This window comes from Bos javanicus, chromosome 25, assembly GCF_032452875.1.
Source record: "Bos javanicus breed banteng chromosome 25, ARS-OSU_banteng_1.0, whole genome shotgun sequence".
NCBI classification, from domain to species: domain Eukaryota; kingdom Metazoa; phylum Chordata; class Mammalia; order Artiodactyla; family Bovidae; genus Bos; species Bos javanicus.
In genome coordinates, this window is record NC_083892.1 from 14,934,842 (window position 1) to 15,006,930 (window position 72,089).

Below are 72,089 nucleotides of genomic sequence, written 5' to 3' on the forward strand. Positions count from 1 at the left end.
GCTTTATATTCCAGAGGAGGACAACAGACAACCTATTTTTTTAAACTTTTTATTTATTTTTGGCTGCCCTGGGTGTTCTTTACTGCATGTGGGCTTTCTCTAGTGGTGAGCCGGGGCTACTCTTTGTTGTGGTGTGAGGGCTTCTCATTATGGTAGCTCCCCTTGTTGCGTTTTCTAGAGCGTGTGGGCTTCAGTAGTTGTGGCCTATGAGCTTAGTTAGGGCTTCCCTCATAGCTCAGTCAGTAAAGAATCTGCCTGCAGTGCAGGAGACCCGGGTTCAATTCCTGGGTTGGGAAAATCCCCTGGAGAAGGAAATGGCAAGCCATTCCAGTATTCTTGCCTGGAAAATCCCATGGATAGAGGAGCCTGGCAGGCTACAGTCCATGCAGTCGCAGGAGTCGGAGACGATTTAGCAGCTAAACAACCACCACCACCACCACCACCACCACCACGAGCTTAGTTGCTCCATGGCACTTGGGATCTTCCCGGACAGGGATCGAACCTGTTGTCCCCTGAATTGGCAGGCAGGTTCTTAGCCACTGGCTGCTGCTGCTGCCAAGTCACTTCAGTTGTGTCCGGCTCTGTGCGACCCCCATAGACGGCAGCCCACTGGGCTCCTCTGTCCCTGGGATTCTCCAAACAAGAACACTGGAGTGGGTTGCCATTTCCTTCTCCAATGCATGAAAATGAAAAGTGAAAGTGGGTTGCCATTGCCTTCTCCCTTAACCACTGGACCGCCAGGGAAATCTTCAGACAACTTATTTTTATGAATAAAAATATTAGGCTCTTTTGGGTTGGGTAGTTAAAGAAGTCTTATCTGAATAGTTCACATCTGAGACCTGCAGGAAAAGAAGCAGCCAGACACAATCCAAGGGAAGAGATGTACAGGCCAGGTTAAACCAAGGGGCCCTAAAGAATGAACTTGGCATATTTGCTACACAGTGAAAAAGGCAAAAATGGCTAAAGTATCAATAGGAGGGACAGTGCAAAGAGAGGAGATTGAGGGGAAGGCCAGGGGTCAAATCCTAGAGGGTTGGCAATGGGCTGTATCCTGAGCATGGAAGGGAGCCCTGTAGGTTTTAACGACATGATGTAATTTTAATTTTTAAGTCCAGTTCATTGTGCAGAGAATGACCTGTAGCAGGGAAACCGTCGAAGCTGGGAGGTCAATGAGAAGATTCTAGCAGTTTCTCAGGTGAGAGATGACAACCAGGATGAGACAGATGGAGTGAGGATAGAGAGGACGATGGATTTGAGGAAACGGAAGGCATCAAGAGTGCCATTTTAGTTTTTGGCTGGTGTAGCCGGCTGCCTTTTACTGAAGTGGGCAAGAAACAATTTGTTTTTGCTTGGGGTTTTATCTAGGGGACAGGAACTCAGCAGTTCAGTTCTGGCCTTGTTAAATTTGAGGTGACTAGAAGACACGGAAATCGGACTGCTGAGGCTGCAGGTCATAAATGAGCCTGGAGCCCAGGGGACAAGTAAAGGGACAGAGTGAAAGCATTATGGGTGATTTGAAAGGCTCGCAGCTAAGCGACAGGAAACTGACAGCTTCCGTTAGCACCGGCTTTATTATTACAGGTGATTAGCTGAGCGCACAGCTGGCAGGGATATTGAGCCAGTGAGAAAACAGATTGTTGAAAGCCTAAAATTCAAGCAACCCCCACTTGTGTATCTAGGATCTCACTTGTATTCTTTCATGGTGCTTGCTTTATGCAAACTGCTAATTTTGTCATTCACTAAGTGTTTCTTGACCAGACACTGTGCTTAGCTCTTAGGAAAGGAATATAAATAAGAATATATATGTGTACTAATATAACTAATACATCAATATGAGAATATATAAGAATATATGATATAACAATAAATATATGATATAGTATATAATATACAACACACACATAAAGCATGTCAAGATGACCCACGTATTTACATATGTGTTCGTGCCATCTTGTGTGAGCGGTAAACGAATAATGCAGGAGACGCGGGTTCGATCCCTGGGTGGGGAAGATCCCCTGGAGGAGGGCATGGCAACCCAGTCCAGTATTCTTGCCTGGAGACTTCCGTGGACAGAGGAGCCTGGCGGGCTACAGTCCATGGGGTCACAAAGAGTCAGAAAGGGTCAGACATGACTGAAGCAACTTAGCACGCATGCACACAAGCCATTTTGACCTCCTTCGTCAACTAAATTGTCGTTGTCTTAAGGAAGCAGTTTTTTGTTTTAGGGAGTACTTTTACAAGGTTCAGGAGACCAAGATTTTGAGCCCAACTTTCAAGCTTGCTAGGTCTGTATTTTTTAAGTTATCATACAGGAAAAGTAATTTTTTGGTATTTCGTTGCATGAACTGTTAACACAAGTGTGTGTATTCATCCAACCACCACCACAATCAGGATACAGAGCAATTTCCATCCCAGAAAATTCCTTGTAGAATCACATTGTCCCCCCACTCCTGAGTCACCTCAGTGTAAGAGGGAGGGGGTTGGATTAAGTTATTTCTGAGTCTCGCTCACATTTCAGACTCTCTGGTCTATGAGCCCTGATGTTTTGTTCGTGTGGAAAAGGCCACAAAAGGGACATCAATGGAACAAGAAGAAGCTGAACTTAGACAGGAGAATATATTGAACAGGAGTGGACATGGCCTCAGAGAGAAGAGCAAAAAAAGGGTGATTGAATCTAGGCGCTGCTCACCTAGAATATATGCTTGTTCTGGTGAAAGGGCTGCGTTTATCCCAGTGCTCTCGTCCAGGAAGCAGGGACTAGAAACAGGTGGGCATGCACGGATAGGTGAGGTCAGACATGCTTGAAGATACCCAGGTGACTGCAGAAGGAGGAGAGCCCAAAGTTACTGAGAAAGTTTCTACCTTCCCTGCGAAATGGGCTCTAAAATTACAGTTCAGTTTAAAAAAACATATGGCATTTCTTGCTCCTCTCTTTTGGACTCTGATTTTCACCCAAAATGAAGAATAACTTAGAGGGAAATTTTAGTTTCTTGTCACTGATTGCGAATGTGCTGAGGCAGGAAATAGAAATATACACAGTTGCCAGGCTGCCAAGTAAATTTTTGAGTCTGAGGGCTACATGAAGTTACTACAAGGGTCTTCCCACGGGTACCTGATGTTCAGAGAAGAGAGAAAGAAAGCAGAATAACCATCTCCAGGCTTGCTGGTGGTGTTGAGCAGAACACATCAAGGACATGTTCGCCAGTCAGCATTTTGGCTTTTTCCTTCACAGGCTCCTTTTCCTGTATGGTATGGCACATTAAACTCAAACAATAACATCTTTCAGGACCCACAATGCATCATTAAGTAAGTTAAGGAGCTAATTAAAGGGGGGCCCTGTCTCCCTGCTTTCATTGTACTTAATCACCTGTGCCCCATTTCAGCCAGTGTTTCCCAGCCAGAAATTTGCTCATAAAACGATCTCACATTAGTCTGGCATGTTGGGTTTCATTTCCTCTTATGCAATTATCTATTAGTAATTGGAGAAGGCATTACAGCAGAATAAATAATTGAACATAAATTAAACAGCGTTGGAGTCGCACTTGGGCTGAAGAGAGGTGCACGTGTCACATATTTAAAGTCTTGAGAGCGCAAAGCATCCTCTACCGGCAGCCGGCTGCCCTCTTCCGGTGGCATGGCCGGGGGCGCGGGGTGGTCCTCATTGTTGCGCATCCTCTTTTTATAGATGAAATGTAGACCCCAAAACGGTCAGGTCATCCGCTGAGATGTTAAAGAAGTTGGCAGCAAAGTCAGGAGACGTCACTAGGAGAGTTTTAACTGTCCGATAAGGGATTTCACAAGGTGGCCTTTATTTGGGGGAGAAATTTATCACAATCCAGGACCTCCTAGGCTCGGAAACATTCTGTATCAGCACAAGGGAGCAGAATATTCTCTCTGGGGGAGATTGATTCAATCAAGCTTGCAGACATGGAGAAAACACCCACTTGCCAACATATTCATTTGAAAGGAAGAAATATGCCAGCCTGGAGGCAGGGTCTCTGCATTGAATTGCACAGAAAGTGCCCTGCATAACTCTAGAGGGTACCGTTCATACTGGGACTCTTGCCAAGGGCATGCTTTTATCTCCTGGAAAAGCCTTGTTCCCTAGAAAGCAAGTGGCCACTTGGTTTTACAGATGAAGAAACAAAGGCCAAGATAAATTGGTGATTACTGAAGAAACAGACGGCTCTCGTGGTAGAATTGGGCTCAAACCCAGTTCTTCTGGTTCCTATCCAGTCTTAACTCTCATTGCACGCAGACTTTTTAGGTTACATCCCATATAATTCCATTTATATAACATTTTTGAAATGGTATAATTTTGGGAAGGGAGACAAGGTTTAGAGATGAGGAAGGGTGTGGGTAGGGAGTGAGGTGGATGTAATTTGAAAAGGTCAATCTGAAGGATACTTGAGGTGATGAAAATATTCGATGGTGGCTACATGTACCTACACATGTGATAAAATTTATACGACTAAACACACATGTCCACATTCTCCCACAGACAAATGGATGTAGATAACAAAGTGGAAATCTGAATAAGACCAGTAGATTTTATTACTGTCAATATCCTGGTTATGATATTATACTATAGTTTTGTATGCAAAGTGTACACACCATATTACTACTTACAACTGCACAGCTACAATTATCTCAGTAAACATTTCAATTAAAAGGTAAATGAACTAAATTTCACTCAGCATTGGTAAGTCCCAGCGATGTTATGTTTTTCATGTTTGAAATATTTATTTAAAAATTCTTTAAAGACACTGTGATGTTTTTGTTATGAAACTTTTCAAACACATAGAAAAGTAGAAAAGACAGTAAAATGAACACCCATTTAGTTATCACCTAGCATTTGTCAGCATTTTGTCATATTATTCTAGATCATTTTAAAGTAAATATAAATACATAAAAGCTTCACCTCTAATATGCAAATCTGGATCTCCAAAATATAAGATCATTTTCCTGTGGTAACTACGATACCATTGTCACACCTAACAAAATTAATTCTTTAATATCATATTAATATAATATTGGCCCATATTCAAACTGCTCTAATTTTCTCAAATTGTATTTTATAATTATCATTATTTAAAGGGCTTTCCTCATAGCTCAGTTGGTAAAGAATCCGCCTGCAATGCAGGAGACCCCGGTTCGATTCCTGGGTCGGGAAGATCTGCTGGAGAAGGGATAGGCTACCCACTCCAGTATTCTTGGGCTTCCCTTGTGGCTCAGCTGGTAAAGAATCCACCTGCAATGTGGGAGACTCGGGATCTAAATAGGAATAATGGATTACACATGGTTCCTATGTTTCTTACAACCCTTTAAGAGCTAGCATCCATGTTCATACATTGATTACAATATCCCTAATGACCCAAGGACTGCCTTGGGATGGCTATATTTTTTGGCAATGGTGCTCCATAAGACAGTCTTATTAGCACTACCTTATCTTTGTAGGGTGCTTCTTACCCGATGTGTTTATTATCTCATTTGATTCTGTGGGCAACACTGAATGCCCCTGTTTTCTCAGGTCTCACTTGAGATTATATGAGCTTTCAATCAAAATAAGGAATTCATGAGCTGCTTCTTATTAGCCCCTATATACAAATGGAGGAAATTGAATTTTAGAAAGGTGGTGACTTTCCCAAGGTCACCATTAGTGGCAGAACCAGACCTACTGGTTCAGTCATCTTCCTACTGTGTCAAGGACCACACAAGAGGAGAACGGGAAGCCGTGACACCCACACCGAGTTCCACTCGGCAGGCTCTGGGAACCCCACTACCACCGTGCATTTGTAAGTGCGGCAGGCTTTCTCCCCTCTCTCTGTTTTTAGTGTTTATTATTTCATTATAAAATAATAGTATATTTTATAATAATAAAATGATTATTTTATTGTTTTGTTTCTAAACAAAACATCTATTTTGTTTAGATTTTTTTTTTAAATTGGAGGATAAGCAATGTTGTGCTGGTCTCTGCTGTACAACAATGCAAATCAGTCATAACAACTATATATACACATAGTTTTTTAAATTTTTTAATTGGAGGATAAGCAATGTTGTGTTGGTCTCTGCTGTACAACAATCCAAATCAGTCATAACAACTATATATGTATCCCCTCCTTCTGTGCCTCCCTCCCACCTGCCCCCTATCTTTCTTCTCTGGCTGCCAAAGGCAGAAACAGTACTTACCCAGTGCGACTAGAGGACTGGAGGGCGCGGCTCCATCCCTGCCTCTGCTCTGATCCAATGTATCCGCAGGAGCTGCTGGTCCTCTGCCCACATCCCTCTGGCTCTCACCACTTCCGTGGAAATTGGCTGAACTTTGAACTACTGGCGCCTGTGTCTGCCTGAAGGCTCTCTGTGGTCACCAGATCCCACTTTGCCTCTGCTACTGGGAGGCTGGAAGGACTGGGAGATTAATACCTCAGGGAAGCACCAACCAATGATGGCCGAAAGTTGGGGAGCAACACACACCTATTGGTGTCTCCGTGGGGTGACTCTGAAGTGCATCTTCTGCCCTGGTCCCAGGCAGGCCAGGGGGGCTAAGCCCCAGGTGCCCACGGTGGTAACTCATCTCCTAACATCCTTTGTATTGGTTTCCTTCCCTTCTCTGTCTCACTTCTCCTTCCCCCCAACTCATGTGTCCTTGGATCACCTCCTAGTAAATCATTTTCACTCGAATCCTTCCTTCCAGAGGAACCCAAGTGAAGACGCTTCCCTAAATCTTTGGCTTGATCCACCAGGAGATGTGGCTTTTGTTTTCTTGGGCACACAATTCATGTTGACCCACCAACTAAATGGTTTGGAATGAAAAAAAGATTGAGAACCCAGGAGGAAATGTTTCCTCCCATGCATGAAAGCTGAATGGCCTGGGTTATAGAGAGTTATCTGTGGTCAGATCTCATCTGGAAGGCGAATGAGATCCTTAAGGGTAGGGCACCCTTAAAAGATATTTCAACATATCCATTAAGAGAGGCCTATAAATTCTAGGACTATTATTCTGTTTTGGGAACTTTTCAGGTAAAATATTCCTTTTCTTTTTTTCTTGTAGGAAAAAGAAAGCTTGCATTAGACCTTGCTTTTAATTAACAACATGTAGTTAAACTAATATTGGTTCATTAGGCAGAATGAGAACTTGTGCCGATGGTAAGTTTCAAAGGGAGAAAGTACCAATCTGATACGTGTTGACCAGAAAGCATCATTTCTCAAGCAGCTTAGAAGGGGAAGGCCGGGCAATTTATTTAGATCGTTAACCTTGGGAAATAGAACTAGAGCGAATGCAGGTTTGTAAAAGGCTGCCTCATCCACTCAGGGATGATTTGCTTCCCAGCAGAAAGGGAAGGTGGTGGAAAAGGCAGGACATCCGACAGTGTCTTGCTGCCCTCTGGGTGGTATGTGTCCCCCTCCAGCATCACCTGCCTCTTGGTGGAGCTGGTTGGGGTTTGCCATGCATTAGAACACATCCCGTCTGTGCTCAGATGTGCTGCTCTTTCCTTTGTTTGGGATGGTTTATGGGCTCAACTGGTAAAGAAACTGCCTGCCAATGCAGGAGATGAGGGTCCGATCCTTGAGTCAGGAAGCTCCCCTAGAGAAGGAAATGGCAACCTGCTCCAGTATTCTTGCCTGGAAAATCCCATGGTCAGAGGAGCCTGGTGGGCTACGGTCCATGGGGTCACTGTCTAGACACGACTGAACACACACCCCCCCACACACATTGGTCAGTCTGTGCAAAAAAACCTCGACAAGGATTTGTGGCTATAGCAACGGGACAGCAATTTGATCATCAGAAATCCCAGGCAGGTCTACCCAAAGGGAAAGTAAAGAGTACAGGTAGACAAGCAGTGATCCGGCCTTTCCTGGGGGATGCAGGGTGGTGAGGGTGGCAGGGCAGGTTAGCGGGGTGGCTGCAGCTCAGGTTCATTGCTTTATTGGCCCGTGTGCTCAGAATGTTAAAGCCTGACATTTTAAAAGTCTATTTTTTCAACTTTTGGAAATATTTTATATTTTCTGGATATTCACAAAGATGGCACAGATCATTCCTAGATACCCCTCCCCAGGCCCTTCTGTTGTTGATAGCTGACATCATCTGGTACCTTTGTCAAAACTAAGAAACCAATATGAGTGCATTCAGTTCAGTTCAGTTGCTCAGACATGTCCGACTCTTTGTGACCCCATGAATTGCAGCACGCCAGGCCTCCCTGTCCATCACCAACTCCCGGAGTTCACTCAGACTCATATCCATCGAGTCAGTGATGCCATCCAGCCATCTCATCCTCTGTCGTCCCCTTCTCCTCCTGCCCCCAATCCCTCCCAGCATCAGAGTCTTTTCCAATGAGTCATTACTATTAGCCAAAACCACAGACTCCCCTTCTCCTCCTGCCTTCAATCTTGCCCAGCATCAGGCTCTTTTCCAGTGAGTCGGCTCTTTGCGTCAGGTAGTCAGAGTATCATGACCTTGAGAATTTTGAAGAGTACTGGTCTGTCCTTGATTAGGGCTTCTCTGAGTTAGACCGATGTGGAGGGTTTGGAGAAGGACACGGCAGACTGGAATGTCCTTCTCATTCTGTCATGTTGGGGGGTCATGCCATCAATGTGACTTGTCACTGGTGAAATTAACCTGGTACCAGAGTTGGATTTTTAAGTACCTGCTTTCCATTTTTCAGGTCAGGGATATGGTGGGTGGGGATACTGTCTGAGAGTTGAGTCAAACAGCACATTCTCAAAAAGGAGAAGGACATCAGATCTTGGGCAAGAAGGCAAATCTGATGAGAACTAAGAGGATCCCATTCCACTCCTGGCCTTCACGGAGCACTGGAAGCAGTTAGACAACAGGACAAGATACGCGAAGTAATCATGTTCCGACTTTGGACCCTGAATGTTCAGACACTTTTTGTGTAATACTCAAAAACTGGGAAAACTCAGTGTCCTTCCTCAAGTGAATGGATACATGAATAGTGGTGAGTTCACCCAACGGGATACTCCTCAGCCACAGAAATGCAACATGGTGACTCCCAGCTCAGTCTGAATGAGGGAAGCCAGGCACAGTGGGACACGTACTGTGTGATTCCATTCACAGTAAACCCCAGAGCAGGAAGACTAGTCAATAGTGATGGGGCTGGCCACAAAGGGCATGAGAACACTCTTTAGGATGTTATATTTGATGGGATGGTGGTTATATGGGTCTATACGTTTGTCAATGCTCAGCATGGATACAATTTATTGTACCTAAATTATACCTTCACGATGCTGATGTAAGAAGAAAGTAAATAAGGATAGAGTCAGGAAAGTAATTTTGAACCCAAGTTCTAGAGAGAGGAGAGGGGATGACAACAGGAGTGGAGGTCAGTACTTGGGAAGGTCAAAGGCAAGATGAAAAGAGGTAAGGAGTGGTTACCGGGAGAAGTTCAGACCAGGAACGTGAACCCCTCCAAGCGTGCTAAGGCCCCGTTGCAGGTGGTGTCCGGGACAGTGACTTATAGACCTGGCCTCCCTAGTTCTGCTTCCTAATCCTAGCCAGGTCTCCCCAAGGGTCCTCTCTCACAACACTCGGTGTTTAATTAGTCTATATCCCTGAGTTGACCATGCTTTTGTTTTGGTCAACTTAAAAATACAAACTAGAAGTACAGATAGAAAGTCAAATGGCTATTTACATTTAGTTCATTTAGTTTGGATGGCAATTTCAATGTGTATGTAAAAGAATACGTTATTTTAGAATGTGGCTTTTTTCTCACATGCGCATTTCATGAAACAGTTTCATTTGGACCCTGTGTCTGTGTGTGGCATCTATGTCTCCATCCATCTTTTCCTCAGTTGCCCAGATCAGTTATTCTGTTAGTGAGCACCACCTTATGCTCACCCTAGTGGGGACCCATTTGTCTCAACACTGGCCGGCCCTGGACGTGGCTGACAGGTGGGGGTGGTGGGAGGGGCTAGTTCGCCATTGGCTGGTGGCAGATTGAGCACAGCAGGGCGGGAGCGTCTAGCCACCCTCGTAGAAGGGTACCTGCTCCCCTCAACTGTATGTAACATATCCTTAAAGCATCCTGCAAGAAGGGCCTCTCTGGCCAGTAAACGTGGCCAAACTGGTGGTCGCCAGAGAGGAGGAAGGTGGGAGGATGGATAAAACAGGCCAAGGGAATTTGGAGGTAGAAACATCCAGCTATAAACCAAGTCAGTCATGGGGGTATAATATACACATAAGGGGTATAGTCAATAATGTTGTGACAACTTGGTATGGTGACAGGTGGCAACTGGATTTATTGTGGCAGTCATTTCATAATGTATAGAAATAGTGAATTGCTATGTTGTGTATCTGAAACTAATATAATGTGGTATGTTAATTCTAACTCAAGAAAATCAGCCAGATAGATCACTTTCAGTTTTGGCCACCCAGGGGAAGTTTGTACACATGGCCTGTGAAGCCTGAAGCTCTCTTGGCAGCTACTTCTAGAATTAGTTTCTGAGTCTCTAAAAAAGCCAGGGCCATGGGAAGAGCCCAGGGCTCCCTTGTGGCCTGTTAACTTACAGCTAACTAACTAAACTTGATTTTCTGGAAGTCAGAATACTCAGAAGAGGCTGTAGATGGAGTCTTGTGCTTTGGGGTCATACCCTTTCTGAATTAGTTATTTCAAGACAGACAGCACTAACTAAAAATTGAATTAAAAAAAAAAAACCACTCAATATTTGTATAACCTTTGTTTAAAAAATCTGGTTTTGGATATTGAAATCAGTTAACCATGTAGGAAATTTCAAAGAGTTGTAAATATGGGGCCAGGAGACTTAAGTATAATGTAACTATGTCTGTAAAGAAAGCTACACTAGATAGATGCATAATTTTATAATGGTTGGAATTCTACCAGAGGGCTAAAACCTCTGATAACAATAGCTATTGTGTTCATTAATTGCTCCCTCTCCTTTTAAGTTAAGCACTATGTCCTGGACAACTTGTTATAACCTGGGGATAAAATAGTTGACATAGCAGTCTTGTACCCCCTTGAAATGACTTAGTTATGAATGGGTTTCAAATCGTTGACACAGCTGTCTTGAACCCCCTTGAAATGATTTAGTTATGAATGGATTTCTGATCTGATACTTCCTCCTCCATCTGCCTGGCAGACTCCTACTCATTCTTTGAAAACCTTGTTGAAGCACTGCTCATTTTGGTGCAGTTTCCCCTAACATCTCCTCACCACTCTTCCCCAGGCCCTGATAGAGAATTAACCCCTCCCTGCTCTATGCTATGCTGTACCTCTTAAGTGCTCCGTTTTCCATGCTGAATTGCAATGATTTTATATGTGTCTCTCTTTCTTCCACTAGACTAAGAGCATCTTTGGGAAGAAACTATGTTTTTTCCATTTCTGTATCACATAGTAAGCACTCAGAAAATGTGCAGTGGCATTCTAAACCCTGGGAGACTGGAATTCCACCTGTTGATTCCACTTCTCATACTCACACTGAGTTTTCAGAGGTCCCCTAAGCCATTTGTCCTTTGCAAGGAGCTTCCCTGGTGGCTCAGTGGTAAAGAATCCACCTGCCAGTGCAGGAGATGTGGATTTGATCCCTGGCTCAGGAAGATCCCCTGGAAGAGGAAAGGACAACCGACTCCACTATGCTTGCCTGGGAAATCCCACGGACAGAGGAGCCTGGGGGGCTACAGTCCATGGGTTTGCAAAAGAGTTGAACGCTACTCAGTGACTAAACAACAAACAACAACAACAACCCCACCCCCAACCAAGGTGTTGGTCAGATCAGTTACTCTCCACTCCAGTTGCCTTCCTCAATGTGCATTCCTTGAGAATCTGCTGCTTTGCCCACTCCTTGTGTTAGGGGAAGCACACTGATTGAAACCGCCCACGATGGCCAGGCACCATAGTAACCATTTGCATGAGTTGTTTTATGACAGGAGATCCTGGTAAGGAATACGGAACTAATAAGCCACCACCAACCGGAAGAGTTCGGGAAAGCTTAAAAGGAGACACAGCGTGTCCGTCCAATTCCCAGAATCCCTCTTGCTAGCATCCATCTTGGGTGAGCGTTGCGTACGCCACTAGGAAAGACTCTGAATTAGAATGTTTGGCCAAAGACCACCTGGAAACTAATCCCATCACCATAAAACCCGAGACTGTGAGCCACGTGGCAGAGCAGTTCTCCTGGGTTCCCTTACCCTGCTGCTCTCCACCCGGGTGCCCTTTCCCAATAAAATCTCTTGCTTTGTCAGCACATGTGTCTCCTCGGACAATTCATTTCTGAGTTTTAGACAAGAGCCCAGTTTTGGGCCCTGGAAGGGGTCCCCCTTCCTGCAGCACTTGTGGCTGGAGAGTTGTCTCCTTTTATTCGCACCAGAATCTCAGTGGTGTAGACAAGGCCTGTCATCCCTATCTAAGCTCAGAGAGATTGAGTCGTTTGCCCAAGTTATCTATTTAGCAAGTGGAAAGTAGGAACTCAGAGTTGGGTTTTCTGATTCCAAATCTAAACCTAACATACTTTTCAGAATGTGGGGGCTCCCTTGTCTTTGTGCCCAGCGCTTTGCTATGTGTTATAGAGGAGATTAAGGAGATGAAGTTCATTTCCTAGAGGAACAAATGGGCACATTTGTAAAAATGCAAAGAGACAATATAGAGTCAACTTGGAGAATAGAGGAAACAGAAGAGGAAGAAGCATAGCCCCTGATGGTCAGGGGCTGGCCTGGCAGCCAGAGCTAGTCCTTGGTGCTCTCCTTTTGAACAATTTCACAAAAGAATGACATTGGACAAGGCCACTCTTTGGCGGAAATGGAGAAAGATAAACATGAGGCCATTCCATAATTGTGTCTGAGCACAAAGCAAGACCCCTGTCAAGGCCAACAAATGGCTAAGCATCTTTATTTCCTGCCTTATGGGCATGACTTCTGTTTCTTTATCAGTTATAGCTTTCAGTTCAGTTCAGTCACTCAGTCGTGTCCGACTCTTTTCCACCCCATGAACCTCAGCATGCCAGGCCTCCCTGTCCGTCACCAACTCCCGGAGTCCACCCAAACCCATGTCCATCAAGTTGATGATGCCATCCAACCAATCTCATCCTCTGTCATCTCCTTCTCCTCCTGCCTTCAATCTTTCCCAGCATCAGGGTCTTTTCCAATGAGTCAGCTCTTCTCATCAGGTGGCCAAAGTATTGGAGTTTCAGCTTCAACGTCAGTCCTTCCAATGAACACCCAGGATTGATCTCCTTTAGGATGGACTGGTTGGATCTCCTTGAAGTCCAAGGGACTCTCAAGAGTCTTCTCCAACACCACAGTTCAAAAGCATCAATTCTTTGGCACTCAGCTTTCTTCACAGTCCAACTCTCACATCCATACATGACCTTTGGAAAAACCATAGCCTTGACTAGACAGACCTTTGTTGGCAAAGTAATGTCTCTGCTTTTGAATATGCTATCTAGGTTGGTCATAACTTTCCTTCCAAGGAGTATGCATCTTTTAATTTCATGGCTGCAGTCACCATCTGCAGTGATTTTGGAGCCCAGAAAAATAAAGTCTGACACTGTTTCCACTGTTTCCCCATCTATTTGCCATGAAGTGATGGGACCAGATGCCATGATCTTAGTTTTCTGAATTTTGAGCTTTAAGCCAACTTTTTCACTCGCTTCTTTCACTTTCATCAAGAGGCTCTTTAGTTCTTCACTTTCTGCCATAAGGGTGGTGTCATCTGCATATCTGAGGTTATTGATATTTCTCCCGGCAATCTTGATTCCAGCTTGTGCTTCTTCCAGCCCAGCGTTTCTCATGATGTACTCTGCATAGAAGTTAAATAAGCAGGGTGAGAATATAATAAATAAATAAGCAGGGTGATGTACTCCTTTTCCTATTTGGAACTAGTCTGTTGTTCCATGTCCAGTTCTAACTTTGCTTCCTGACCTGCATACAGGTTTCTCAAGAGGCAGGTCAGGTGGTCTGGTATTCCCATCTCTTTCAGAATTTTCCACAGTTTATTGTGATCCACATACTCAAAGGCTTTGGCATAGTCAATAAAGCAGAAATACATGTTTTTCTGGAACTCTTGCTTTTTTGATGACCCAGAGGATATTGGCAATTTGATCTCTGGTTCCTCTGCCTTTTCTAAAACTGTCTTGAACATCTGGAAGTTCATGGTTCACGTAATGCTGAAGCCTGGGTTGGAGGATTTTGAGCATTACTTTACTAGTTTGTGAGATAAGTGCAATTGTGCGGTAGTTTGAGCATTCTTTGGCATTGCCTTTCTTTGGGATTGGAATGAAAACTGACCTTTTCCAGTCCTGTGGCCACTGCTGAGTTTTCCAAATTTGCTGGCATTTGAGTGCAGCACTTTCACAGAGTCATCTTTCAGGATTTGAAATGGCTCAACTGGTATTCCAACACCTCCACTAGCTTTGTTCATAGTGATGCTTTCTAAAGTCCATTTGACTTCACATTCCAGGATGTCTGGCTCTAGGTGAGTGATCATGCCATCATGATTATCTGGGTCATGAAGATCTTTTTTGTACAGTTCTTCTGTGTATTCTTGCCACCTCTTCTTAATATCTTCTGCTTCTGTTAGGTCCCTACCATTTCTGTCCTTTATTGTTCCCATCTTTGCATGAAATGTTCCCTTGGTAGCTCTAATTTTCTTGAAGAGATCTCTAGTTTTTCCCATTCCTATTTTGCATTCAAGCTCTATTTCTTTCCATTGATCACTGAGGAAGGCTTTCTTATCTCTCCTTGCTATTCTTTGGAACTCTGCATTCAAATGGGTATATCTTTCCTTTTCTCCTTTGCTTTTTGCTTCCCTTCTTTTCACAGCTATTTGTAAGGCATCCTCAGATAGCCATTTTGCTTTTTTGCATTTCTTTTTCTTGGGGATCATCTTGATTCCTGTCTCCTATACTCTGTCCATAGTTCATCAGGCACCCTGTCTGTCTGATCTAGTCCCTTAAATCTATTTCTCACTTCCACTGTATAGTCATAAGGGATTTGATTTAGGTCATACCTGAATGGTCTAGTGGTTTTCTCCACTTTCTTCAATTTCAGTCTGAATTTGGCAATAAGGAGTTCATGATCTGAGCCACAGTCAGCTCCCAGTCTTGTTTTTGCTGACTGTATAGAGCTTCTCCATCTTTGGCTGCAAAGAACGTGATCAATCTGATTTTGGTGTCAACCATCTGATGATGTCCATGTGTAGAGTCTTCTCTTGTGTTGTTGGAAGAGAGTGCTTGCTATGACCATTACGTTCTCTTGGCAGAACTCTATTAACCTTCATTCTCTACTCCAAAATTATAGCTTTAGTCTTACTTTGTTCCTCTAAATTTCTAGATAAGATTCATTAAGACACCCAGTCATGGAATTATCTCATGCTAAGTTCCCAACACATCACCCAGAGCAAAGCCCTGCTCCCTTGAAACCTCCCACAAATCCCACACCACCAGCCCCAATTCAAAAGTGAGTTCTTGCTATTAGTCTCTTGCTGAGATGCCCCATGTTCTCCTTGGTGTACCACCGCCACCCCCCCACCCTGCCCCGCCTCAGTGCAGTGGGTCAATAAACACAGTTTTGTCTGATAAAAGTGTGTTCCTGTTGGTCCTCGATGCATGGGCATCAGCAGATGGAATAAGACTTAGCAGGACATGCTCAAGAAACACCAAATTAGTGATCCAGATACTTGTGAATCAAAGGATGCTACAGAAGACTTTGGGAAATCTTTGAATTCCAGTTTCCCCCGTTGATCTTGTCTCTTCCTTTCTGAAAGAAGCTGAGACTCTCTACTTCTTCTTCTTCCTGTTAGTCAAGGACCAGGGTGGAGAGCAGTATTCTCAACCTTGGTTACACTTTGGAACCACTTGGGTAGCTTTTGAAAACATAGATACCCGCATCCCAACTCCAGAGATCCTTGTTTAATTTATGCAGGGTGTGGCCTGGGCATCAGAATTTAAAATCCTAGGTGGGCTTTCCTGGTAGATCAGATGGTAAAGAATCTGCTTGTAAGGCAGGAGACTTAGGTTTGATCCCTGGTCCATGGAGTCACAAAGAGTTGAACACAACTGAGTGACTAACACTTTCACACTTTCACAGGTGAGGCCAATATGCAGACAAATTTGAGAGTTTCTGGTAGAGTGTGATGTGTGTGTGTGTGTGTGTGTGTGTGTGTCTAGAACAGAGTAAGAGGATGTGAATGTGTGCTTGACAATGAGTGCTATGCATGTGTTTGTGACATCGTATGTGACAGAGTAGGAAAGTGCTTCTGTGTATCATGTAACATGAAGCTGTATGTGTGTGTGCCACGGTGGGCCGTGCGTCTCTGTATGGGCCTGTGCCCTGTCTGTGCAGCTCTCTGGGAGCCTGGAACATCATATGACTGTGGGGGCCCATTACACCTGCAGGTGATTATGGGGAAGTCAGCGGAGGGTGTCTGTGCCAGGCTCATTGGCAGTGGGGAGGCCTTGCTAATTGGGGAACTGGGTGGGGGCGGGAGTCCCAGCTAGCGAGGCAGTGCCTTGAGCAGCTGGTGAGAGCCTCTGAAACCCAGCAGTGTGGCATTCGGGTACCCACGTGGGGAAGCTGTTCTTACGATTCCTATCCAGGTTTAATGACTTGGCAGGAAGGCTTTGGGAAAAGACGGACAGCAGGATTCTTCTTTCTTTAAAAACTCATTTCTCCAGGTAATTTTTTTTCGACTAGTGGTTCTCAAACTTTTGAATGCATCAGAGTTGGCTGAAAAGCGTGTTAAAACACAGCTTCCTGGGTCCCCATCCCAGAGTTTCTGTTTCTGTACATCTAGGGAGAGGTCTGAGAGCTTGCATTTCTTTTATCTTTTTGAAAATATTTATTTATTTATTTGGGGCTTCCCAGTGGTGCTAGTGGTAAAGAATCTGCCTGCCAAGCGGGAGACACACATTCGATCCATGGGTTGAAAAGATCCTCTGGAGTAGGAAATGACAACCTCACTCCAGTATTCTTGCCTGGAAAATTCAATGGACAGAGGAGCCTAGCAGGCTACAGTCCACAGGGCTGCAGAGAGTCAGACATGACTGAGCAGCTGAGCACACGTACACATTTATTTATTTGGCTATGTTGGGTCTTACCTGCAGGATGCAGGATCTTCATCGTCATGTGGGATCTTTCCTTGTGGCGCACAGACTGTCTAGTTGTGGCGTGCGGGCTCAGTGTTGCAGCGTGCAGGCTTAGTCGCTCTGTAGCATGTGGGAATCTTAGTTCTCTGACCAGGGATCAAACCCACCTCCCCTGCACTGCAGGGTGGATTCTTAACCACTGGACCACCAGGGAAGTCCCGAATTTGCATTTCTAACACATTCCCAGGTGCTGCTGGTCTGGGGATCACCACTTTTAGAACCACTGGTTCTGACGTTTCTCCAGGTGACTGTTCATTGAAGCCAGCTGTGAAGTTTAAGAAAAATCCTTTTTCTAGTCCTTATGGACGGTTTTAATAAGAATCTGTGTGCATATGTGTGTGTGTGCCCCAAGTAATGGGGAGTTTCAAAAATCCCCGGCTGATTCTAATATTCGGCCAGGGCTGAAAAGCCTGGCACGTAAGCTTCATGAAGGTGTATGTTTCTATTTCTCTTTTGTTCACTGGTATGTCTCCAAGTGCCTAAGCATTGCCTGTCTCCCAGTAGATGCCCAATAAACGTTTGCCGAATGAATGATGTTACTCACCAGATACCTTCTCTCCAAGACTAAGAGTTACCTGTTAATTCAACATTGATCTGAGTACCTCCTGTAGGTAAGGAAGTGTTTCGTGCTCCGTACTGAGGTTTGTGACTTGCTGGCATCTTTTGTGAAGGGCATACAAAGGTTGAATAGCCCGGGTCTTCTAAAGCTCCAGAGTTCAGAATGTTCATGACCAAGACCCAAATTTTAAGCTTAATCCTTTAGCTATCAGGGAAGAAAAAAAAAAAAAAACAGTGATGAAGAGAAGAGAGAATGGGCTGGCCACCATCAGCCACTCAGCTGCGTCATCCCAAGCACCCTGGTCCCAGTGACAGGGATAAGCTACTTCCAGTTCAGAATTCCTCCTGAGAAGGTGGATAAGACACATGTCATCATGACACCCTTGCTGTCAGGGCTGATGCTGCACATTTGGATTCCTAGTTAGAGCTCAGAGCTCTTTTATCATCATTTATTCTGTTTATTCCTTACCTCATGTATTCATAACTAGATCTTGATGGTGCTGGATTGTTAGGAAAAGGGACAAATCTAAGAAGGAGGTGCTATACTGGGACCCTCTTTTTTAATGAGAATGTTTCCTTGCTGTATATTCATTCAGCGAATATTATTGAGTGTTTGTAATGGGCCAGACGTTAGGAAGCAGGGAGCGTAAGCAAGACAGCATGTTCTGGAAGATTGTGATGATGGATGTGTTTTATATCTACACTGTCCACTGTCCCTGGTGATGGCCACTAGTCACGTTCAGCTCTTGGGCACTTGAAATGTGGCTTGTTTGTCCAAGAAATAGACTTTTGTTTGGTCTTATCTGGCTTCCCTGATGGCTCAAGTGGTAAGGAATCTTCCTAGAAAGCTGGAGACAAGGGCTTGATCCTTGGATTGGGAAGATCCTGCAGAGAAGGAAATGGCTATCCACTCCAGTATCTTATCTGAATTAATTATTTGAAAAGGTTTTTTTTTTTTTTTTGATGTGAACCATTTTTATTATTTATTCTTCTCAGATCATTTAAAATTTATTTGATTTTTATTTTATATTAGGGTATAGTTGATTTATAATGCTGTGGTAGTTTCAGGTATACAGCAAAATGGTTCAGTTATGCATACACATATATCCATTCTTTATCAGATTCTTTTCCTATATAAGTTATTACAGAGTACTGAGTAGAGTTCTCTGTGCTATATAGTAGGTCCTTGTTGATTTTTTAAAAAAATTTATTCTTAATTGGAAGACAATCACTTTACAATATTGTGTTGATTTCTGCAGATGTGAACCATTTAAAAAATCGCTATTGAATTTCTTGCAATATTGTTTCTGTTATTTGTATTCTGTTTTTTTGGCCCTGAGGCAGGTGGGGTCCTATTTCCAGGGGTTAAACCTGTACCCCCTGCACTGGAGGTGAAGTCCTAATCATTCGACCACCAGAAAATTTCTGAATTAATTTATACTTAAATTTCAAGGTATGTGTGTATGCTCAGTTGCTCAGTTGTGTCCAACTCTTTGCAAACCATGGACTGCGGCCTGCCAGGTTCCTTTGTCCATGGAATTTGCTATTTAAAATGACTGAAAACTATAAGGACTTACTGTAAGTTTAGAGAACTCTGGATGTGAGAGTTGGACTGTGAAGAAGGCTGAGCGCCAAAGAACTGATGCTTTTGAACTGTGGTGTTGGAGAAGACTCTTGAGAATCCCTTGGACTGCAAGGAGATCCAACCAGTCCATTCTGAAGGAGATCAGCCCTGGGATTTCTTTGGAAGGAATGATGCTAAAGCTGAAACTCCAGTACTTTGGCTACCTGATGTGAAGAGACTCATTAGAAAAGACTCTGATGCTGGGAGGGATTGGGGGCAGGAGGAGAAGGGGACGACAGAGGATGAGATGGCTGGATGGCATCACTGACTCGATGGACGTGAGTCTGAGTGAACTCCGGGAGTTGGTGATGGACAGGGAGGCCTGGCGTGCTGCGATTCATGGGGTCGCAAAGAGTCGGACATGACTGAGTGACTGATCTGATCTGATCTGATTCAATACTCTGTAATGACCTATATGGGGAAAAAAATCTAAAAAAGAGTGGATATATGTATAACTGATTCACTTACTGTACATCTGAAACAAACACAACATTGTAAATCAACTGTATGCTAATAAACAATTTTTTAAAAGTGACTACTATATTCAACAAGACAGGACTGGTGCATGAGAATGGCATGTCATCTAAATATACGATGACAACATTTATTATGTGCTTTGAAATAGAAATGAAAAAAGTGCTTTGAGAGCTTATATCAGAGGTACCAGACCTCATATAGGGGAAGAGGAAGGCTTCCCTGGAGAAGAGGTGTTTGAGATCTTGAGAATCTCCTCAACTTCAACTCAATGGGGCCCTTCCAATATATTAGCATGAGGGGTCAGATGCTACTTCGTTGTACATGCCTTTAATTGTTCTTGCTTTCTTCTCTTTCTAGGACAACTCCTATCACCTCCTTGTTAGCTCGTTTGCCCCTGGAAAAACATTCCTATGCAAATAAACCCATAAGAGGAGCCCTGAGCCCGCCAACACAAATATTTCATCACCATATTTAGGTAAGTAAAAAGACTTCACCATATATTATTTAGAGGTTATCACAGGATATATGCAATTTGTGTGCTATTTTTTAACCTACCATAGTGTGAATATATTCTCATGTTATTAAAAATTCTTCCTAATTGTATTTTTTGCTGGCTATCAGAACTTTCCATCCTCTGGCTATATACCATAATATATTTCATCAACTTCTTACCTTCAGCATTTGGGCACTATTTTCTTTTATTGCTATTATAAATAATGCTGTGATGAACATTCTTGGGCATAAATCTGTGTTTACATTTCTGATTATTTGCTTAGGATAGTTTCTTATAGGAGAGGAGGATTGCTGAATTGAAAGTTATGAGGGTTTTGATTGTAAGGGTTTTCAAACCATATTGCAAAATTGCTTTCTAGAGAGTTTGTATCAATTAATCATCCCTTCATCAATGAAAGAGAATTACAGTGTATTCTGAGGTTCTCTTTTAAAATCGTATCAACCATGTCTACATGTTGCTACAGAGGCTTTATAACTATCATTTGTAGTGGCTGCATGAAGCTTGACTGCAGTGATGTGCTGCAATCATCCTCTTTAAGAAGAGGTTGCTAATTGATGCTGTTCCTGCTGAGCTCTTCCTGGTCCTGCCAAATGGAGCGCCTCCATCAAGTCACAGCTGTTTGGAATCCATCTGGCCCTCCAGGGCTGTTCTGTCAACTTTCCACATCCATGGGTAGTATTTCTTAAGCACATACTTTCCTTTCATGATATTTCAAAAAGTGGGGGTTTCTTGGAGCAGAATCCAACCCACGTTGGTGACATGGCTCTTTGGCTAGGACAAAAGATATCTCAACTAGTGCATTCATTCTGCCTGATGCTGGTTGAAATGGATGAGAGCTGGAATGGGAGTCAGAAGATTTGGGATGAGACTGGACATTTTTTCGTGACATCTTGTGTGCTGTGGCTACCAACTGGAGATTTTCTGGTTTCAGTGGACAGAGACTTCACTCATACTACTTACAAAGAATAATTCACTGTGTCATGTAAATGAAGGTATCAGGGATGTTAGTTTCAGGTATGGCTGGATCCAGGGTTTCTACTAATGCTACAGCCTTGATTTGTTCTCCAATATCTTCATTCTGTATATCTCTATATTGGTTCAGTTCTCAGAACACCCTTCTTATAGAGGATCACAAAAGTTGTTCTCAAATACCCTAGTACAAGAGTCAACAAATCATGACCCAGGGTCAAATACAGTCTGCTGCCTAATTTTTTAAACTAAATACTGGGACAAAGCATGCTTATTTGTATATATATGGTTTATGGCTACTTCTGTTCTAGAGCAGCAGAGAGTTCAGTAACTATGACCGAGACTATTTTTGGCTCCAGAGCCTAAAATATTTACTATCTGGCCCTTTACAGAAAAGTTTTGCTGATACCTACTGTAATAAAAAGTATACTAATCCTCAGTCTCAAAAATTTCTCCACACTTGATCAATTATTAGCTCCCCAGCAATCCTTGGTTTCATACCATAGTTTTTTCCTAACCTCTTGAATCCAGAGGCCTGTTCTTGGAACTTCTAACTGGCTCAGGCAATAATCATTCTATACTATTTCCCTTAGTTCCACCTACCACAGAGAGGACATGTGTGGTCTTGTTCCTACTCCTGATCATACTTCCCAGCTCCTGCCAGTCAGGAGGAAAGGGCACCTAGACTGTTCTCTCACCCCCAGGGATCCCAGTTGTCCTCTCCTGTTATGGGGCAGCTTCAGCTATGAAGATACCATGCCTGCAGGAGTCTAAATGCTTCTTACTCGTGAGCATGTTGAGTTCCTGAAAAATGGCTCATGGTGTCTGTCTTTGAATCTAATACATGGCTATGGAGGTTGCTTAGATCAGTGATTTTTCAAACCCCATTCATGAATCAGACAAAAGTAGATTCCTTTTTTATTATTACTATTTTGAGTGAAGTTCAACAGAAAAAAAAAAAAAGGTAATATAAGTGTTTGATGTGTGTGTGTTAAAGTCATTAGAATCTTAACTGCCCTTCAATCTCATTTCCCTTTCCCCAGAAGTCCCTTAACTATAACTCCAGTGTTAAACCTGACACCATCCTTAACCCTAATCTAACCCTACTCTTACCTACTTTAACATTACCTATTCTTATCTACTCAAACATTACCCAAATCTAACCTACCCATAACATTAACCTTGATCCAAGCTCAAAACCTTAACCCTAAACCTAAATCTTTTTTAAAAAGTTATTTATTTTTAATTGATGGCTAATTGCTTTACAGAACTAAACCTAAATCTTTTTTTTTTTCAGTTTTATTTATTTTACTTTATTTTATTTTTGAACTTTACAATATTGTATTAGTTTTGCCAAATATCGAAATGAATCTGCCACAGGTATACCTGTGTTCCTCATCCTGAACCCTCCTCCCTCCTCCCTCTCCATACCCTCCCTGGGTCATCCCAGTGCACCAGCCCCAAGCATCCAGTATCGTGCATTGAACCTGGACTGGCAACTCGTTTCATACATGATATTATACATGTTTCAATGCCATTCTCCAAAATCTCCCCACCCTCTCCGTCTCCCACAGAGTCCATAAGACTGATCTATATATCAGTGTCTCTTTTGCTGTCTCGTACACAGGGTTTTGTTACCATCTTTCTAAATTCCATATATATGCATTAGTATACTGTATTGGTGTTTTTCTTTCTGGCTTACTTCACTCTGTATAATAGGTTCCAGTTTCATCCATCTCATTAGAACTGATTCAAATGTATTCTTTTTAATGGCTGAGTAATACTCCATTGTGTATATGTACCACAGCTTTCTTATCCATTCATCTGCTGATGGGTTGCTTCCATGTCCTGGCTATTATAAACAGTGCTGCGATGAACATTGGGGTACACGTGTCTCTTTCCCTTCTGGTTTCCTCAGTGTGTATGCCCAGCAGTGGGATTGCTGGATCATAAGGCAGTTCTATTTCCAGTTTTTTAAGGAATCTCCACACTGTTCTCCATAGTGGCTGTACTAGTTTGCATTCCCACCAACAGTGTAAGAGAGTTCCCTTTTCTCCACACCCTCTCCAGCATTTATTGCTTGTAGACTTTTGGATCGCAGCCATTCTGACTGGCGTGAAATGGTACCTCATAGTGGTTTTGATTTGCATTTCTCTGATAATGAGTGATGTTGAGCATCTTTTCATGTGTTTGTTAGCCATCTGTATGTCTTCTTTGGAGAAATGTCTATTTAGTTCTTTGGCCCATTTTTTGATTGGGTCATTTATTTTTCTGGAGTTGAGCTGTAGGAGTTGCTTGTATATTTTTGAGATTAGTTGTTTGTCAGTTGCTTCATTTGCTATTATTTTCTCCCATTCTGAAGGCTATCTTTTCACCTTGCTAATAGTTTCCTTTGTTGTGCAGAAGCTTTTAAGTTTAATTAGGTCCCATTTGTTTATTTTTGCTTGTATTTCCAATATTCTGGGAGGTGGGTCATAGAGGATCCTATTGTGATGTATGTCGGAGAGTGTTTTGCCTATGTTCTCCTCTAGGAGTTTTATAGTTTCTGGTCTTACGTTTAGATCTTTAATCCATTTTGAGTTTATTTTTGTGTATGGTGTTAGAAAGTGCTCTAGTTTCATTCTTTTACAAGTGGTTGACCAGTTTTCCCAGCATCACTTATTAAAGAGATTGTCTTTAATCCATTGTATATTCTTGCCTCCTTTGTCAAAGATAAGGTGTCCATATGTCCATGGATTTATCTCTGGGCTTTCCGTTTTGTTCCATTGATCAATATTTCTGTCTTTGTGCCAGTACCATACTGTCTTGATAACTGTGGCTTTGTAGTAGAGCCTGAAGTCAGGTAAGTTGATTCTTCCAGTTCCATTCTTCTTTCTCAAGATAGCTTTGGCTATTCGAGGTTTTTTGTATTTCCATACAAATTGTGAAATTATTTGTTCTAGCTCTGTGAAGGATACTGTTGGTAGCTTGATAGGGATTGCATTGAATCTATAAATTGCTTTGGGTAGTATACTCATTTTCACTATATTGATTCTTCCGATCCATGAACATGGTATATTTCTCCATCTGTTAGTGTCCTCTTTGATTTCTTTCACCAGTGTTTTATAGTTTTCTATATATAGGTCTTTAGTTTCTTTAGGTAGATATATTCCTAAGTATTTTATTCTTTCCATTGCTATGGTGAATGGAATTGTTTCCTTAATTTCTCTTTCAGTTTTCTCATTATTAGTGTATAGGAATGCAAGGGATTTCTGTGTGTTGATTTTATATCCTGCAACTTTACTATAATCATTGATTAGTTCTAGTAATTTTCTGGTGGAGTCTCTAGGGTTTTCTATGTAGAGGATCATGTCATCTGCAAATAGTGAGAGTTTTACTTCTTCTTTTCCAATTTGGATTCCTTTTATTTCTTTTTCTGCTCTGATTGCTGTGGCCAAAACTTCCAAAACTATGTTGAATAGTAATGGTGAAAGTGGGCACCCTTGTCTTGTTCCTGACTTTAGAGGAAATGCTTTCAATTTTTCACCATTGAGGACAATGTTTGCTGTGGGTTTGTCATATATAGCTTTTATTATGTTGAGGTATGTTCCTTCTATTCCTGCTTTCTGGAGAGTTCTTATCATAAATGGATGTTGAATTTTGTCAAAGGCTTTCTCTGCATCTATTGAGATAATCGTATGGTTTTTATTTTTCAATTTGTTAATGTGGTGTATTACATTGATTGATTTGCGGATATTGAAGAATCCTTGCATCCCTGGGATAAAGCCCACTTGGTCATGGTGTATGATCTTTTTAATGTGTTGTTGGATTCTGATTGCTAGAATTTTGTTAAGGATTTTTGCATCTATGTTCATCAGTGATATTGGCCTGTAGTTTTCTTTTTTTGTGGCATCTTTGTCAGGTTTTGGTATTAGGGTGATGGCCTCATAGAATGAGTTTGGAAGTTTACTTTCCTCTGCAGTTTTCTGGAAGAGTTTGAGCAGGATAGGTGTTAGCTCTTAAATCTTAACCCTAACCTTCATTCTCAAATTTAAGTCTTGGATTTTGAGTTTGATAGCGATCATCTTAGAATAATTTCATTAGCCATGTTATTCAGTGGAATTTCCTGGTAATTTTGCACTGAAGGAGGTTAGTCAGAAGTTACATAAAAAAGGAGGGATGAGAAGAGTCATATTTACAATTATAAAGGAAGTGCATTGGTTGCTGGAAAAGCTTAGTATTTCCACAGACACTCTCAGGTAAATAATTATTTTAAGCAAGCAACAAGCATGTTCCCTTTATATCAAGATGAAGATATCACTTCTGCCTCACTTTCAGACCATGTGTAGAGTCCTCATGTTGGGGAGAAGTGTCTATTTGTGTTTTGGGTCATGTTGGATTGGAAGGTTATTTACCTGAATCTCAGTTGAAGCTGGTAGGACTACCTCCTGAAATTCATGGTTCTCTAACATCCAGGGTCAACAAAATCCATGTAAAGGGAAACTATAGGAAAGGAAAGAATATATTTGAGAAGGTATAATAAAGGAGAGAAAAAGGATGGGATGGGTGAGAAGAAAGGATGAGAAATAATGAAAGAGACATCCTAAGTCTCAGTCACTAATCTCAGTCTGGTCGGATGAGTCCTCTGCTTTCAGTTCTTCAATGGTTGTGCAGTGTCTACAGGATAAAGCCCAGGTTGCTTGCCAGCACACACAATGAAAATCATCTTGTACCACCCTATTCTGAAATCCTGTATTTCAGTGCTACCCATGTATATGAAGTTTCCCCAATGTACCATGCTGTCATACTTCTGTTTATGCATGCTGTTCTCTCTTTCTGGAATGCTCTTACTCTTTTTATCTGTCTGGATAGATTCTCCATTTGGCTCCCTCTGACCCCCCTCCATGCTCCTTTGCTGTGCCCCAGGCTCACGTCAATCATAGCACTCTTTCCTTCATTTAGCAAGCTCTACTCTGTGCCAGGTGCTGTGTTAGATGGTGAATATTAACAGTCAGTATCTCAGGAGGAGGAAATGGCAACCCACTCCAGTATTCTTGCCTGGGAAATCCCATGGACAGAGGAGCCTGGCGGGCTATAATCCATGGAGTCAGAGTCGCAAGGAGTTGGATACAACTGAGCGACTGAGCATACACCATCTCAATCCCAAGTAGTTGTGGAAACAGATAAGTCACCAGGAAGTTACCCAGCCACACTGTGATATGGGATATTCAAGGGTGTTAGGCTCCTGGAGGAAGGCGGCTCCTCCAAGCCTGGGGCTGAGTGCTCTAGGAGGGTGAGCAGCATGATGAAAGAGTGTGAAGAGAGAAAGGCCTTGAAACCTGGAAGGTGTGAAAGCAGTTTAGGAAGATTTAGTCTGTGGCTAGAGTTAGACAGGAGCCAGGTCATAAAGGGCTTTGCCAGCTGTATTAAATATTTGGATTCTATCCTTAGAACTGCAAGAAAACCACTGAAAATTTCAAGCAGAAGATTCACACAATAATAATGTACTTTGGCTATATTTGTTTTATTTTCTTGTTGTCTCCTACACTAATAATAATCTTAGCTAATGTTACTGGAGGAGGCCATAAGAAAGATATTATGTTGAACTCTTCATACAGATTATCTCAGTTAAGGCTTGTCCAGAATCACTGCAGATTTCTCCAAAAATCACTGCAAACAGTGACTATAGCCTTGAATTAAAAGACGCTTGCTCCTTGAAAGGAAAGGTATAAGAAACCTAGACAGCATATTAAAAAGTGAAGACATCACTTTGCTGACAAAGGTCAGTATAGGCAAAGCTATGGTTTTTCCAGTAGTCATGTATGGGTGTAAGAGTTGGACCATAAAGAAGGCTGAATGCCAAGAATTGATACCTTCAAATTGTGGTACTTGAGAAGACTCGAGAGTCCCTTGGACTGCAAGGAAATCAAACCAGTCAATCTTAAAGGAAATCAACCATGAATATTCATTGGAAGGACTCATGCTGAAGCCAAAGCTCCAGCACTTTGGCTACCTGATGTGAAGAAGTGACTCGTTGGAAAAGACCGTGATGCTGGGAAAGATTGAAGGCAAAAGGAGAAGAGGGTGGCAGAGGATGAGATGGTTGGAGGGCATCACCAACTCAGTGGACATGAGTTTAAGCAAACTCCTAGAGATAGTGAAGGACAGGAAGCCTGGTGTGCTGCAGTCCATGGGGTTGCAAAGAGTTGGACACAACTTAGCAACTCAACAACAACAACAAAGCTTGTTACTATAAGATAGGTACTGATGTATAAGATTATTATTTCATCAAAAAGAGATTCAGAGAGATTAATTAACTTGTTAAATGCTTCTACCCATTAGAATAATTCAGCACTTCTTAATTATCTAAAATTGAGATATTCATAGTAGCTACTTGAGAGAACTCAGAGTATATTTACTTGTGTGATCTTATTCATCCACTTGATAGTCTTAGAACTCTTGAAAAGGTGTAGTTTCCATTTCGTGAATGATGACATCGAGGAGGTGATTTGGCCAGGTACTCCCAGGTGAGGTCTCAGTCTCTTGGACACTCAGCTCTTGAGGATTGACCCTATATTTCATTAGTCTTCATGGTGTGGGTTCCAGTGCACAGAAAGTATCTGGCTATAATGGTTATGGTGAGCACATGTCTACACACAGGATTGGAAGAATAAGGTTCTTTTCTCATTCTTGGGTGAGGAAAATGCTGGAAAATGAGGTGGAAGGGAGATCCCATCTCCACTGTTGTACCTGATGTTGCTCCAGTCAGGAAGGGGGTATCTGTTCTAGTTGGAGAAGCAAAGTACCTTAGATTTGGGTTTGTGAGACCTGGTCATCTCTGAGTTATAGTGGCTGCTTTAGGGAAATTCCCCTCTTTCTTCTTTTAATTCCTTCTTCCTTTTTCTGTTTTCCTTCCTCTTTCTACTGTTTCTTCTTTCTTCATCTCCTTCACCTGTACCAGTGTCATCAACACACACAAATACAGCAGCATCACAAACACTGTTCATCATGGTCTTACCACTGAATCACGTGTCTTTGGTGTCATTGTAATCATCATCATTATCGTCTTCTACCATGTCAGTCTTCATTAGCATCATTAACATCATCAGCATCAGCCCCCAGGAGCGATACTTCTACCACATCATCCTTAACACATCATTCTCTCATCATGGTCTTGTCTTTACATCATTGTTTTCGTCATTGTCCTGTTTGTAATCATCATCATCATTGCCACCATCATCACTCCCTTTAATGTGCCAGACACTGTGCTCAGCTCTTTGTACGCAGTATCTCAGATCATTCACAAAAGTGACTTTTGTGCTTGACTACCCCCATTTTACAGATGACAACCCTGAGTCTCAAAAAGGTGAAGTAATTTTCCCAAGGTCACACTGTCAACCTTGTTTCTTCTATAAAGTTGAAGACTATTCTATAGACACCAGATGTTCCAGTTTATTCTTAGGACTTAAGGAAATTACAAGGCTGAGCTCTTACTCTTTGTTAACTGAGGCTGCTATGAATCCCATGAAGGAGATTTAGAGTTCATATTCTCTGGTAACAGTTGTTCCCTGATTCAGAAGGGCTGTTCTTCTTTTGATTAACTGTTAAATTTATGTTTATGATTATTATTTCTAAATGGATGTTTAGAGTTGAACTGTTTCAGATAATAAATCAGAGCCATGATTCAAGCCAGGATTTGCCTGACTCCAAAACACCATACTATGTGACTTCCTTGCTGATTAAACCAAACATAAGTCCCATGGTTCCCAGTTCATGGTTATGTATCTTACCTGTACACCTTGTTTGACACCCTAGAGTATTAAAATACTCCATGGCAACAGTTCTCCCTGGAAACCATACCTGAATGGATGGCATCTTTTCCCAAACTCCCTTTTCCTTCTTTAGCCATCATCCAGCCCTTTTGAGGGTTAGTGGTAGTGGTGGTGTTCAGTCGCTAAGTTGCATCCAACTCTTTGCAACCCCATGGACTGCAGCATGCCAAGCTCCCCTGTCCTTCACTATCTCCTGGAGTTTGCACAGATCCATGTCATTTGAGTCAGTGATGCTATCCAACCATCTCATCCTCTGCTGCCCCCTTCTCCTTTTACCTTCAATCTTTCTCAGCATCAGGGACTTTTTCAATGAATCAGTCCTTCGCATCAGGTGGCCAAAGTACTGGAGCTTCAGTTTCAGCATCAGTCTTTTCAGTAAATATTCAGGGTTGATTTCCTTTAGGATTGACTGGTTTGATCTCCTTGTAGTCCAAGGAACTCTCAAGAGTCTTCTCCAGCACCACAGTTTGAAAGCATCAGTTCTTCAGTGCTCAGCCTTCTTTGTGGTACAACTCTCACACCCATACATGATACTGTAATATATGGTGGAAAGATAGATGAGAATTCAAGTCCAGGTTCTAACACCACTGGCTGCCTGACTTGGAATAATTTACTTCCATGGTCCTGAATTCCTTTATTCTTCATCTATAAAAGAGAAATAATGCCAACTGCTTCATAGTTATGAAGTTTAAATGCGTCCATGTAAATTGTTTGACATGTATTAGATGTCAATAAGTGTTGATGTTAACTCATCAAAATGAACTCACCCTTCCTTCTTTTTTTCCTTTCAGAATCGTGCACTAAATGGCTGGTTGAAATCCTTAATATATAAGAAAGGGAGAGATAAAGCTGATAGATCTGAAATGGTTCAATCTGTGGCTAGCAGAGGGTCCTTTGGCAAGTTGTTTAGCTTGGCTAAGAATCATTTTTCCTATTCCTTTAACATCCAGATGTCTGCTATTCACTGATCATATTCTTTGAGCCCCACGCCCTCAGGTAAAATCCACTCACACAAGACTCAAGCACATTTACTAAAGAGGTTGTTGGGGAGACATAGCAATGAGCTATCACAATAAGTTACCACATCACAAGCAAATTGAAAGCTTCCCAAGTGTATTACTATTATATTATGTCTGTGTTTTCCTTCTTTGACACCAAGTTTAGTGCTCTGGATCCCCTCCTGTTATCAGAGCAATTCTTCTCTGCCCCAAACTTGCAAATTCCACTCATAACTGAACTTGATAAAATAAGAGAATCAATGATTAACTGTGGTCACCTTTTATCCAAGCCACTTTGGTGTTCTTCTCCTGTGACTTGCGCATAACTTTTTGGCCTCATTCACTACTTCAAACTGTTAATTAAATTGTCTCCTAAATAAATATAGTGTTTTCTTCAAGAGATGTTATCATGCAGTGGATAAGTGAATAAAATCTTGCTTCACCTCCTTACATGTAAAATGAGGGTTTTGGTCGGATGTAGACAGCTTCATTGTTTAAATCTGCTTATACTCCATAAATTGTAGGTTTGGGGATAACTGGGGAAGAGAAATACCATGGTGGTTTCAATATTTGTTTAAACATAAGTCTCAGATGCACACCCTCCCAGGCCTGGTTATAATTTCATTAGAATTAGAGCTCAGTATCCATTGTTTTCATACAGTGTCCATGTCTATTTTGTTCCAGGTAGACATACAAAGGAGAAGGCAATGGCACCCCACTCCAGTACTCTTGCCTGGAAAATCCCAAGGAGTCTGGTGGGCTGCAGTCCAGGGGGTCGCTAGAGTCAGATACCACTGAGCAACTTCACTTTCACTTTTTACTTTCCTACATTGGAGAAGGAAATGGCAACCCACTCCAGTGTTCTTGCCTGGAGAATCCCAGGGACGGGGGAGCCTGGTGGGCTGCCGTCTCTGGAGTTGCACAGAGTCGGACACGACTGAAGTGACTTAGCAGCAGCAGACATACAAATGAACTTTGGAATTTAGCCCCATCTATGACCTTATTTCTGCTTTTATCTCTCTTATCTGTTCATGCTGATTAATTAATTAAGCCATTAATTAACTACTGCATGTTTATAGGGTATATATGTGCTAGGCACTGTACTAAATACTAAAAATATCGGTCTTTATAATTTTGTGTATGTATGTGTGTGTGTGCATTAATCAAATAATTACACAATCAGGACACAATTGTGGTATATGCAGGAAGGAAAAAGCCTATGTGAGGAAACCTGTCCAGCTGGAGATGTCCGTTAGAAGTTTCCTGAGCTCCATACCTCCATTGCTTGTTTTGAACCCTGACCTTTCTCTCTGGACTTAAATTTTCAGTTCTTTAGGCGATCACAACAGACTCATTGTGTGTTCTGGAGTGGGGATGATGAAAACACATGGACAGATGGATATGAACAGTATAAGAGGCAAATTCCCGGGGCTGAGACAAAGCAGGTGCTCACCTGGCCTAGAGATGATCCGGGAATGCTTCCTAGAAGAGGTGATAACCTGGGCTGCTTTGAAGGGCAGTTAGGAGCTAGACAGGCAAAACAGGGAAGGGGATGAAAGGTGGTCCAGGCAGAGGATATCATGTGAGTAAATGTTCAGGGAAGAGACACCATTGTGGAATAGCGTGTGTGTGTGTGAACACAGGAAGTTTCATGGAATGGCAACATCCATGGTGAGCAGTGAGGCTGAAAGAGGTAGCATTAGCCAGAACCTGGGGTCAGAGCTGAGCATTACTGTAGAATTCTACAGAGAACACAGAAGGACAGCCTCGACCACCCAGACACTCCCCTGCTTCATTCCAGGCGTCTCTTTAAACTCTTATTTGTTGAGTTCCGTTTTCTCATGGCTCTTTGTCTAAATATCTCTCCCTGTTTAGCCAGGTAATCTGGTCCTTTTCTGACAGTAACAAGGATGTGTATCTTGGGAGAGACTGCCCCGAGTGGCCAGAAATACTCCGGGGGGTGAGACAGTGGCGAAGTGTAAATCACAGAAGAAATATTGAACTTTGGGAGCCAGCAAACAATAATATGCCACTTTATTCCACTCCTGCCTGAGGTTTATATATGTTACTGTCACTTTTATACTGTTCTCCACCACTGGTAATTTTCTCTCAATCTAATTTTTATTTCCCAAGGGTCTACCAAGGTTAAAAGTGCTCGAAAACCAATGACTATTCTTTTGCCAAGGGATAGTAAATTAAATTAACCGTTGCTGGTGGCCAACTCTGGTCAGAACTATTTATATGTAAATAGGTGAAGCCCCTCAAGGCTTTTGCAGTTATTAGTTGTTCATTCCAGATGTTGATCATAGTACAATAGGTCATGAAGAAAACTCTTGGAACAGGGGGAGGCATATCCCCCTGGTCTTCCATTGTACTAGCTAGCTTTCTGTAGCTCAAGCACCAGGAGCCCACAAACCTTTTCTGCCTGCTTAATGAGTTAAGAGTCTGAGAGTGAAGCTAATCTTGATTCCGGACTGACAGTGAAAACAAGAACAGAAGGGTTAAACCCTATTGCATAGGCATAGGTTGGCATCGTCCCGGGCTCTGTCCAATCAGAAGACTCATAATTTGCATAGTGCTCCCTGGTTGGCCAGTACCGATTATATCTATAAGAGGCTCCTCCCCTCACGATTGGGGTGCGGCTTTTCCAGTGGGAGGGTCTCTTTTGAGGACTATTTATAGGCATATAGTGCTCTCCCACTGAGTGGCACCATGCTTATGGAAAATACAATAGCCTGATATTCTAACTTGGTGTTTTTGGTTGGCTTTTCAATATTAGAGGATTACAGAGGATTGCTTCAAGTAGCAAATCCCAGAGTTTCATTCCAAACCTCATTCCCTTCTCCTTCTTTTCCAGTGTCAAAGAGACTCAACACTGGCATTCCTCTTTAAGCTCCCACCACCCATAGTTATCCTTTACTCTGTGGAACCAAATGATTTCTAGGCTGTTTTCCTAATTTATAGCCTGTTTCTATGCTTGCCAGTCCACTTGAATGGCTCATTAAATCAAGCTCTTCAAGAGAAGGACTTTAAAGAAGGAAAGAGGGGGCTTATTTGTTGAAATAAAAGACAGAAGGTAGAAATTGTACCAGTATCTCAGCCTTGCCTCTGTTCTGCCATTCCTGCCGCAGGGCGGATGACCCTTACAGGTCCTGGCAGGTCTGCCTCTGGGTTGGGCATTGCTCTTATTAATGGCACCATTACTTAGCTGAATGGTTTACCAATTTCTCCATTCTCTCCAAAGGTATATCCTGAGCTTGTTGAGAGAAGTAGGACTACTTTATCTCGGCTCCTGTAGAATTGTTTTCCTTTGAATTCCCCTTAGACACATGTTGATTTTCACCAGAGGCTGACCCTTGCTTCGGGGAACCCAATAGTATTCCCATTGTTGAGAGTTTTGCCCATCCTACCTCCTGTGGTCCTGTCTGAAGCCCTGCATGAAAAAGTTTTAAAATTAAATCCAGGTCCTTGTGTACAGTCCTGCCAAAGGAGTACGTGGAAGCTGAAATCGAGCCAGCATCTGCTTGCTGTGCTGTTTTCTTTGACTCTTCCTGGAGGAAGAGATGTCTTCTTCCTTGCATTAAGGCTCAGTAAGCTTGCCTGTTCCCACCCAGGGGGCACTTATTTTATTTTCAAATTGCATGTAGGCATTCTGTACTCAACAAGAGGAGCCTGTCCATGGAAGGGATGTGTGTGGAGGAGAGGGTGTTGGGGGGATGTTACTAGCTCTCCGAGGCGCACTTTACAGGTTAGTGGTGGTGCTTGCCCAGGAAAATGTCTATTCTCCCTATGGAGCCAAATAAGGGATGAGGTTCCCCCGATGTCTTGATTGCCAGGGGTCTCAGAATCAGTTTGTATAAATATGCAGAGTTGAAATGTAAGTCTCTGCGTGATATTTTCCCCAGGTTTGTCCTAACATCTGAGTGCTAATCGTGCCATTCAGTTTTACTGAATTGGTATCCTGTATACTCTTTGGCAATAATTAAAGAAAAAAATAACTGATGCTGTGGCAAAAGTCAGTAGCCTGCAGAATGAATGGACCAGGTTCTTTTCAGCACAGGACGGTTGAAGCACATAGGAAATGCCTTCACCCTTCTTCTGCTAGCTCCCTACAGCAAAGTCACAAAGCAGTTCTCACTTTGCTCCAGGGTGTGGCCATTCTATGATAAACAGGGCGTAGAGTGTAAATCTCACAGCAGATTATCGGGATGAGGATGTTGATAAACTCACATTAAGACTGAGTTTGTTGGGGGAAAATATTTTCCCACAGACACCATGAAGTTGTTTCAGAAAGAACGACGGCAGGAGAGGAAGCCCATTCTGTCACTGTCCCACCTGAGAGAGTGACCGCTGTGGACTAACCACCTCCTTCTTTCATCAGAACAGTAAAGAATGTTCCCCAAAGCAAAATTCCTGCCCAAATTGCTTTATACACTGAGTCAGTATCATTTAATTGTACATCCTTCTGTACAAATCAAACAAACCAGCCAGATACATATGTGAATGACTGTATTCATACAGGCAACGGAAGAGCGTTTATCTCTATACTGGAGAAATTGGTATAAACGAACTGTGAGCAAATCCTCCTTTAAATGATGCACACATGTTAGGCTGCAGGGCTCATAAATTAGCCTTTTGGAGAGTCCAATCATAATCGAATATGCTTACTATTCAGACATTGTAATCTGAGCATTAAAGATCTTGAACAAAGATCACAATCTTGGAAGGTATTAGATAAAAGAAATACTCCCCCAGAATTGCATTTATTAGCTCCTGATTTCTGATTTATGTTTCATTAGCCTGTGGTGATAAGTATGGAACCGTGGAAAAGAAAAGCACGGATCCTCACTTTGGAACATTAAATTCAGATTTTTGACGATAACCTATTTTTGTGCTGCTATTAGGGGAGCGCCAGCTTGTACCCACATCCAGTTATTAATCTGTGAAATGTTTTCTCTCTTGTGTGTTATGTTCTTTCTAAGTCTGCTGCACTTAACCGTCACCAACTAAGTGGGTTATTAAATGGGAGCAAGAAATGAATCAATCAAGTATATTCAAATGCTCCGTCTCCAGCATTGTTCTTTGACTTCATTATTTAGGCATTAAATTCCATGCAACACTGGATGTAATTGTCAATACAGAGGGGCTTGATTTGTGGGCGACGAGTTCTTTTTGGCAATTATAGCTTTAGGTTTACAAGCACACCAGAAATCCTTGCTGCATGATAATACCATTAGCATGGATTCCATAATCATGTCTTTCAGGGGATCACAGCTAGCTGTGTCGGGGGAGCTGACATTTTCATTAGAGAATGAGTTGGTCTTTGTAGTAGTTCATGAAACTCTTTGCACACCTAGCCACTGGTGACACTGCTTTGGTGTGGAAAGACACCTTGCTCAGCACCATAAGGCAATGGATCTTACTCTATTTACCCAGCTTAGTCAGAAAGAAAAACATGATCATGCATCATGTTAAGAGCCAGACTGCCTGGGTTTGAATTCTGACTCTACTGCTTCCTAGCTGTTTAACCTTAGGCAAGTTAACGTCACCTCTCTGTGCTTCAGCATTCTCATGGGAACATGGGATAACAGTAATAATAGTATTGTCTCAGTTTTAGCTTCCTTGGAAGCAGACACTGAGACAAAGATTTGGGTGCAAGTAATTTATCTGGAAGGTTCAACCAGGCTCCTCTGCCTATGGAATTCTCCAGGCAAGAATACTGGAGTGGGTAGCTGTTCCCTTCTCCAAAGGATCTTCCTGACTCAGATTGAACCGGGGTCTCCTGCACTGCCGGCAGATTCTTTACCATCTGAGCCACCAGGGAAGGCCTAATTTACCTGGAAGATTCAGAAAACATGGGTAGGTGAGTGGAGAAGTGAGACAGGGAAGGGAAGGCAGTCCTAAAGGTGGTATCATTCTGCCTACTGCCAGTGAGACAGCAGTGAAGTCACTCCGGGAGGTGCTGATGGACACTGTGTGATATGCAGCTCAGAGTTATCCTTCTGGTAGGAGGAGTGAGCTGGGGTATTAGCTGTTGAAGGATGTTCCCAGGGCAGGGGAGCTGTGCATGGAACACGGAGGGATGAAGCCAACCTCAGCAGCCCAAGAACCCTGGCAAAAAAATCCAGGGGCCGGAGGCTGGGGGTTAGGCTCACATGCCCTGAAGTGCTCCAAGCACCTACCTCCTCGAGTCGTTTAACAGGCTCAGTGAGCCCAGCTATGATAAGCCAGTGTAAGCACTTACTACCCCTACCTCCTGGGCTGGAGTGAGCACTGAACGAGACTGGGTAAGTAAAGCCTGAACCAGCACAGCGCTGGCAGAGATAAAGTGCTCTGCAAGTGTTTGTTAAACAAAATACCTACCTGTATTGATCTCTATGTGCCTTTATTTCATTAGCTTCTTTAATCCTCTCAACTAGCCCTTGAAGGTGAGTGTTAGTATCACTTTTTTCTGAGAGAGGTCACAGGAGATAAGTTAGCAATCAGAGCATAAATTTGGGGTCTCAGCACAGGAAGCACTATGGTTGAATCTGGCTTTTGCTCACTAGCTGTGAGATCCTGGACAAGTGGCTGAACTCTTCTAAGCCTCAGTTTCCTCATCTGTGCAATGGGTGCAGTAAAAGGACTTTCTCAAAAGGATGTTGTGACCATCAGAAAAGATTAATGCTTGTGAAGATCTTCAAAGTGTCTAATAATTAGTAGCAAGAGCAATCATTGTCATTATTATCAGGAGTAGATGTAATAGTAAGAAACAGATGAAAAAGAATGAAATAATACAATTTGCAGCAACATGGGTAGACCTAGAGAATACTGAGTGATGTAAGTCAGACAGAGAAGAAATATCGTATGGCATCCCTTATGTGTGGAATCTCAAAAGAAATGATACAAATGAACTTACAAAATAGAAACAGAAATAGACTCACAGACTTAGAGAAAGAACTTACGGTTGTGGGGAAGGGGGGGGAAGGTGGAGGGAAGGGATAGTGAGGGAATTTGTACACATTGCTATATTTTAAATGGATAACCAACAAGGACCTACTGTATAGCACATAGAACTCTGCTTGATGTTATGTGGCAGCCTGGATGGGAGGGGAGTTTAGGGGAAAATGGTTACATATATATGTATGGCTGAGTCCCTTTGCTGTTCACCTGAAACTATCATAACATTGTTAATTGGCTATACTCCAATACAAAATAAAAAGTTCAATTAAAATAGTAAGAGGCAGACCCAAGATTTGAACCTAGGTCTGTCTGACCATATCTTATCCCATTGGTTCTGACTAGATTACCTGATAGGTATCCTTTAGAAGGGCTTCCCAGGTGGCACTAGTGGTAAAGAACCCTTCTGCCAATGCAGGAGACCTGAGAGACATGGGTTTGATCCCTGGGTGGGGAAGATCCCCTGAAGGAGGGCATGACAACCCACTCCAAAGGAGCCTGATGAGCTACAGTCCATAAGGTCACAGAGTCGGACACGACTGAAGTGACTTAGCATGCACACACACATCCTTTAGAAGGAATGGTGGGCAGCTTCTACAATGGCTCCCAGTGGTCCCCATCTCCTGGTATTCGTGTTCTTGTATGATCCTCTCCCCTTGAGTGTAGGCTGGTCCTAGGGCCTGGCTTCTGATGAGCAACACAGCGGAAGGGATTGGATGGCATTTCCAAGCTTAGGTAACTAAAAGGTTAGGTTGCTGCTATCCAGTCTGCACTCTCTTCCTCACTCGCTGACTCTGATGGAAGCCCGTTGCTATGTTGTGAACTGTCAGTTGGAGGATGGAGAAGCCCCCTGGCACCAGTTTCTGCCCACAGCTAGAAAGGAACCTGAGGCCCTTAGTCCAGTACCCCCGAGAAACTGAATCCTACCAACAACCACGTGGGTGGTCTAGGGAGTGGAGCCTTCTCTAATCAGGCCCGAGATGACTGCAGTCCTGGCTGATATCTTGACAGCAGTCTTGTCAGAGCCTGAATTAAACAGCTCAGCTAAGTGATGCCTGGATTCCTTGCCTACAGGAACTGTGAGTTGATAAGTGTTGTCATTCGAAGCACTAAGTGTTGGGGTAATTTCTTATGCAGCAGTAGATCACTGACTAATACAGAAGGTATTAATTTGTTCTGAGGTTTCTTCTACTTCCAAGAATTGATAAAAGTTGATGTCCAGGCGTAGGGGTCAGTCAGTTTGGTCAGTCAGCGGAGTACAAATGAAAGCTATAGTTCTTGGGTCTGGCTTCTCAACGTCCTAAAGGGCAGTTCCTTTTTGTTCTAATGGGACCTCGAGAGATGAAGGTCAAAATAATGATATTATGGTACAGCTCAAAAATGGTGCTTTACACTGGTAGCTTTTAAACCTTTTTGATCCATGGAACTCTTCATTTGAATCAAATTTTGCAGGAGAAGGTCCACCATGGAAACTAGGAAAATAAGATGCTGTCCTGGTGGGAGGAAGATGGAGTCCGGGGCCTACTTGGCGTCTAAAGGCTCCCAGTGTGCATACATGCTAAGTCACTGCAGTCGTGGCTGACTCTTTTTGACCCTATGATCTGTAGCCTACCAGGATTCTCTGTCCATGGGGTTCTCTAGGCACGCATACTGGAATGAGTTGCCATGCCCTCCTCCAGGGGATCTTCCCGACCCGGGGATCGAACCTGCATCTCTTATGTTTCCTGCATTGGCAGGCAGGTTCTTTATCACTAGCGCTACCTGGGAAGCCCAAAGTGCTCCTGAGGAGAGGTCTAAAGCTGCTGCCTAGGCCGTGTTCCTCGAGAGAGACACAGATAGTGAGATACAATAAGCACAAGCCAGCACAGCTGCTGAGCAGGCAGGAAGGATATGTGTCAGGGAGTCCGAGAGCCAGGAGGGCCGGCTTTCAGATGTGAAGACTTCCAGGCAGTCAAGTCTGGCATCGTCAGACAGAATACAGACCTGTGGGCTCTACTGTCTTGTCTTATGGTAGGAACCTTTGAAGGCTCTGGTAACGAGAGTGAGAACAGACAGTCATCCCTTGGGGTCTGCTGGGGGTGGGGTAAGGGGTGGGATAGGGATCAGTTCCAGGACACTCAAGTCCCTCATATAGAGTTTGCATATAACCTATGCACATCTTCGTGTATCCTTTAAGTCACCTCTAGATTACTTAAATCATCTCTGGATTACTCACTTATAATACTTAATACAATGTCAGTGCTATATGAATAGTTACTGTCATGTGGCAAATTCAAAGTTGTGCTTTTTTGTACTTTCTAGAATTAAAAAAATTTTTTTTGATCCGTGGTTGATTGAATCCTCAGATGTGGAACCTACAGATACTCAGGGCCAACTATATAAGGCTTCATTTGGAGGGTTGAATATCAACAGGGAGGGAATACATGGCTGGAAATGGAAAGGCCCTGCTTCCTATTTTAGAATGTGAGAAACTTCACCTGCTGAAGATTGCCCTGTGATGGGAAATATAACACATGGACACTTCAGATAAAGATGTGATAAACAGTTGGATGTAAATGTGTTTCTTAAGCTTGCCTGATGATCAGAGCTATGAGATAGACAGAATTTGATTCTCTAGGGAAGGGGCCTGAGACGCTGTAGTTTGAACCAGTGCCCTGGATGAGTACCAGTCCAGTGGAGACACAGGCATTTGATACAGGAGTACTTATTCCTGGTTTAATAGGCTCACCTATAAAATGTTTAATACAATGACTAGAAGGTGTAAGGCACTATAGTGGCTCCAGGAATGCAAAGAAAAATGATACGTGGTCCCTACTCTTTGAAGTGAAGTGAAAGTCACTCAGTTGTGTCCAACTCTGCCTCCCCATGGACTATACAGTCAATGGAATTCTCCAGGACAGAATCCTGGAGTGGGTAGCCTTTCCCTTTTCCAGGGGATGTTCCCAACCCAGGGACCGAACCCAGGTCTCCCACATTGTGGGCGGATTCTTTACCAGGTGAGCCATAAGGGAAGTCCAAGAATACGGGAGTGGGTAGCCTATCCTTTCTCCAGGGAATCTTGCTGACCCAGGAACTGAACCAGGGTCTCCTGCATTGCAAGCAGATTCTTTATTAACTGAGCTATTAGGGAAGCCCCTGCTCCTTAGGGGCCCACATATGGGTCTGGAAATAAAAAAGCAAGCATCTTTTCCAATGTGGCAGGATGAGATAGATCTATGACAGAGGGAATAAAAAAGCAAAGGCAACTATACATACGATTGTCCCTAACTCACCTAAATTATTTCTTTGTGGTTATTTAAAGTGAATATAATATAATTCAAATATGTCCTTGTCCACTCCTTCTTGGGGATATCCTTGTTCATCTGATTATTCCAAGGATTTCAATGGCTGCACCTCCCTGTCCTCCTGGAATTCTAATTAGCAAGTCAAGGGGAATGGGCTGGATTTTCACACATCCTTTCCCCAAGAAGGACTTCGGTCACACAGTCTCAGTTTTCCTGCCTGCTGTGTTCCTTCCTCAGACACAAAATTACCACCAGCTCCAGGAAATGAGCCCCTTGAAGGAAAATGATTAGCCTTGGCCTCGAAGTCCTTGCAGAAGGTTTGCAAACAATACAACTAGAAAGTATGAAGAACGGGGTGGGTTGCCTTCTCTTTTAAAAAATGATTGGATCCCACTGTCTTCTGAAGATGAATATTTCTGCTGGGCAGATTTGCTTTGTAAATTACAAACTCAAGTGGCTTTTTTTTCTTCTTGCTGCTTCAGTGAACCAGGAATTAAACATATTTGCAATCAAATAAAATGTGAGGGCTCTTGACGGGTTGGAATTCTGACAACGCTGGGGCTCAGATGTATAGGAAGAATATGACAATGTTGACACAATTGTTCCTAATGTGCTTGTGGGGATCTTATGGGGGACAAGGTGCTGTATTAGTGATGGAATGATATAGTAGTGACTGAGAGAGACAGGTCGCTATCTTCAAGGGCTGAAAGTTGAGGGATGACATAGATTTTATATAAATCATAAGAAATAGAATATATATAAGTGCTAAGATGAAGAAAGCAGGCAGTCAACAAATTGAATGTCTGTCTACTCAATAATGCCAGGCTTGTTTCTAGCAGTCACCAAAATAGACAAAAATCACTGTCTTCATAGAAGTGTTTATTTCTGGGTGTATATGTGTCTCGTGGGAGATAAGTGCCATCGTTTTCTCATTTATTTTGATTGTCAAATGGTGAGTGTTGTGAAGACCATGAAGAAAGAGAGGGTAAAGAATGTGTGTGTTTTGTTTGCCTACATGCACGCATACATTTGTGTGTTTTGTGCAAATACATGTTAATGTGTGTACATTTGGCGGAGAATATAATTTTAGATTGGTGGGTGAATTTGTTTTCTCTTGTTGCTCTAGTAAGTTACCATAAATCCAGTAGCTTAAAATAGCATAAGTGCATTGTATCACAGTTCCAGAGGTCAAAAGTTTAAATGGATGCAGCAGGCCTGCATCCCTTCTGTAAGCTCTCTGGGGGAATCCATTTTATTGCCTGTTCTAGCTTCTGAAGGCCACCTGCATTCCTTAGCTCACAGCCCCCTCCTCCACTTCAAAGCCAGCATCTTAGCATCTTCCAATGTCTTTCTTTCTCTGACTCTGACCCTCTTGCCTTCCTCTTATAAGAACCCTTGTGATTACATCGGGCCCACCTTGATGGTTTAGAACAGTCTTCTCCTGCTGAGATTTAACTTAATCACGTATACAAAGTCCATTTTACCACATGGTGCAACCTGTTTATAGGTTCCTGGGATTAGGACCTGGATGTCTTCAGGGGACCATTATTTAGCCAACCACAGTGGCTTAGAAAAGCCTCATGAAGGAGCTATTTGATCAAGGTCCCGAAGGAGGGGAGGGTGAGAATAAAGCAGATTGCTGAGGGCAAGGAGGTTATAAGAAGAGGAAATAGTAGGTGAGTCTGGAGAGTGACTGGAAGGTTTGAGGAACAGCACAGGGTCCAGTGTGGCTGGAGCAGAGTGGAGTGATGGGGAGAGTGATGCAAAAAGGGTTAAAGAAATCATGGGACTCAATTATGCAGAATCTCGGTATAGGAACTGGCTTTCACTCAGAATGAGATGGGATCCAGTGAACCCATTGAGTATTGAGCTTCAGAGCTGCATGTGGGTAGAGCACCTAAGTCAGACTTAGAGGAAGGAAAATATAGACTAAGATCTGTGAGCTTCCCAGAGAAATTAGTATGAATTATAGATAGCATTTATTGAGTGCTTTGGGGCTTCCCAGGTGGCCCTAGTGGTAAAGAACCCGCCTGCCAGTGCAGGAGACATAAGAGACGGAGGTTTGATCCCTGGACTGGGAAAAGCACCTGGAGGAAGAAATGGCAACCCACTCCAGTATTCTTGCTGGGATAATCCCACAGACATGGGATCGCAAAGAGTCGGACATGACTGAAGTGACTTAGCACAGCAACACACACATCTTCTATTCCGATAAGTACCTTCTAGACCTTGTAACACTCATGGAAATTGTTTACCCTTTAAATAAGTCCATAATGCCTCAGATTGTCTTGAGGCAGACAGATTTTTTGTTATCTTACAGAAGGAGAAGCTAAGGTTGATGAGGATTAGTATTAGGGCAAATTGCTAATAAATATGACAAAGCCAGAATTTGAGCTTGGGTCCTTTGTACTCTGGAGTCTAGACTCCTGTATCTATTGTTTTATTTGGCTGTCTCCCAGTTGAAGGAGGAACATGGGTCAGCCTAAGAGACCACTGGTACTTAGAAAGGAGTGTTGCAGACCTGATTCAAGAAGGAGCTTGCTGGGATTTCTCTGACAGTCCAGTGGTTAAGAATCTGTGCTTTCAGGCAGCATGCATTCAATCCCTGGTCAGTGAACCAGGATCCTGCATGCCACACAGCACAACCAAAAAAAAAAAAAAAAAAAGTAATAATCTTAAAAAAAAAAAAACAAAAAAACAGAAGGACCTTGCTTTTCCTGTTGGTTTTGAAAATTTGAGAGCAAGGTGTGACGTTATAGAAGCAGAAGCATCTCAGGAAGGATTAAGAACCACTGTTTTGTGACCCATGTATCTTTTCATGAATTGGGATGCCAGCTGGGGAAGGGGCCAGAGGCAGGCACTTCTGCTCTGGGCAGCTCAGGTGAGTAACGCTGGGGAGAGTGCCAGATGTATTCATTTATCGAGTCCTGACTGTGCCAGGAGCTGGGGACTCATCATGCAACAGGACAGAAGGTCTCTGTGATCATGATCCTTGCTCTTTGGGTGGAAGACACACAACAGTATAGGATGAGGAAAAATTCTGATTAAGTGATAACAGGGTACTGTGATGGACAATAATTCAGGGACAATTTAGATGGTGGTCAGGGAGGGTCTCTCCAAAGAGATGAGCTTTCCTTGAGACTGGAGAATGAAAAGGCAGCATCTATGGGAAAAGCCAAAGAAAAAGTGTTTAGAGGGAACAGTGCATGTGGAAGGTCTGTGTTGGGGATGAGTTCGGAGTGACTGAGGAATGGAGATTGGTTCCCGTGTCTGGGGCTGAATGAGAGAGGCTGGCGATAAGCAAGCAGACATCAACCTGAACAGGCCTTGTAAAGCTTGATCATAAGTTTGGAGTTTGTTCTCCATGGGATTAGATGATCAATGGTGGTTCAGGGCAGGGCTCTGCCTTAATCTAATTTACATTTTAAAAAGCTGGCTCCGGTTGTGAGGTAGTCTGGAGGGACCTTGGGGTGGAGTGATGTTTCAGGGGAGGTTAGGGAGACGTTGATGGATCACGAAGTGGGGAGAGGGGAGAAGAAGGAAGCAGAGGTGATTCTAAGCTTTTGGTTTGAACTAGGTGGATGGTGATGGTGATTGGAGAGGACCAGAGGAGAAAATGCTATGAAACTGGGGGAGGCAGGGAGCAGTAAAGCAAAGAATCAGGGGCCTCAGATGGAATTAGAAGGCAAGATGGAAGAACTTCCGTGGCGGTCCAGTGGTTAAGACTTTGACTTCCGCTGCACAGGGTCAGGGAGCTGAGATCCCACATGGCTTGTGGCCAAAAAACCAAAGCATTAAAAAAAAAAGAAAACAGAAGCAATATTGTAAGAAATTGAAGAAAAACTTTAAAAATGGTCCACCTCAAAGAAATCTTTAAAAAAAAAAAAAAGACAACAAAATGGAGGAGTCAAGGTACATAGAGAGACCCAGACAGAGATAGCAGAGCTGAGCAGGATGAAGAGTGGGTTGAAGCTATGGTTGATTCATGTTGATATTTGGTAGAAACCCACACAATACTGTAAAGCAATTATCCTTCAATTAAAAAAAAAAAAAGTGGATTGAAGGAGGCTAAGGAGGTGGCCACCCAACAGGGCACTGCTGACCCATGCTCTCGGCATCTAGCATTTTTAGGGAACTGAACTTACTTTTGCCAGCATGCGGGACTCCACCGAGCTGCTTGAAGCTTGTCAAGGACTCTACCAAGGAGTGGATGTGGTAGGGAAAGAACTGGCAGTTTAAGGCATTTGGAGACTAGAGAGTGATAAAATCTACCTGGAAGATGCGTATGAGCCCTCCCAGAGGTGAGTTGGGGACCATTCCCACACAATGTGGAGACTCAAGTAAGCAGATATCCAGTGAGCTTAGCACCCCTTTGTTTTGAGATGGAGAACAGACTTTCAGGATGAGGGAGGGGAGTTGTTTACAACACAATAAGAACATCAAAACAGTAAACCTGGGTAGCAATTTGGGCGTTCCAAAGCACTTGCTGTTTTTCACTGGGGCTATTTTCCTTTATTTAACAGACTCTTGATTGAAGTATAATATATATTCAGAAAAGCACATTTACATAAGTGAGCAGCTCAATGAATTTTCAAAAACTGAATACACTCATATAACGATCACCCAGACCAAGAATTAAAACAGCTTTTGCCAAAGCACACTAAAATGACTATTTCTTTGAGGTCTCTCATGTCCATGCCCCAAATCAAGCAACCAGCCCCACTTAAATCAGTCAGCCCCAATGGGGTATGCGTGGAAGGTCGGTTCCCTGTGCCTTCCGGGTCAGTCTGAATCCCTCATCCCTTGCCTGTGTTCTGTTCACTTGCAGCTCACCTGACTTGCCCAGCTTTCTCAAATGAGATACCAGCGGGACTTCCTTGGTGGCCCAGTGGTTAGGAATCCATCATCCAAAGCAGGGGACACTGGTTCAATCCCTGGTTGGGGAGCTAAGATTCCATATGCCTAGGGGTAACTAAGCCTGTAGGCCACGACTACTGAGCCCCAGCACTCCAGAGCCCATGTGCTGCAATTAAGACCTGATGCAGTCAAACTGAATGAATACATTGAAAAAAAAAAAAAAAAAAAAGGAGACACTAACTTTTCAGTTTCTTGGGTTCTTTCATTGATCAAGGACATAGCCCCCTTCACAGAGCCTCCTCCTTAATCAGCTTTATCCCAAACATGTAGATATGCGTATTTTACCTCTTCTTTGTTTCAGGTAGCTGGAAGCACTACACAGAACCTAGAATTTTTAGGACAAGCCTTCAATTTTTAGGTCTGAGAAGATAATGTGGGTGAAGAATGAACTGAATGAAGAATGAGGTATTTTAATTAAAATCTTTTTGGAGGGAGAGAAGTCAAAGATTCTTTGGTGTGCCAAGGAATGCAAAATGCTTCTGTGGTTTCTTCTTTTCCTCAGATTTGAATATCCTGCAAGGCAGGGGGCATGGCATGCTGGCACCTGGTGGGGAAGACCAGGGGCCCTGGAGTCAGTGAGACTGAAGTTCAGGTCCTCCCTCTGATTCTTGCCAAGTGTGTGAACTTGATGATATTTTTTTTTTACTGAAATTATCCAAGCCTCTGTTTTTCCATCTTATAGAAAGGATATCATAACAGGTACCATTTCAAAGGAAAGTTATGACAGTTAAAGAAGAGATCACATGTAAAGGGTTTGGCACAGAATGTATTACCACTAGACTGATTATTCTGATCATTAAAGGATAATAATTGCCATTAGAACAATGTTAAAATTACTGCTGAAGCTGTTATTATGGTTATTATTACTGTTGCCATTTGGCAGGTGGTGAAACTGAGACCCAGATTAAGTGACTTGTCCAAGGCCACAGGGCAACGCCTGTCCCTTGACTTTTAAGCCAGCGCTCTCTGTGCTCAGCACGTTTCCCTAATTAAGCCCACCCAGGCCCCCTTTCCAGCCCATCTGGTCACCAACGGCAGCTCTGATGAAGCAACAGGGGCAGCTGCCAGCCTGAGAAGAGAGACTGGCCAGCCCTGTGTGCGGGCATCATTTAATTAGATGACCTCTGAAGCTGGCTTTTCCAGTCTACCGTCCGGCCTCCAGAAGAGCAGCATTAAGGAGTTAATGGGGCTTGGCGGAGGCAATGGGCCATCTGTTCTTAATTACCCAAAGTGCACAAGGCCGAGGGCAGGCTGGCATGGGGGTGGCAGGGCACTGCCAGCCTGGCTGCCCTCTGTCAGCTGCCTGGCCTCACGCCTCCCTCCATCCCTGGGTCCTCAAGTCCCTCAGTTTCCCTTCTCCTGTTTCTCCTGCCTCTGAGGCGGAGAAGCAGAAGTTCATGTTCAGGAACTGCAAGTGATGGGAGTAAGAGATGGGGTAACTTGCATTTGGTTCTCCAGATGCAGAGCCTGAGGCATGGATTCCTGTGCCAGTGACTTTTGGAAGATGAAGGGCTGAAAGGGGAGTGATGGAAGCAGGATGGGGCAGAGGAGCCAAGCAGGATGGAGGTTAGTGTCACACTGGGGAGCTCTGGAGCTTGAATCCAGCACAGAGTTGGTCCTGCCTCAGTGCAAGAGGCTGATGCAGTTCCCTGGAGAGGACGGTGGGCAGCTGTGTGTTGCTGTCAGTGGAGACTCACAGCAGGTGGAGGAGGGGCGCACCCGCCAGAAAGGAAAGCTGGGTGGGGTACCAAGAGAAGGCTACCTGGCAGACCCATGAGAAAGAATCTCCTTTGGAAAGGAAACAAGCCTGTTCTCTGCTTCCTTTTTCACCCCTGACAGGAAGGGGAAAAATTATGTCCCTCACACCCCAAGCCTTGATCCGTATAAAGCCCTTTCTGCTTTTCCTCCGAGGCAGATGTTCTAGCTGTTGAAGAGGATGGACTTTGCATGCAGGTGTGGGTTTGAGTCTTGGTTCTTGTGCCCACTAGCAGCTGACCTTGGGAAACATACGTGACAATTCTGCTCAGTCTCCTTGCCTGTAAAATGGGAATAATAGTATTTGTTACCTTTTGGGGCTTTCTGTGAAGACTAAGTGAGGTGGTGCTTGTAAGGTACTCAGAACATGTCAGCATTAACTAAGAATTCCTTAATTGACCTCTCCTCTTTCTTTCTATTATTATTACTGTTGTTGTTGGTAGAAGTGGTGGTGTTGCTATCCCCTGGCAAGGTAATGGGCTTGGTTTGGAGTGGGACACAATTCCATTTAGGAGAAGAACCAAGACCCATTCCCAGATGATGCTGTGATTTTTTTTTTTTTGAGATAGTCATCAAAATTTACATTTGCCAAGAGGCACATGAAAAGATCTTAATGTGTGTATGTATATATATACACTACATCTTGTATACAAAGGAATACTACTCAGTCACAGAAAAGAATGAATTTTTTCCGTTTGTAAGAACATCATTGGGCTTGAAAGCTGTCATGCTTAGTGAAATAATTCAGACAGAGAAAGGCATATACTGTATATTATCACTTATATGTGGAGTCTAAAAAGTAAAACAAACTAGTAAACATAACAAAAAAAGAAACAGACTCACAGATGAAGAGAACAAACTGGTGCTTACTAGTGGGGAGAGGGAAGCAGGGAGGGGCAAGATAGGGTGGAGAATTAAGAGTACAACCTACTATGTGTAAAATAAGTTACAAAGATAGATTGCACAGTGCAGGGAATATAGGCAACGTGTTACATTAACTATAAATGGAAAATAATCTTTAAAAATTGTAAATCAAAAAGAAATTGAAGATCACTGTGTTGTACACCTGAAACTTACATAATATTGTGAATCAACTAGACCTCAATGAAAAATCCATGTGTGCATGTGTTGGGGGCTCCTTGGTCTTCCCCTGTGACCCCTCAAGAGGAACTGTGATGGAGTAGAAAATACGTAGTCAGACAGCCCCAGGATTCCTGGGGGGGACTCTGTCTCCTGTAAGCTGTGTGGCCTTAGACACACATTTATTATCCATAAAATACCCAGCTAGCAGTGGTGTTGTGAAGAGTAAACAAGATGATGCCTTGAGCCTAGGTCACGTGCGCTGTGGAAATGCACAGTCTGGGCTTGTCCTTCACAATTCAGCTCATCTTCACAGCCCGTGGTGTGCACCAAAAAGCTGGACACAAGAGCCAAGATCTAAGGGTGTAAATGGATCCAGCCTGGAGCCATCAAATGGAGGTGGCCACGGCAGCTCTGCATGTTGACTCAACTATTGAGAATCACTAAAAAGCCCTGACCAAACGGCCACAAGGATGGGGTTCTTCCTTGAGATCATTAATGACATCATTCGGTGTTAGTTCTCCTTTGATCATGGGATAGTTCCTGGACTAAACTGCACTATCTAATTTAAACTGTACAACAATGTTGAGAAGAACATATTGGTTCCATTTTACAGATGACACAGGATCCAAAAGATTAAGTAAGCAACTCACAAAGTGGCAGAACAAGGCTTCGAACTCAACTCTGTCCCATACCTGAGCACCCAGTAGCCTGGAGCAGCCAAAGGTTTCTCTTCTCACAATAATGCTGGTATATTGTCACTTCTGTCTTGGACTGCAAACCATTTTGCTCATCTCTGGTCTCAGCCACAGCTTCCAGCCTCTTAGATTCTGAAGCCCTGGAATCAGGTCTCCACTACAGTGCTTCTGATCAAGGCTTTGGCTGCTCCAGGCTACTGGGTGCTCAGGTATGGGACAGAGTTGGGTTCGAAGCCTTGCTCTGCCACTTTGTGAGTTGCTTACTTAATCTTTTGGATCCTGTGTCATCTGTAAAATGGAACCAATATGTTCTTCTCAACATTGTTGTACAGTTTAAATTAGTGCAGTTTAGTCCAGGAACTATCCCATGATCAAAGGAGAACTAACACCGAATGATGTCATTAATGATCTCAAGGAAGAACCCCATCCTTGTGGCCATTTGGTCAGGGCTTTTTAGTGATTCTCAATAGTTGAGTCAACATGCAGAGCTGCCGTGGCCACCTCCATTTGATGGCTCCAGGCTGGATCCATTTACACCCTTAGATCTTGGCTCTTGTGTCCAGCTTTCTGGTGCACACCACGGGCTGTGAAGATGAGCTGAATTGTGAAGGAGTGAGTGTCGCATGCCCCTGTGATTATGGTAGGGTTTGATGCGGGATCCCTGCGGTCTGATGGTGGTGTTTGGAGACGAAATGTCGGGCTTGTGAGTGGACTGTCGGGTACCTTGGCCAGTGTTACAGCTTGATTGTAAATTCACTGCAGAGCTCCTCGTTGCTGTTCTGAAAATGATATCCCTCCCTCCCTTCCCTTTGTCTGGCAGGAGCTGAGGTTGCCATTAGTGCTGTTTACCAGACATTTCCAACTTCCTCATTTTCAGTCCTTGGCTAGGCCTTTATTTCCTCATTTACTTTAAAACTGGATATGGACCTGAGACTTCCTGTGGTCCCAGTAAACCTCCACTGACAGGTAAGAAAGTGGTGTTTGCACTATCCACTGACATCTGGGGTTTGCTTGTTAATTCAGCATCACTGATGTATCCTGACCCACACACTTGATGGATGCTTTCAAGACCCACAAAGCAGGGGACTCTGCCCGGTTTGTTCACCGTCCTAGTCCCAGGACCTAGCATAGTGCCTGGCACATCTAAGCAGTTGATCAATCCTTGTTGAAGAATGAAAGAAAGGCCTTAGGACCACCAGATCTGTTTGATCCTGTTTTTATCACTCATCAGCTATGTGAACTTTGGCAATTCACTTAACCTTCATAATTCTTAAATTTTCTAATTCTTGCAGTGGGAGTGTTGTTCCTTGCAATGTTACTGTAGGATTTATTCTGATAAAGTGGAAGTTTCTGGCACACAGTGGGTACCTAATACATGATGGTTAACAAAAGTCTTTTGCTTTGAACGGAGAAGGAAGATGGATGCAGGAGAGGGGACTGAACCTATTTAAGTATTTCTTTCTGTAAGAAGGATTAGGGTGGGAAGGGGCTTGTGGGTAGCACTGATGAGGGAAGGAGACCCCAGTGACAAACAGGTCTGAAAACAAGGAGTTTGGGGAGGGGAATGAAGGAGGAGATTCACTTAGATCTCGCTCTCTCCAGAGTCCAAGAGAACTAATTCAAATGGCACAAAACATCCCCAAATATTTGAGCAGAAGCCATAGCTAGTACGTTTTTAATTACCCTGCCAATAAAGATTCCTGGGCAGAACAGTCTTCGATGCATAGTAATGTTTTGCAATGTTTTTAGTAATTGGGTTAAGATAATTTATTAGAGTCCTGACTGGATGTGTTTCAATAATTGCTAAGACTGGAATATTAGCCTTCCCTCCCTGAATGCAAATCACTCCCCAATGGGCCAAAGCATTGGAGAATAGAGTTCTGAATATGGAAATCATTTGGAGACAAATTCTGAGGGCTGACCGAAGCGCCAATGTGAATACTGACTTTAAATTCAGGGCTCCCTGAACTGCAAGCCCTGTGTTGGGGGCCTGTTCTGCTGGTGGGGTCACAAGCTGTGGCAGGGTGACCTCCTACAGTTTCTGTTAAAGGAAACCTGAGTGCAGATGGGAGGTGAGGAGGGTTGGCCAGGGCCCTGCTGAGGTCACAAGCGGCATGAAAGACAGAGCTAATGGCTGAAACAGAGATTTCCCTCATCTCTGTTTTCTCTGCTGAGCTTGTTGGGGAGAAAACAAGCTAACCCTCTTTAAGAAAAATAATCAGCAGAAGTATTAACAGAGGAATTGAGAGGATGAGGGTCTTGCTGGGGGGTGGGGCATGTCTGCAATCAAGATTTAAAAGTAATAAACTTCCTAAGGTTAATTTGGTTTTTCTGGCAAGAGCACAGCACTAGGAAAAAGAACCCAGTAAAAGTTTTGCATTGTTGGAAATAACAATAGCAGTGGGAGTTGCACATGTGGAATGTTGATAGTGCCAGACAGGGTCCTGAGCACGTTATTGTGGGCAACTCACTTAATCCTCACTGCAGTGCAATGAGGGGAGGTGTTCTTATCCCCACCAAGAATTTGCATCTTGGAGAAATGAAGCATGTTGACTAAGGTCTCCCTTTTTAACAAGCGGAGGAGCCAGAGTTTGAACCAAGACCTTGGAACCCTGAACTCCTGCACTGGACCGCCAGACCCTATTCCAGCCACCACTTAACAGTCACTGTGTTTTGGGTCCATTACATGCACTGGTACATTTAACTGTTGAAATGTTCATGCAGATGTCTGTCACTGCAGTTTGGAAGACAAGGAACAGAGGAGTAAGATCTGTGGATGTCTGATTAGTGGTGAGGTTGGTGTTAATGAGAAGGGTGGTAGTGACTTAAGTAGGAGTGGGAAGGCATATTGGGTGTGAGAGGCAGAGAAAATTTTAAAAAGTTGTAGACCTAGAAAAATACCCATAGACCTTAACTTGCTCATTCATAAAATGAGCCTGATAATTGCACCAGCTTCAAAGGTACTTAGCGCCATGCTTGACACAGAAGTGCTTAAATATTGGGTATTAATATTGCTCATAGGGGATAATAATTGGGATATTCTTAATACTTAAGAAATGTGAAAGCACAATAATTGTTCACTTCCACTTGGAAAGTTGATTAACCTACATCTTCAAAGAGTAAATAAACCTTTGTAAATATATTCCAAGCACAGGAAAAACAATTAAGACATAATAGCCAACTGTAGGTCCACAGGAAAGGAATGAAAGTCACTGTATCCTGATGTCGATTGCAAAATAACCTGAGTCTGACCTTTATTCTTCCACTTTTAGATCTCTTGGGGCTGCCTGGGGGTAGATATGTTCATGGAAGGCTGTGAAAAACACAAGTAAGAATGGGGCTGCTGTGCAGAGTTACACTTTCCATCACCCTGAGTGTGGACAGCATCTCCTGTCATCCACGCAAGTGTGCAAGATAGGTAAAGAGGAGAGTACGATGCCCATTGTACAGGTGAACAATGACATTTAAAGAGGACAGAGGACTTTCTTACGATTACAGAATGACCAAGGGCTAGAGGCTCAAGCCTAAAGTCTTCTACACTGGGGACTTCACTGGAGTTCCAGTGGTTGAGAATCTGCCTTCCAATACAGGGGGCACCGATTCCATCCCTGGTTGGGGAATGAAGATTCCATATGCTGCGGAATAAGTAAGTCTGTTTGCCACAACTACTGAGCCCATGTGCTCTAGAGTCTGTGCTCCACAACTGGAGAAAGCCCCCGTGCCCCAGTGAAAGCCCCCATGCCCAAAATGAAAAGTAGAGTCTTCTCACTTTGGATCTCCTGAACTTTCCTCGTCCTTCCCAAGAATCCTGGGAGCAGGAAGTGGGAGCTGGACTTGTTGGAAGTGTCCTGAATCTATCACCGTCCCCATTGTCGCCATCACCATGGGACCCACTGTGAAAACTGACACCATCACCACCTTCACAGTCAAGGCAGTTCTACCAGAGGATCTCTCATATCAGTTAAGAGGTTGTTCATCAGTCCCCTTATCCTCCCCCAGTGAAGAAGGAGAGTCTGTACAAAAAGAGGTAGTTACAGCTTCCCCCAAAGTTTCCTAATAGATAATAAATTATGAAGAGAACATTCTTTGCTGTGTAATTAATGGAAATTTACCAGTTTTAAGCTTCCTTTGGGAAATTTTCCGTGTCAAATGAATTTGTCGATGGGGCTCGAGAGGGAGGCTATCACAAGAGTTCCAACGTGTTCTTCTTCATTAGTCGGCTGCTGGAGGTTAAATTTTTAGTCATGTCTTTGGATGGCTTTGATCTCTCATGACAGTGTTAACTCTATTTGCTCCTCGGTATCACTCTGGTATTTTAAAATAGTCTTTTGAGATAGCCTTGCTAATTATTTTGCTGGAAGTTTAATTAAATCTTGTCACAAAGGAATATGCTGTCTTGGGGAATGGCTGCTAAACATAAGTCAAATTGCTAAGAAAAAGGCAGGCAGAGAAGATCTATATGCCTACAAAGAGTCGTGCAGAAGATAGATTTCAATATGAAAGGACACGTGATTGATCGAAGTTCAAATCCGTTTCTTTGAACTATTCCAAGATTGCTTTAATTTATATTTGGAACCAGATGTAATCCATCAATTCATGTTTTTATTTAGTTCTACTCTGGGATCATAACAATAAATAGGCAAGATCACCTCCTTCATGGGGCGCATAGTTATGGTAGGGGAGGAATACAGACAGAAGCGTTGTGTTTTGAATATAGAAAGTCAGATATACAAGAATATTCATTGGGGGTGGTGTTGGTGATGGGAAAATTCTGGGGGAAAAAAGCCTTCTAAAAGAATGAGGTAGGTTCAATGTATTATAAGGAATGTTCTCCAAGATATATTTAAGAAGAAATAAAAGGAACTGAATAGTATAGAAAAGGGAGTGACAAAGTTTTTCTTGAAAGGTCAGGTGGTAACTATAATATTTTATGATCTGTTATGATCTGTGCTTTTCTCATGTGAAAGTATCAGTAGACAACATATAAAGGGCTAAGCATGTGTTTCAATAAAACTTTATGCATACTAGAATTTGTGTTTCAAAAATTTTTCGTATGTCACAAAATATTGCTCTTTTTTCTCCCTAGTCATTAAAAATTATAAAAATCATTCTGAGTTTGCTGGCCATACCAGAAACAGGAGGCAGACTGGATTTGACTTGGAGCCATAGTTTTGCATACCCCTGATGTAGAACTCTTGAGAGTCCCTTGGACTGCAAGGAGATCCAACCAGTCCATTCTGAAGGAGATCAGCCCTGGGATTTCTTTGGAAGGGATGATGCTAAAGCTGAAACTCCAGTACTTTGGCCACCTCATGTGAAGAGTTGACTCATTGGAAAAGACTCTGATGCTGGGAGGGATTGGGGGCAGGAGGAGAAGGGGATGACAGAGGATGAGATGGCTGGATGGCATCACTGACGCAATGGACGTGAGTCTCAGTGAACTCCAGGAGTTGGTGATGGACAGGGAGGCCTGCCGTGCTGTGATTCATGGGGTTGCAAAGAGTCGGACACGACTGAGCGACTGAAGTGAACTGATGTAGAATATGTTGTCACTTGTGTATAGATGCACTCTCACACACGACACACACTTATACCTATACATGCCAAATATGATAGGTGTAATGTGTTTGAAATACCTCTTGAGCAAACCTCAGCACGTTTAAGAGAAGGGAAATTAACCGCATCTGACCACAATGACATGGAACTAGAAATCAGTCACAGAAAGAGAAAGGAGAAAACATGATTACCTGGAGACTAAAAATCATGCTACTAAAAACCAGTGGGTCAATGATGAAATCAAGGCTACAATTTAGAAACACCTTGAGAAAAATGAAAACACAACCATACAAAATCTAGAGCATGCAGCAAAAGCAGTTCTTAGAAGAAAGCACATAGGGACACAGACTCTCCTCAAAAACAAGAGAAATCTCAGATAAACAACCTTGCATACCACCTAAAAGAATTAGAAAAAAGAACGAACAAAACCTAAGGTCAGCAGAGGAAAGAAAATCATAAATATCCGAGAGGAAATAAATAAAACAGAGATTGAAATACCTCTTGGGGATTCATTATTCCTTCAGAAGCCAATTTCTTTCTTCATGGCATCCTTTGGGTTATGAAGCTAAGCCACAGGGCTTTTGTCCTGGAGGAGAGAGCCACATGGAATGGAACAGAGAGATTAAGTCTTGAGTCTCAAAGTGATATTTCTTTTTCGCCCCAATGAATGGCAAGAAAACAATCTTTGAAGCCAAACTTCACTGAGATGAAATTTTGTATATTTTTTGTTTGCCCTTTCTAAACTCCAAAAAGCTGTTTACACACCAGGGTGCAAGCCTGGCCAACTGAGAGCATGGAGTTTCATGGCCAGTCATTGTATCCTGCTCGCTGGAGGTGCTATAGGAAGCCCCTGTGGTCCTGGAAGGAGCAACAGAGATGATGGGAAGGAGAAAGACCTGTGTGTCTCAAATGCATGCTTCCTGATGGATACACCAGAAGTAGCATTAGAATCAGGAAGATAAATCTGGGGGGTCTTTCAGAGCTTGGTGGGGCACTTTCCTGATTTCCTGCAGTGCGGAGTAAATATTTTCACACCCTTGGCATTTGCCAGAGAGTAGTATGGGGGAATGGATTCCCTGAAGCCCTGTGTCCAGAGGTCCCCATGAATTCCAGCAGGGGGATGTGACGATGCTGGGGGAACTTATGGACCATCTGGGGTCAGAGCCAGGAGGGCTCAGAAGATACAGACTTGGCAACAAGAGGCAAATGGCCCAAATTACAAGTGGGTCCCAGGATGACAGTCCAAACGTTGAGAGATCCGCCTTCCCATCTAGAGATACCAGAGACAGACCAGTCTCGGCCATACTGTTGCAGGTTCCAGAAAAGTCCAGAAGGATGTCAGGTGGGCCTGAGGGTTCCGTCTCCTACTTCTCTGAGGACGCGTACACATTCTTCTGACCCCGGGTACGTTCTTGAAGACAGCAACAGTTTTGTATGGAGTTTGAACCTCAGACTTGATTGAATACTGTTCCTAAAAAGTCTGAACCAACTGTTTTAAACTTCCTGATATGAGGATAAAAAACAAAACAAAACAAAAATACTGTCACATTATGTTAATAAGGCCTAGGCCAGTAATGGCACATTGAGTGGCCTGGCAGTGAAATCTTTTCAGTCCTGGGAATGACCAATTCCTAGCACTATGGGGCAAAATGGTCATGAAATGCCCTTCATACCATGGTCAAATCTATGACCCTGAAGGGACCCTGCCAACTGAAAATTGGCACTTGCCTTCCATCTCTGTAAGGATTAAATCATGAGCCACTGCAGCTGCTGACCTTCAACATCCCCTGAAAGGAGTTCAGGGTGGCGATCAGGAACGAGGCACTCTGTGCTCTGGGGAAGACGGGCAGAACAGGCCTTCAGATAGACATTTTCAGAAGATTTTGTGAGTCCAAATTCTTGCATCTTTTCATATCCAGAAAAGCACTAAAATCACTAGCGTGACATCTGCTTTGGCTGTTGGGGAAAGAAATGCTTTGGAAGTAAACACGGAATAACTGTGACAGTATTCTGCGTCAGACTCAGAAACCACCAGCTACCCTCAAAGCAGTGTCTGCTGGAGTTGTAACCGAGCAGGACGTCATGGATAACTCTGTCAAATTTAAGATTAAACCTCGTTACTGAACCTTTGTTCCTTTTCTTGTTCAAAACTTGTTCTCCTCAAGATTGAGCATGTCAAAGAAAGGGGGAGAACTGTAACTGAGCAGGACCCAGTGGGGCTTTCCCAGGACCAATGTTGCCCCACACCCTCCACTTTAGCTCCTCTCTGAAGTCCCTTGATAGTAGCATTTGATGAACATTTCTAAGCTGTTTTACAGATATGAAAACTCCACCAAAGGGAAGATGTTAACTACTTGATGACCAAGAGCACGTAGCCCCCAGACCTCCCAGACTTCAGGGAGCCTAAGGACTGATAATGTTAGCCCCTGTGACAGCACCCTGCTACCTCACCATCAGCCAATCAGAGATTTGTGCATGAGGTGATCTGACCCTATGATCTGCCTCTCTCACCTGGCCTTTAAAAATGCTTTTCCGAAACCCTTCAGGGAGCTCAGGTTTTTGAGACCCTGAGCCACCCTTCTCCTTGCTTGGTCCTGCAATAAACCCTTCTCCGCTCCAAACTCAAAAACAAAACAAACAATCCCGCCTCCCCCCAACACCTGGCACATACACTGTTTTTCACATTACTGGTGGAATGGGGCTCTGAGCAAGACTAAGTTGGGGAACATAAAGTTTGCTAATTTTAAAACAGATTTTATTTTATTTTTGAAGCTGTTTAGGTTTACGGCAAAGTTGAGAGGAAGATACAGAGATTTACTGTACACTTCCTGCTCCAGTGCACAGCCTCCCTCGTGATCAACACCACTCACTGAAGTAATACATTTTTTAAAAATAAGGTTGAACCTATACAGTCATCAAAATCATCCAAAGTTCATAGTTTACCTTAGGGTTCACTCTTCGTGGTGTACATTCTGTGGGTTTTGACAAAAGTATAATGACATATCCCTGGTGGCTCAGACGGTAAAGAATCTGCCTCATATGTTGGAGACCCAGGTTCAATCTTTGGGTCGGGAAGATCCCCTGGAGAAAGGAATGGCAACCCACTCCAGTATTCTTGCCTGGAGAATTCCATGACAGAGGAGCCTGGCAAGCTACAGCCCATGGGGCTGCAAACGGTCGGACACGACTGAGCGGTTAACACTTTTAACTTTTTTCACTTCATAATGACATGTATCTACCTTTATAATATACAGAGTATTATCAATGCCCTAAAATCCTCTGTGATCTGCTGATTCATCTCACCCACCAGCTGTACCCATGGCAATCACAGATCATTTTGTCATTTCTGCCTTTTCCAGAATATCATATAGTTGGAAGCTCACAGTATGAATGAAGCCTTTTCAGATGGGCTTCTTCCATTTTGTAATACACATCAAAGATTCCTCTAGGTCTTTTCATGGCTTAATAGTGCATTTTTTTTCATGCTAATAATATTTCGTTGTTTGCATGAAATTTAGGTTATTTATTCATTCACCTGGGGCTTCCCAGGTGGCACTAGTGGTAAAGAACCCACCTGCCAATGCAGGAGACTTAAGAGACTTTGGTTTGATCCCTGGGTCAGAAAGATCTCTTGGAGGAGGGTATGGCAACCCACTCCAGTATTCTTACCTGAAGAATCCCATGGACAGAGGAGCCTGGCAGGCAGGCTACAGTCCTTAGGGCTGCAAAGAGTCAGAGACAAGTGAAACAGCTTAGCACACAGGCATTCATTCACCTGCTGGAAAGTGAAAGGGAAGTGTTACTTGCTCAGTCATTTCCAACTCTGTAATCCCATCAGCTATAGCCTGCCAGGTTCCTCTGTCCATGGAATTCTCTAGGCAAGAATACTGGAAAAGCCCTCACCTACTGAAGGACATCCTGTTTGCTTTTAAGTTTTGACAATTATGAATAAAGATGCCATAAACCTCCACATGCAACTATATGTACAAACAAAAGTTTTTGACCCCTTTGGGTAAATACCAAGGAGAGTAGGGAAAACAACTAGACCATTCAGGTATGACCTAAATCAAATCCTTTATGATTATATAGTGGAAGTGACCTATAGATTCAAGGGATTAGATCTGATAGAGTACCTGAAGAACTATGGATGGAGGTTAGTGACATTGTAGAGGAGGCGGTGATCAAGGTCATCCCCAAGAAAAAGAAATGCAAAAAGGCATAAGAGTTGTCTGAGGACACCTTACAAATAGCTGAGAAAAGAAGAGAAACTAAAGGGAAAGGAGACAAAAAAGATCTACCCATCTTAATGCAGAGTTCCAAAAAATAGCAAGAAGAGATAAGAAAGCCTTCCTCAGTGATCAATGCAAAGAATTGCTAGTAAAGTAATGCTCAAAATTCTTCAAGCAAGGCTTCAACAGTACATGAACTGAGAATTTCCAGATGTTAAAGCTGGATTTAGAAAAGGCAGAGGAACAAGAGATCAAATTGCCAATATCTGTTGGATCATAGAAAAAGCAAGAGAGTTCTAGGAAAACACCTACTTCTGCTTTATTGACTATGCCAAAGCCTTTGACTGTGTGGATCACAACAAACTGTGGAAAATTCTTCAAGAGATGGGAATACAGACCACCTGACCTGCCTCCTGAGAAATCTATATGCAGGTCAAGAAGCAACAGTTAGAACCAGACATGGAACAATGGACTGGTTCCAAATTTGGAAAGGAGTACATCAAGGTTGTATTGTCACCCTGCTTATTTAACTTACATGCAGAGTATATCATGTGAAATCCCAGGCTGGATGAAGTGCAAGCCAGAATCAAGATTGCCAGGAGAAATATCAATAACCTCAGATACACAGATGACACCAGCCTTATGGCAGAAAGAGAAGAGCCTCTTGATGAAAGTGAAAGAGGAAAGTGAAACAGCTGGTTTAAAACTCAACATTCAAAAAACAAAGATCATGGCATCTGGTCTCATCACTTAATGGAAGTAGATGGGGAAACAATGGAAACTGTGACAGACTTTATTTTCTTGGGCTCCAAAATCACTGCAGATGGTGACTGCAGCCATGAAATTAAAAGATGTTTGCTCCTTGGAAGAAAAGCTATGACCAACCCAGACAGCATATGAAAAAGCAGAGACATTACTTTACCCACAAAGTCTGTCTAGTCAAAGCTCTAGTTTTGTCAGTAGTCATGTATGGGTGTGAGAATTGGACCAAAAAGAAAGCTGAGCACCAAAGAATTGATGCTTTTGAACTGTGGTGCTGGAGAATACTCTTGAGAGTCCCTTGGACTTCAAGGAGATCAAACCAGTAAATCTGAAAGGATATCAACCCTGAATATTCATTGGAAGAACTGATGCTGAAGCTGAAACTCCAATACTTGGGCCACCTGATGCGAAGAGCTGACTCATTGGAAAAGACCCTGATGCTGGGAAAGATTGAAGGCAGGAGGAGAAGAGGATGACAGAGGATGAGATGGTTGGATGGCATCATCGACTCAATGGACATGAGTTTGAGCAAGCTCTGGGAGTTGGTGATGGACAGGGAAGCCTGGCGTCCTGCAGTCCATGGGGTTGCAAAGAGTTGGATATGACTGAGGGACTGAACTGAACTGATAAGTTTTTGACTCCTTTGGGTAAATACCAAGAAGTGCGATTCCTGGATCACATGGTGAAAGTATGGTTAGCTGCATAAGAAACTGCCAAACTGTCTTCTAAGGAGTTCTACCACTTTGCATCCCCACCAGCAATGAATTAGTATTCCTATTGCTGCACATCCTTCTCGGTGTTGTAGGTTTCGGTTATTTTAATAGGTATGTAACAGGATCTCTGTCTCTTTAGTGTACATTTCCCTGAAGACAAATGATGTGGAGCCTCTTTTTATATTCTCATTTGCTACTTGTCTATCTTCTTTGGTGAGGTGTCTGTTGAGGCTTTGACCCACTTTTTAATCAAGTTGTTTGCTTTCTTATTGCTGAGTTTTAATGGTTCCTTGTATGCTTTGGATTATAGTCTTTAATCAAATGTTTCTTTTGCAAATATTTTCTCCCAGTCTGTAGCTTGTCTTCTCACAGGATTTGAAGTTTTTAATTTGAACAAAGTCCAGCTAATCAGTTATTTCTTTCATGGATTGTGTCTTTGGTGTTGTATCTAAAAAGGCATCACCAGACCCAAGGTCATCTAGATTTTTGCCTACTATATCATCTAGGAGTTTCATAGTTTTGTGTTTTCCATTTAGATTTATGATCCATTTTAACTTACTTTTTGTGAAGAGTGTGAAGTCTGTATCTAGATATATTTTTTAATTTTTTTGCCTGCCCAGTTATTCCAGGACCATTTATGATGAAACTGTCTTTTTGCCACTGTTTTCTCTTTTCTCCTTTGTCTAAGATCCATTGACTATATTTGCTGCCTTTTTTGTACATGTAAGTTGTAGTGGGCGAAGTTTGATGCTCCTATACACAATGCTTACATTCGTGTCTCACACCTCTGGAAGTATAAATAAGGTTTGCAGTTGTCTCTGGGATGTGAATCCTGGGGATCAGGAGGTGAGAGAGGACTTACTGTTTACTTCTTTCTCATACTACTTAGAAACGATCACTGTAGTCCAAACAAGAGGTGGCAGTAGTCTTTCGTATCATAGTTTGAAGCTTGGAATTAATTCTTTATGTGAAGGGTGTGAGCAGAGCAATGTCCTGGTGAAGGTTGTAACTGAACAGGTTGCCTAATCATTAATTGATTCCAATTTTAGTGTATATGTTGCTGAAGCGAGCACCTAATCACTAATTGAGAAAAGAGCTCAGCAGGGGGAATACTGGAGACAGGAAGGTCTTTTAGGAGGCTGTTGTCATCATCCAGGAGACAGAAGGTGAGGGTGGGAATTGGGACAGGAACAGCTGTGTGAAAAAGGAGGACAGAGATTTTCGCGGTAATAGGAATAAGCTCAGACCCACAGAAGACAAAGAAGAGGTCAAAGAAACAGTAGGCGTCACAGAAATTGTAAATGCAGAAGAGACAAAGTAATCAGATGCAGTGCCTGTCTCTTTTATGGTTGTGTGTATTACCCATCTCTTACATTGAAAGTAGTTTCAATCTATCTTTACTGCATCTCTGGAAAATGCTAAAAAGGGGTTATGTACATATTGTACAACAAAATCATCAGTCAACTTCTTTCCCCCTCCTCTCCCTGTCCTTCCTTTCCCTGCCTTAATTCCTCTCTCCGTTTCCCACCGCCACCAGCAGGCACAGCCGTGACCCCAATTCCTCATCATTCCTTCCAACCGTCCCCAATCTTTCTCTTTTCAAACTTAGTCTTTCTCAGCTTTTCTCCTCCTTGTCCCCTGACTCACATTTTGGATCTGTGCCGTTTCTGATATAAGTTATTCTAGCCTTCCTGGCTCCTTTCTCTTCTTTAGTTTTGCTAAGTGATTAGAACAGGCCGAGAGTCAGAATCCCTGGGTGTGCCTCCTGGCTCCACAACTCACCAGTTAAGTGACTCAGGCAAGAACTGTAACTCTCTAAACATCTGCATCCTCACGTGTGGAAAGGGGACAAAGGATCATAGCACCTCTTTCACTGGGTTGTTATAAGGATTAAATAAGATAATACTTATAAAGTTCATCACAGTGCTTGACATACTACAAACTTGGATTAAATAGTAACAATTATAACAGTTGATACTGCCTTGATTCACCCAAGAAATGCCCAGATTTAATCAGCAGCTGCTTGGGCAAAAATAAATAGTGAAACTTCCAAAACAAAATTAAACAAACAAAGAAACAAACAGAAAAAAAAAAAAATCTCCAAACAGAATGACTGCAAAACCCTTCTTATAACATGGATCCGAGAAAGACTTTGAGTACTCAAAGAGTTTGTGTTTATTTTCACTTAAGAATATCATATGTGTGGGATCTAGAAAAATGGTATAAATGAGCCTATTTTTAAACTGGAAATAGACACATGGTTGTAGAAAACAAACATATGGACACCAAGGTGGGGAGGGGGAAGGGGTTGGATGAATTGGAAGATTGGGGTTGACATATACATACTACTAGGTATAAAACACCTGTCAGGTCATAGATAAAGCAAGGGAATTCCAGAAAAGCATCTACTTCTGCTTCATTGACTATACTAAAGCCTTTTACTGTGTGGATCACAACAAACTGGAAAATTCTTCAAGAGATGGGAATACCACCTTACCTGCCTCCTGAGAAACCTGTATGCAGGTCAAGAAGCAACAGTTAGAACCAGACATGGAACAACAGACTGGTTCCAAATAGGAAAAGGAGTATGTCAAGGATGTATATTGTCACCCTGCTTATTTAACTAATATGCAGAGTACATCATGCAAAATGCCAGGCTGGATGAAGCTCAAACTGGAATCAAGATTGCTGGGAGAAATATCAATAACCTCAATATGCAGATGACACCATCCTTATGGCAGAAAGTGAAGAGGAACTAAAAGAGCCTCTTGATGAAGGTGAAAAGGAGAATAAGGAAGCTGGCTTAAAACTCAACATTCATAAAACTAAGATTATGGCATCTAGTCCCATTGCTTCATGGCAAATAGATGGGGAAACAATGGAAACAGTGACAGACTGTTTCCTTGGGCTCTAAAGTCATTGTGGACAGTGACTGCAGCCATGAATTAAAATACGCTTGCTTCTTGGAAGAAAAGCTCTGACAAACCTAGATAGTGGATTAGAAAGCAGAGACATTAATTTCCTGACAAAGGTCCATCTAGTCAAAGCTGTGGTTTTTCCAGTGGTAATGTATGGATGTGAGAGTTGGACCATAAAGAAGGCTAAGCACTGAAGAACTGATGCTTTTGAACTGTGGTGCTGGAGAAGACTCTTGAGAGTTCTTTGGACAGCAAGAAGATCCTAAACTAGTCAATCCTAAAGGAAATCAACCCTGAATACTCATTGGAAAGATTGATGCTGAAATGGGAGCTCCAGCACTCTGGCCACCTGATGTGAAGAAGTGACTCATTGGAAAAGACCCTGATGCTGGGAAAGATTGAAGGCAGGAGGAGAAGGGGATGACAGAGGATGAGATGGTTAGATGACATCACTGATTCAGTGGACATGAGTTTTAGCCAAACTCCGGGAGATTTTGAAGGACAGGGAAGCCTGGAGTACCTCAGTTCATGGGAATCCCAAAGAGTCGGATAGGACAGAGTGACTGAACAACAACAACAGGGTATAAAACAGATAGCTATGGAACAACTGCATAGCACAGGGCACTCTACTCGATGCTCGGTGGTGACCTAAATGGGAAGGAAACCCCCAAAAGAGGAGATGTACGTGTACATACAGTTGATTCACTTTGCTGCACAGCAGAGACTAACACCACATTATCAGGCAGCTCTACTCCAATAAATATTCATAAAAATATATCATAATGACTCTTTCCCTGTATTGCCACATAAGAAATGACTCCCAAACTAGCAGTTATAAGCAGCGCAGTTTCTGTGGGTGAGGAATCCAGGAATGGCTTAGCTGGACCCCATGCTTCAGAGTCTCTCACAGTCTGCAGTCAAGTTGTCAGCTGGAACTTTAACATCTCGAGTTCAGCTGGAGCAGAGTCTGCTCCCAAGCCCACTCAGTGTTTCTTGGTGGGATTTTCTTCCTCATCAGCTGTCAGACAGAGTGTCTCAGCTCATTGCTGTCTATTGGCAGAGGCCATCCTTTCCTCTCTGCAGTGAGCAGACTCTGCTCCCAAGCCCACTCAGTGTTTTTTGGTGGGATTTGCTTCCTCATCAGCTGTCAGGCAGAGTCTCAGCTCATTGCTGTCTATTGGCAGAGGACATCCTTTCTTCTCTGTAGTGTGGCCCTCTCCACCAGAGCAAGCTTGTGAGAAGAGCCAGAGAGAATATGAACAAGATGGGAACCACAGTCTTTTGTGACCTAATAACCGAGGTGCAGCCCATCACTCTTGCCACGTTCTGTTTGTTAGAAGAGAATCTCCCGACTTGGCTCACACATAAGGGGAGGAGATCATTAGGGGATTATGTTGAAGCTTTCTTCCATTGTCCCCTAATCTCTTCTCCTGTGTCCCATCCCCTAATCCCAGTTGTCTTCTAAGAATACATCCCACTGCACCTGGATCCCACTGCGCCTGATCACTCACTGGATATTATTGTTAAATTTCAGGAGCTTCTCCATCCTGATCTTCCCTGGTGCTTCCCTGGAGTCTCCTTCTCTCAGTGTAAATCTGGAGATTAGGACAGTGTCAGTCCCACTGCAGAGAGGGGCAAGGTAGTCTGGTGCCATTGGTGATTGCTCAGTGTTCTGACTCCTATTCTGAAAAAAGTGAGGAATTGACATCAGGGTGGCCAGTTGAAAGGCCATTTGCATGTTTCTGGAAGATGCTACAATGAAATTTCCCTCTTCCACAAAGATCAGAGATGGGAAAAATGAAGAATGCTCATAGTGAGGGGCATTGATTATGGAGAATTATGTATATTAACTGTCTATTATCATTACTGGTAATTATCATTGTATTATGAGACTGCTGGTGAGGAGAGAAGATGGGCTTGTCTTTTCTGAAATTAGACTCATTTTTTTCCCATTGGGGCTGCTGCTTTGAAACATTTCCAGTGAATCCAGCATCAGGAAAGAGGAATTCCAAATGCAAATTTAAAACTGGAGCTAGGGCTTCCCTGGTGGTTCAGTGGTAAAGAATCTACCTGCCAATGCAAGAGCCATGCGTTCGATCCCTGATCCGGGAAGATCCTATGTGCCTCAGAGCAACTAAGCCCTTGCAGCACAACTATTGAGCCTAGGCTCGAAAGCCCTGGAATTGCAGCTACTGAAGCCCGCACGCCCTAGAGCCCACGCCCCACAACAATAGAAGCCACTGCAAAGAGAAACCTGCGCAACACAACTAGAGAGTAGGCCCTGTTCACTGCACTTAAGAAAAGCTCACACAGCAACGAAGACCCAGCACAGCCAAAAATAAATTAAAAAATAAAATTATTAAAAAAAACAAACCCTGGAGCTAAAGTAGGGACAACTCAGTGTGCCTCTGAGGCCTCTAGTCAGACAACAAAGGACTTAGACGTGGTTTAGAAGAGATAGCAGGAAAGCAAGAGAAACCTAAGGCATTCTAATAAGGAAAAACTACTACTGTAGTTCTCCTTCGAATAATACTAATTAATCTGTGCTCTCAGGTATAAGCAATAGAAAAATTCAGACAAGACTTAAATGAGACTTTTTTCACATGTCAGAAAGTCTAGTGGTGTGTAGCCACTGGTGTTGTTTCAATAGTTCAATAATAAGAGGCCAGAATTTTGTGATTCCTCTTCCCCCATGGCCACAAAATAGCTGCTGTGCTCCTAACATCAGATCTGGGTCCAAGTCAGGAAGAAGGAGACAGGGATGGCACCAACTGCAATAGTTGCTTTTATCAGGAAAGCAAAAACATTTCTTAGAACCTGTCCCTTCTCTCAATACTAGGGTTGCACCAAGATGCAAGGAGATCCAATTGAGTATTTAACTTTTTTCTGTTGTAACAGTGGGGGAAAGTTAAATATTCTGCATCCCCCTGTACCTTGGTGCAACCCTAGTAATGTGATAGTAGAAAGTGGCAAGAGAACATATACTAGTATGCCAGGCTTTGACTCACTCTTTGCCTATTGTCCAGAGCCTGATCTTTTGATTATGATGCAATATTGCACGATTCTGCAAGTATTTACTGAGAGGCTCCTGCCTGTCAGCCTCTGTGTTGGGAGCAAGGAACATGAGAATTCCTGTGCTTGAAGTGACATTGTAGAACCAGGGTTGAGGCAGGCAGGGAGGCCTTGTTGCAGGGACTAAATGAGGGCACCTTGGTCAGTGCTTAACGCGTGCTTATCATGTCGTCATTTGCCAGATCAATGGTCATTTCTTTTGTCTAATTTTTTTTTTAGATTTTAGTTTTTTTTAAAAAGCTTTTTACATTTTTTTAATTTATTTTTTTATTATTTTTTATTTTTTTAATTTTATTTTATTTTTAAACTTTACATAATTGTATTAGTTTTGCCAAATATCAAAATGAATCCGCCACAGGTATACTTTTAAGGTATAATTTACATATTATAAAATTCTCCTATTTTAATAGCACAATTATAAGTTGTAAATATATAGAGTTGTGTAACCATCATCACAACCCAACTTTAGAACACTTTCATCACCCTGAAAATATCCCTTCTGCTATTTTGTGGTCACTGCCATTCCTATCCCCAGCCCCAAGTAACCATACTTTTTGTTTTGTCTCATGGATTGAACTTTGCTGTATTTCATATGGAATTATACAATATGTGGTCATATGCATTGTCTAGCATCTTTCACTCAGCATAATATTTTTGAGGTTCATCCATGTTGTAGCATATTTCAGTGCCTCATCCCTTTTCATTTCTGATTTGTATTCCATTGTTTGGGTATACTTCATTTTGTTTATTTCTTCTCCAGTTGTTGGGATTTGGGTGGTTTTCGATTTTTGGCTATTCTTGGTAACACTGTTGTGAGCATTCATCTGAAAGTTTTCTGTGGGCATATGTTTCCACTTCTTTTGGGTCAACACTTAGAAATGATATTGCTGGGTCCTTTCTAAGTATGGTAAATTTCATTCAACATTGTAAGAAACTGCTACTGTTTTCTAGAGCAACTGAATCATTATAGATTTCACATATATAATAGCATTATATAGGGGTTTCCATATCTGATTGTGTCTTACTACCAAAGGTAGAACAGAGTAGAACTCTGGTTTCAGGATCCAGTCTCTCTGATCTACTATTATGACTTGTGTGGCTTTGAATAGGCTATTGCCTCTGTTTTCTGCTTTTAAAATGGAAATAATAATACCTGCTTTGTATGGTGGTTGAGGGGACTAAATCAGATTACTGGTCCAGTGTCTATCATACAGCCCTTCCCAGGTGGCTCAGTGGTAAAGAATCCACCTGCTGACACAGGAGCCATGAGTTCAATCCCTGGGTTGGGAAAATCCCCTGGAGTAGAAAATGGCAACTCACTCCAGTATTCTTGCCTGGAAAATGCCATGGACTGAGGAGCCTGGTGGGCTACAGCCCATGGGGTCTCAGAGTTGGACACTAATGAGTGACTGAGCACACTCACAGGTCTATCATACAGCAATGTTTGTATTAGCTCTTGTCACTGGGAGTACATCTATGTGTTCATTGGTTGGTTTGTTTTGAAAAAGTATTCTTACCTGTTGTAAAGTTCAGTTCAGTCGCTCAGTCGTGTCCATTTCTTTGTGACCCCGTGGACTGCAGCATGCCAGGCCTCCCTATCCATCACCAACTCCCAGAGTTGACCCAAACTCATGTCCATTGAGTTGGTGATGTCCTCCAACCATCTCATCCTCTGTCATCCCCTTCTCCTCCCGCCTTCAGGTTTCCCAGCATCAGGGTCTTTTCCAGTGAGTCAGTTCTTCGCATCAGGTGGCCAAAGACTTGGAGTTTCAGCTTCAACATCAGTCCTTCCAATTAAGGCTCAGGACTGATCTCCTTTAGGATGGACTGGTTGGATCTCCTTGCAGTCCAAGGGACTCTCAAAGTAGACAAAAAAAACCCCAACCTTCTATATTTGGATTCAATAAATTAGTACAACTTGCCCCATTTGGGGAAGTGATTTGGTACAGGCTTCTAGTCTTGAGGATATACAAGGTATTGGGTTGGTAAATCTCTCTGGAAACAAAGTGGGTGACTTCATGTCTGACCCCTGCCCCAATTCCTCCAATTCTGCAGCCACATTCTTGGGCTTTTTTTCTGGGATCCCTGGGGGCTGTGTTCCGTTTTTCTGTATCTGTTTTTCCCAGTACAGTTTTCTGCCCTTTTCCAGGTGGCTCACAGGGAACCATCTGCCTTTCATGATCTCTGCTCATCTTTGACCCAGGGACGACCTCCCCCCACCCCCCATCACTCAGGAAGTGCCATTGTACCTGAGTGCCAAAGTCATTTCTGTGCGATATGATAGTTAGAAAAATTGTACTGTAGTTCCTGAAACATAAAATGTGTTCTGCAACCGACGAGAAATAGAGCATCACGTGGCTCCAGTCATTTGGAACAACTGATCATGGCCTATCACGTGAGCTCATTGCCGCACACGGCTTTCAATTAAAGCAAACAAACCAGAAGAACCAAGAGAAAAGTCCCAGGAAAAAGCAATTTGCAAGTTGTTCAATATTTGTTTTGAATTTCTACCTTATTCCGAATGCCATCTTGAAACAAGAGCACGATTTCCTCTGTCTCCTGCCCCCTGTTTCCTTCCCTCCCTCCTTCTTTCTCTTTTTGCTGAAGGTGAGAGGGTCTGTCTTGATATCCTGAGGGATGTCCAACTGATGAACGTCTAGCTTGTTTCCAGCACACAGACTGTGTCACCTCAAGGTCGAATAGGGTTGCTGGCTCTTTCTTCCTTTAAAGAGGATTACTGCAAGTTGCTGTTTTAAAGAGACTCAGAGAATTCCACTTTGGGTGCAAATGCAAGAGAGCTGAGTTCCAGGCTCTGAGATGGTCCTGCTGGGGGTGCAGAGTTGGGTTCATGCGGTCCCTTCATCTGTATTGTCCATGAGTCTGTAGGCAGATGTATCCCTTCACCTCCGAGGGCAGGTCCAGTCATTCTCAATGGGACTTTTTTTGGCATCACTGCATCCCCATCTACATTTTTAATAAACTCACTGGTGACTAATATAAGGAGGTAGTTGCAAATAAATCCCTTTGAGAGCCAGGGGCTTGGAGCCTCCCTCCTCACTGTGATCCACAGACTGGCAAGGCTGGCATCACCTGGATCTTGTTAGAAAGACAGCTGGGACATCCTGAGGCCAGATCTGCATTTTAACTATAGCTCTGGGTTACTTGTAGGCACAGGACACTTGAAAAACACTCTGGAAGCAGTGGTCTTCAGCTGTGTCTTTGGTCTCACCCAGGGGCTTGTTAGAAATGCAAATTCTCTCAAATCATCCCACCCTCGGCTTCTCCCACTGAGTCCAAAAGTTTGTTCTTTACATCTTTGTCTCCTTTGCTGTGCTGCATGTAGGAGCATTGGTATCGTCTCTCTAAATTCCATATACATGCCTTAATATACAGTATTAGTCTTTCTCTTGCTGACCTACTTCACTCTGTTTAATAGGCTTCAGGTTCATCCACTTCATGAGAACTGACTCAAATGCATTCCTTTTCACAGCTGAGTAATATTCCATTGTGCCGTATGTAAACCAGATGACCAGTGCGAGGTTGATGCATGAAGCAGGCACCCAAATCCAGTGCTATGGGACAACCCAGAGCGATAGGAAGTGGAGGGAGGTGGGGGGCGGGCGGGTGTCAGGATCAGGGGGACACATGTATGCCTGTGGCTGATTCATGTTGATATATGGCAAAAATGATCACGTAGTATAAAGTAATGACCCTCCAACTAAAATAAATTAGTTAAAAAAAAAGAAATGCAAACTCCCAAGCCTGCTGAATCAGAAACCCTAGGATGGGTCCAGCCATGGAGATTTTAACAAGCCCTCCAGGGGATTCTGATGCATGCTCAAGTGTGAGAATCACTAATTTAGAGTTTTTTTTTAAACAAACTGATTTCTCTCCAGGTGTGCTAGGCTGTATCTTGCATTTGTATCTGTGAACACAGTAGTCTGACCTTTCAATTACTTCATTCACTTCCATATGCCCAAGTGCTCGGACTCCATGAGTAGGAGACAAGAATTAAGTAGGATTGATGGGCTCTAGCCCAGCAAACTCAATTGGTTTGTCTTTCCCATCAAGGGAAAGTATCTGAATGGCAGTTTTCTCAGAGAAAGCTTGCTCCAGGGTGAAAATAGACACGTTGGAAAGGAAGGCATTTCCCCCTACTCTTCCGGATTCTTCTGGCTGGTCTAAGGATTAAACTGACATGAGACAGAGTAACAGGAGAAAACCAAACAAAAGTTGAGTAACACGTGTGCATGGGAGAGACCCCAGGTAACTGGGTAGCTTGCTAAAGTGGCTGAAATCATCACCTTAAATGTCGTCTTTAGCTAAAGACAAAAGGGGATGTTGGGGTAGCAGTTTTTGACTTCCAGAGGGGGAAAGGCAGTTTATATGGAGATGGAAAAACATTTGATAAATTTGTTTGGTAAACAAATGTTTGCTGGGTTGGGCAGAGACAGTGGGACACAGGAAGAAATTTTAATACAGACTTGGCTAGGTTCCTTCCTGCCCACACACCTGCTTTGTACTATTGTGGAAAATAGAGCCCACTGGCCCAAACCCAAAGCATGGACTTGGAGACACGAGGTGCAGCGGGAAGCGAGGCTTTAATGATGGTCTTACAGGATGGCCTCTGGTGGGCAGGCACAGCCATGGCAGTTACAACAAGCATTTTATATTTTGGCATGCAAGGTCCCTCCGCCGGTTCCTCATTGGTTGAGTACTATGGGGTGAACATTCTTTCCGAACATCACCTAAGTTCATTCCCCTCGTCTTTATGGGCTGGCCCCCTCCCTAACATCTTGTCTCCCCCTTTCCTGTGCACTTATTCCCGCTCTTATGTTTTGAATTCACCAATAGAATGAGCCTGTGTGAAAACTCTAAGCATTCCACTCTCCCTTTGTTTGCCCAGACTCTCCCGCTTTGTAACCCTTATGGCTGTTACATCAGCAAGCTGTCACTCAAAAGGTAGCAATCCTTGAAAATGGATCACTTTAAGTTTTTATTTCTTATACTATCATGATATATGGTGACGCTTCCTTCCTGGAACAGGTCCTCTATCTACATTCTTTTTAGGCAGTAAGGAGAAGGTCAAAGGTTCTTCCTGAGTTTGGGGGGGTGTCTTAAAAATAATCAGTCTTGGGACTTCCCTCGTGGCCCAGTGGCTAAGGCTCCATGCTCCCAGTGCAAGGGGGCAGAGTTTGATCCCTGCTCAGGGAACTAGATCCCGTATGCCACAACTAAGAGTTCACATGCCACAACTAAAAAAGATCATGCATTCTGGAACTAAACTATCCCACAAGCAGGAACACAGATCCTACCTGCTGCAACTAAGACCTGGTACAGCCACATAGTTTTCAAAGTAATAATTTGCCTAAATTAATCCTCATGCCAAAGTGATGCTGGTGGCATGCTCTAGGGCAGTCTGACTGTAACCTGGTATGATGTGGCATGCTTCTTAGGGCACGTCTTCAAAGGGCTGATCTCATTTACCAAAAGAGAAGAATGCTGTTGCCTCTCTCTCCTAGCTGGTAGATCTCTTGTAAATTCCAAAAGGATGTCTGAATGCATCAATGCTTGGAGAAGTGAAAGATGCTTTATAAATGCACAAAATTATGCGTGTTATGAGTGGAATGTGGAGTAGGATGGAAGAAAGAATTGGAGCTACATGTCTTGAGGGAAGGGAATTTAAAGAAAAAAATATCTCCATTATGTGTTTAACACTGACAAAGATATGGTCCCCCACAAAGTTCGTGCCTGAAATTAACTCTATTTATTTATATAATTGGGGCTTCCCCAGTGATTCATTGGTAAAGAATCTGCCTGCAATTCAGGAGATGCAGGAGACTCTGGTTAGATCCCTGGGTCAGGAAGATCCCCTAGAGGAGGAAATTGCAACCTGCTCCAGTATTCTTGCCTGAAGAATCCCACAGACAGAGGAGCCTGATGGGCTGCAGTCCATAGGCTCACGAAGAGTTGGACATGACTGAAGTGACTAAGCACACACACATTTATGTAATTACTTGTATGCATTTGAAGGTGTACAACATGATGTTTTGTGTATGTACACATATGCATAAGTGAAATGATTACTATAGTGAATCTA

At 43.0% G+C, this 72,089-nt stretch overlaps 1 long non-coding RNA gene across 2 annotated transcripts; it reads left to right on the forward strand.

The window, feature by feature from the left end:
* The first annotated feature begins 16,154 nt into the window (after nt 1-16,154).
* LOC133238287 (uncharacterized) lies at nt 16,155-45,964 on the forward strand. Of its 2 annotated transcripts, none has more exons than XR_009733508.1 (3): nt 16,155-16,365; nt 20,132-20,249; nt 45,508-45,964. It is a non-coding gene; the product is annotated as an uncharacterized LOC133238287 (long non-coding RNA). The 2 variants fall into 2 exon arrangements; XR_009733509.1 differs by lacking the exon at nt 16,155-16,365 and adding an exon at nt 17,584-17,726.
* The last annotated feature ends 26,125 nt before the right edge of the window (nt 45,965-72,089 follow it).